General features: G+C 38.1%; 2 protein-coding genes across 9 annotated transcripts in view; both read right to left on the bottom strand.

Moving 5' to 3' along the window:
• Positions 1-5,521: 5,521 nt before the first annotated feature.
• STYK1 (serine/threonine/tyrosine kinase 1) lies at positions 5,522-45,731 on the bottom strand. Of its 7 annotated transcripts, XM_070619099.1 has the most exons (12): positions 45,397-45,513; positions 35,112-35,199; positions 24,509-24,557; positions 23,716-23,864; positions 23,154-23,288; positions 20,469-20,735; positions 19,581-19,762; positions 17,282-17,365; positions 14,897-15,105; positions 13,066-13,106; positions 12,291-12,387; positions 8,049-9,487 (listed from the first exon to the last, which is right to left on the bottom strand). In XM_070619099.1, the coding sequence occupies exons 4-12, from the start codon at positions 23,777-23,779 to the stop codon at positions 9,283-9,285; spliced, it is 1,284 nt and encodes a 427-aa protein (XP_070475200.1). In that variant the 5' UTR covers positions 23,780-23,864; positions 24,509-24,557; positions 35,112-35,199; positions 45,397-45,513; the 3' UTR covers positions 8,049-9,282. The 7 variants fall into 7 exon arrangements, with proteins under 7 accessions (XP_070475197.1, XP_070475202.1, XP_070475200.1 ...); XM_070619101.1 differs by lacking the exon at positions 35,112-35,199 and having other exon boundaries at positions 7,725-9,487; positions 45,397-45,528; XM_070619098.1 differs by lacking the exon at positions 24,509-24,557.
• A 13,935-nt stretch (positions 45,732-59,666) lies between these two features.
• Positions 59,667-72,089, bottom strand: part of YBX3 (Y-box binding protein 3) — a 24,339-nt gene continuing 11,916 nt past the window's right edge. The window contains exons 6-10 of one of the 2 annotated variants that reach the window (XM_008526044.2): positions 70,473-70,676; positions 64,716-64,813; positions 62,666-62,837; positions 61,882-61,981; positions 59,667-60,241 (exon numbers count right to left, since the gene is read on the bottom strand). In XM_008526044.2, the coding sequence (XP_008524266.2) occupies positions 61,916-61,981; positions 62,666-62,837; positions 64,716-64,813; positions 70,473-70,676 (540 nt within the window). In that variant the 3' untranslated portion in view covers positions 59,667-60,241; positions 61,882-61,915. The remainder of the gene's footprint in view (positions 60,242-61,881; positions 61,982-62,665; positions 62,838-64,715; positions 64,814-70,472; positions 70,677-72,089) is intronic. The other variant, XM_070619109.1, reaches the window with a different exon arrangement.

The raw sequence follows: 72,089 nt of genomic DNA on the forward strand, positions 1-72,089 counted from the left end.
GATCAGTGAGCTGGATGAAAGACTAGTGGAAATCACCCAAGCTGAACAAATAAAAGAAAAAAGAATTAAAAAGAATGAGGACAGTCTAAAGGACCTCTGGGACAACATCAAGCACACCAACATCTGTATTATAGGTGTCCCAAAGGAGAAGAGAGACACAAAGGGGCAGAGAATATATTCAAAGAAATAATGGCTGAAAACTTTCCTAACCTAAGGAAGGAAACAGACATCCAGGTACAGGAAGCACACAGACCACCAAACAAGATAAACCCAAAGAGGCACACACCAGGACTTATTATAGTACAAAGGCCAAAAATTAAAGATAAAGAGAGACTCATAAAATCTGCAAGAGAAAAGCAACAAGTAACATGCAAAGGAAAACCCATAAGGCTATCAGCTGACTTCTCAGCAGAAACTTTGCAGCCTAGAAGGTCGTGCCACGATATATTTATTTATTTATTTATTTATTTATTTATTTATTTATTTATTGAGGAAGATTAGCCCTGAGCTAACTACAGCTGATCCTCCTTTTTGCTGAGGAAGACTGGCCCTGAGCTAAGCCACGATATATTTAAAGTGCTAAAAGGAAAAAACCTACACTTAAGAATATTCTACCCAACAAAGTTATCATTCAGAATGACAGGGGAGATAGAGTTTCCCAAACAAGCAAAAACTAAAGCTGTTCTTACAAGGAAATGAGCCTTACAAGAAATGCTAAAGGGACTTATTTAAGTGCAAAAGAGATCAGAAAAAGGAATAAGAAAATTCCAAAAAACAAAAGCAGTAAAATCACTGGTCAAGGCAAACATACAGTAAAGATAGCAGATCAACCCCCTATGAAGATAATATGAAGGTGAAAAGACAAAAGTACTAAAATGATCTATTGGCATGATAAGAGGGTAATGGATACACATGCACAAAAAAGAAGTTAAACATAATATCAAAATCATAAAATGTGAGAGGTGGGGAGTAAAAGAGTAGAACTTTTAGCAAGAGATCAAACTAAAGACAATATCAATTTAATATAGATTGCTATATATGTAGGTTATTATATATAAACCCCATGGTAATCACAAACCAGAAACCTATAATAAATACAGAAAAAATTAAGAGATAGGAACTCAAACATAATACTAAAGAAAGCCATCAAACTACAAGGGAAGACAGCAAGAGAAGAAGAAAGGAACAGAGAACTATTAAAACACCCAGAAAAAAAGTAACAAAATGGCAATAAGTACATACTTATCAATAGCTACTTTAAATGTCAGTGGACTAAATGCTTCTATCAAAAGGCATACAGTGGCCAATTGGCGATAAAACAAAGCCCAGGGGCTGGCCCAGTGGTGTAACAGTTGTGTCTGCACACTCCGCTTTGGTAGCATGGTGTTCACCATTTTGGATCCCAGGCATGGACCTATGCACTGATTATCAAGCCATGCTGTGGCAGGTACCCCACATGTAAAATGGAGGAACATGCACACAGATGTTAGCTTGGGGACAATCTTCCTCAGCAAAAACAGGAGGATTGGTGGCAGATGTTAGCTCATGGATAATCTTCCTCAAAAAAAAAAAAATCCATATATATGCTACATACAAGAGACACACATCAGACACTCACAAACTGTAAGTGAAGGGGTGGAAAAAGATACTCCATGCAAATGGCAATGAAAAGAAAGCTGAGGTAGCAATACTTATATCAGACAAAGTAGACTTTAAAACAAAAACTGTAACGAGATAAAGAAGGACACTAGATAATGATGAAGGGAACAATCCAACAAGAGAATATAACACTTGTAAATATCTATGCAACCAACATATGAGCACCTAAAAATATAAAGCAATTATTAGCAGACATAAAGGTAAAATAGATGGTAACACAATAATTGTAGGGGACTTTAACATTCCACTTACACCAATGGATAGATCATCCAAACAGAAGATCAATAAGGAAACATTGGCCTTAAATGACACATTAGACCAGACAGGCTTAGTAATATATACAGAACATTCCATCCAAATACTACAGAATAGACATTCTTTTCAAATGCACATGGAACATTCTCCAGGATAGATCACATATTATGCCACAAAACAAGTTTCAATAAATTTAAGAAGATCAAAATAATACCAAGTATCTTTTCTGATCCCAACAGTATGAAACTAGTAATCAACTACATAAAATCAGAAAAGTCACAAATATGTGGAGATTAAACAAAATGCTACTGAACAATGACTGGATCAACAACAAAATCAAAGAAGAATTCAAAAAATACCTGGAGACTAAGGAAAATGAAAATATGACATGTCAAAATTTATGGGATACAGCAAAGCAGTTCTCAGAGGGAAGTTTATAGCAATAGAGGCCTACCTCAACAAAAAAGAATAATGTCAAATAAACAATCTAACAGTGCACCTAAAGGAACTGGAAAAAGAAGAACAAACAAAGCCCAAAATCAGTAAAAGGATGGAAATAATAAAAATCAGAGCAGAAATAAATGAAATAGAGATGAAAAAAAGCAATAGGAAAAATCAATGAAACTAAGAACATGTTCTTTGAAAAGATAAACAAAATTAACAAACCTTCAGCCAGACTCACTAAGAAAAACAGAGAAGCTTCAAATAAATAAAATCAGAAATGAAAGAGGAGAAATTACAATGGACACCTCAGAAATACAAAAGATTATAAAGGAATACTGTCAAAGCTATACACCAACAAATTGGATAATCTAGAAAAAATGGATAAATTCTTAGAATCATACAACCTTCCAAAACTGAATCAAGAAGAAATAGAGAATTTCAGTAGACCAATCACCAGTAAGGAGATCAAAACAGTAATCAAAAACCTCCCAAAACATAAAAGTCCAGTACTAGATGGCTTCTCTAGTGAATTCTACCAAACATTCAAAGAAAACTTAATACCTATCCTTCTAAACTCTTCCAAAGCATTGAAGAGGATGGGAAGCTTCTTAACTCATTCTACAAAGCCAACATTATCCTGATACCAAAACAAGACAAGGACAACACACAAAAAAATTACAGGCCAATATCATTGATGAACATTGATGCAAAAATCCTCCACAAAATACTAGCAAATTGAATACTTTAAAAAGATCATACACCATGATCAAGTGGGATTTATTCCAGGGATGCAAGGATGATTCAACATCTGCAAATCAATCAGTGTTATACACCAGTGACATTAACAAAATGAAGAATAAAAATCACATAATCATCTCAATAGATGTGGAGAAAGCATTTGACAAGATACAGCATCCATTTATGATAAAACACTGAAAAAAATGGGTATAGAAGAGAAGTACCTCAACATAATAAAGGCCATAAATGACAAACCCACAGCTAATATCATTCTCAATGGAGAACAACTGAAAGCTATGCCTCTAAGAACAGGAACCAGACAAGGATGCCCACTTTCACCACTCTTATTTAACATAATATTGGAAGTCCTAGCCAGAGCAATCAGGCAAGAAAAAGAAATAAAAGTGAACCAAATTAGAAGGAAGCAGTGAGACTGTTACTATTTGTAGATGACACGATTTTATATATAGAAAATACTAAAGAATCCACTAAAGAACTGTTAGAAATAATTAATGAATATGGTAAAGTTGCAGGATACAAACCAACATACAAAAATCAGTTGTGTTTCTATACAGTAACAAAAAAGTAGCAGAAACGGAAGTTAAGAATACAATCACATTTGTAATTGCAACAAAATGAATAAAATGACTAGGAATAAATTTAACCAAGGAGGTGAAAGACTTTAAACTGAAAACTATAAAACATTGTTGAAAGAAATTGAAAAAGACACAAAGAATTGGAAAGATATTCCATGCTCTTGGATTGAAAGAATTAACATAGTTAAAATGCCCCTCCTTCCTAAAGCAATCTACAGATTCAGTGCAATCCCTATCAAAGTTCTAATGACATTTTTCACAGAAATAGAACAAAGAATCTTAAAATTCATATAGAACAACCAAAGACACCAAATAGCCAATGCAATCCTGAGAGAAGATAACGAAGCTGGTGGTATCACACTCCTTGATTTCAAAATATACTATAAAGGTATAGTAATCAAAACAGCATGGTACTGGCACAAAAACAGACAGTGAGATCAATGGAACAGAATTGAGAGCCCAGAAATAAGCCCATACATCTATGGAGAGTTAATCTTCAACAAAGGAGCCAAGAACATACAATGGAGAAAGGAAACTCTCTTCAATAAACGTGTTTTTGGGAAAACTGGACAGCCACATGCAAAAGAATGAAAGTAGACCATTGTCTTACACCATACACAAAAATTAACTCAAAGTGGATTAAAAACGTGAATGTAAGACCTGAAACCATGAAACTTCTAGAAGAAAAGATAGGCAGTATGCTCTTTGACATTGGTCTTAGCAGCATATTTTCAAGTACCATGTCTGACCAGGCAAGGGAAATGACAATAAAATAAACAAATGGGACTAGATCATACTAAAAAGCTTCTGCACAGCAAAGGAAACCATCAACAAAATGAAAAGGCAACCTAACAACTGGAGGAAGATATTTGCAAACCATATCTCTGATAGGGAGTTAATATCCAAAATATATAAAGAACTCACACAACTCAACAACAAGAAAACTAACAACCCAATTAATACATGGGCAAAAGATCTGAACAGATATTTCTCCAAAGAAGACATACAGATGGCCAACAGGCACATGAAAATATATTCAACATCACTAATTATCAGGGAAATGCAAGTCAAAACTACAATGAGATATCACTTCACTCCTGTCAGAATGTCTATAATTAACAAGACAGGAAATAACAAGTTTTGGAGAAGATGTGGAGAAAAGGGAACACTCATACACTGCTGGTGGCAGTGTAAACTGGTACAGCCACTATAGAAAAGAGTATGGAGATTCCTCAAAATATTAACAATGGAACTACCATATGATCCAGCTATTTCACTGCTGGGTATTTATCCAAAGAACATGAAAACACAAATGTGTAAAGATACATGCAACCCTGTATGCATTGCAGCAATATTCACAATAGCCAAGACTTGGAAGCAACCTAAGTGCCCATGAAGGGCTGAATGGATAAAGGAGATGAGGTATATATACACAATGGAATACTACTTGGCCATAAAAAATTGAAATCTGGCCATTTGTGAAAACATGGATGGACCTTGAGGGTATTATGCTAAGCGAAATAAGTCAGAGGGAGAAAGTCAAATACTGTAGATCTTACTCATAAATAGAAGATAGAAACAACAATAAACAAACACATAGAGACAGAGATTGGATTGGTGGTTACCAGAGGGGAAGGAGGGAGGAAGGATGGTGAAAGGGCTGATTAGGCACATGTGTGTGGTGATAGATTGTAGTCTTTGGGTGATGAACATGATGTAATCTTCACAGAAGTCGAAATATAATGATGTATACCTGAAATTTATATAATGTTATAAAACAATGTTCCACAATAAAAAAAAGAAGTAAACATTTCCAACTTCAGCTGAAATTAGGGCTTAGTGATTTAATCAAGTACATAATATTCATTGACAAAATAATGGTTCCCCACTAGAGTTTTTAAAAGTTTATTGCTTTCAGCTTCATGGTGATAATCAAGTCAGAGGGCTAGGGTCAGAGATGATTCTTTCTTATAATTGTTAACTTCATCCTTTAAAATGTTCTGCTGATTTTTCCTGTGTCTAAAATTCTCTCTTCCTTTGATCTCTCATGGCTGTTCTATTTTTTTGCCTTTGTCTATTTAAAATTATCAAATAATTTTAATTATAATTTTCAGAAAAATGTTCTGACTTTCCTGTGATAAACACTAGAGAAGATATTTTTTTGTTTTCATTCTTTTATCAGTAGCTTTTGAATAGTTTTGATTTTGTATTTACAGAACAAAAGCTGTGAGGTCTATCTTGTTCCATTAAATGGATCAGAGTAGTAAATCAAGAGTATTTTATGGTCTAAAACAACATTCTAAGGTAATTTAAAATTTTTTTAAATGTCAGAATGAAATGGTCTATTTCAGTCTTTATTCCATCCACCCAGCTTTCTCTCCTCTCTTCTATAATAGATTTTTCTATGGAGTTTTTAACTGTACATGTCTTTTTAACCAGTCAGTGGCATTACTTTTTTAATAAGAGAACCACCATCATGCAGAAACACCAAAATTTCCACACCATTATCTCTCAGATATGTTCATATATGGTGAGCACTTGGAGCTATTGCTAGATTATTATGACATGATGACATATTTAATTCCATTATTCAAACTAATAATCTTTTCAAGCATATGACAATATTATATGCTTCTAACAAATAGCATAAACACTAATATTTATGTCCAAAACAAATAAAAACAGTCCACTAAATTAAGCATAATAAGCTATCCTCCCAGTCTTCCAATGTATTTGCTACCTATTTATTTGTTTTAATAACTTATAGTAAAGCAAAAATTTCATAAAAACTATTACAGCAAGGTTAAGATTAAGAAAATTCTACCCATTAACTTACTTTTTCTTTAAAAATGGTGAAAAAAATCTGTATTATTCAATTTTAACAACAAAATACCTAAATCTAGCATGAAAAACACTGTTCTGTATAAGTATGATTTGAAAACTACTAGTTCACACTATTCTAAGTTAAACTACATTGTCAAGTTTCAACTGGACACTGTATCCAGGTGGGTATTTGCTCAGTTCCCAGCTGTGCGGGAATTTTTTTTTAAGAAAACAAATACATTGGAAAAACAAGATTGGGGGAGGGGGAAATCAAAGCAATAAAGCAAATCCTAATCGGGATTCAACATGATTAAATGGTAAATATTTCAATTCTCTTTTCCATTCATTAGCTTGGAAATATCGAGTTTAGCTGATAAATCAAAGATACCAGAAATATAATCCACCTTTTGGAAAAACCCTGGCCACGTGAGGGAAAAGACTGAGTTTTCTTAGAATAAATGATTACTGTATTCAGTTTTCCAGAGCTATATCCAGAAAAACAAAATTATGGTAAAAATTTAAAATAGCAAATGTCTGCTTCTTCCCCACCTACCAAAACTAATGTTAACACATAGTATGGAAGAGCAATGCTCTGTTTCATTATGCGTCACTTTCCTCCTACTCTGCCCCCACCCCACCTACCTCCTTGCTGTTCTTCAAATAAACTATGCTTTTTTCTTGCCTCAGAGTTTTCACACACACAGTCCTTCTCCTGGAAGGCTCTTCTCCTCACTCTTTGTGAGGCCTTCTTACCCATCTCTAAGGTCTCAGCTTTAATGCCATTTCTTCAGGGTGGGCCTCACTTTATACTCCCTTCTACTGTCCTCTACTTTTCCTTCATAGCCCTTACCACAATTTGTGATTAACAAATACCCACACAAATATGTATATAATCTCTTACTTTCTAGACTGTAATCAAAAGCTGTTTCTGTTATCTAACACCTACACAGTGTCTGGCACAGATGGCCTTAACACACAACTTTTAAAAAATAGTTGAATAAATAAATATTTTATAAATTTGACTTCAATGAACAGCCAAGAAGCAACAATGAAATTCCACAGGACTTTATCATTTTGTGCCAAGCCACTCCACCTCCCTCCTCCCTACTGCCGCTTACCACCCATTTAAATCCTGATTGGTCCTTATGGTATTCCCTCAGTGCAAGGATCATTGTTCAGTTGGATGACTCATCACGACTCCATCAGGAATCTGACTTCTACAAAACTTTAATTGCCAGTCATCTTTCCTACAGCAGCCGTAAATGTCCCTCCCAGAGTATTCTTTAATATCACAGATCACACATTCTACTGAATTGTCATCATCATGATATTTCAGTATTTTGAAATAGTAGGAGACCACTGTCATCATCCAGAAGCTCACACAAAAATGATGACTTTATCATTTTAGTCATGTGGTACTTGCACCACACCATCATCTCTAGCCATGTCTGCTTTGCAGTGTGACTGACAGACTGAGCTTCTCTTCTTGGCCATAGTAGATTTTAAATTAAAAAGATATGAAAGCTTCTAGGATAGGAAGGGGAAAAGAAAGGAAACTGACATTTATTGAGCACATAATATGTGCCAAATACTGTACAAAGACATACTCTCATTCAATCCTCACAACAACCCTGTGAGGTAGATATTATCCCCATTTTACACATGAGGAATCCCTTTTGTGACAATGTAGATTGTCTCTTGAATTTTTCTATTAACATTAATTTCCATTTAATTATTTTTATCCTCTCTATTGTAGAGATTTTGGCAGCCGTATACCAAAAAAGCCTACTTTCACTCAATAAATATTAATTTAATGAAATGTTTCACAGTACATCAGTACATAATTGAAAATCAGAAGCTACCATCTTTCCATCTCAGTATGTATCCTTTTTTAGCCCTTGTTAAAGACATTCTGGCTTACTAAGCATTCTTGCTTGGTTTCCACAGTTCCTATTTATTAAATACACACATAGTATATTCATCGCTGACCAAACTGACTCTTAGGCTCAGTTTCCATAGTCTTATGGAGACCAGGAAGCTAGCCAATGAACAATACATATTGAATGTTCTTTATCATGAACTGACCCCTCCAGCTTCTAGTTAAAAGTAGTACCAACAGGGTACCACTCTCTCAGAATTAGATAAAAGGGACCATCTTTCTCTTATCTATAGCCAATAGAAAACTCAGAAGTATTCCTTCATTATTCTCCTCCAGCCCTGCATGAAGAGACCAGAACTGAAGAAGTTTATGTACTTCCTCCTCTTTCTTTTTGAAGGATGAACTTGGTCCACATCTATACTCCTTAGCAAATAAAACCTTTAATTTACTTTTTCATCAACTTCTTTACTGGCTTTCTATTCCCTCATTTGATTCCAATTTCTCTGGACCTTCTAATAGTTGAGATAAAAGCATGCTTCAGGAGGAAGCTAGCCTGTGGTTGGAGGGACCTGCTTATTTGTGCCATGCTTCAACAAATACTGCAGATTTCTAAAACCTCCTTTGCAATGACATTACCCACCATTTCTACCCTGGGTCTTTAGGATTGGTACAGCAGAAATGAAACTGTATTTCTCAGTCTCAAGGTCATATGGTATGTAGAGCCTCATCCAGCATCATTTCAGGTATCTAGGGAATATGTAGGGGAAGATCCAAGATCCATGTCCCATTTCTCTCTTTATGTCCCACTAGAAAGTCTATTCTCTGCTCTTGGAGGAATTGGTTCCAAGAGTTTACGATCACTCATAAATGTTTCTTGTCCTGGGATCTTCAAAGGATGCTGTAGCTGTAGGAGAGGCTCTCCACACTGATGCCTGCTACAGCTGCATACAGTTCAGGCACTACCAACTCTGGTACTTGCAACACAGCCTTGTCATCTGCAGTTCGAGCAGCAGTTTCGAGGCGTGAGTCTAGCTCTCTAAGTGAGGGACGGCTGTCCTCACTCCAGCGCCAGCAGGACTTCATAAGACTATACCTGAAAGGGAAACGAGAAACTGACTCCTTGACAAGGGAAATGTTGAGGAACATGTCTCCTTTCCCAGCAAACCTTAACAAAAACACCCTGTAGTTCTTTAATCTACTTCTCATTGTCCTGTCTCATATTCTTCCCAGAGAATAATATTCCTTGTCCTCCTCTTAATACTAAGTCTCTTAATATCATCTTCTCAACAGGACCCTTTTTATAATAGAAATGACTGAAGATTTCTCAAACTACAATCAGTATGACAAAACAGGGTTTTTTTCATTCTATGCCAAAAACTCTTTCAGAAGTTGTGTTCTTATCTTTAGATATTACTAACTTGCAGCATTCCAGACCATTGCTATAACTTATCTACCAGTACAAGCTACATTACAGCCAGGAAAATAAGAAGTTATGGAATAATATGATTCATAATAATTTTGGATAATGTAATTAGATGTTTCCTTCCATTAAGCCAGGTCATTTCCCTCCTTTATTATTTAGCTTCTCCAGGAAATTGCCTTAATCTAGATAAAAGTATTTACTACCTTTAATCTGTCTCTTTTCTTCAATCCAGTTTACCAAGAATTTATAATGTAGTCTGTTTTCAAACACTGTTCATCATGTCTCATCTCTGTTCAAAAACCTACAGTGGTTTCCCACTGGCTTCTCTACCACATAGGCCTTGCCTAATTGAAACCATCTCCTCCAGCCAGTGTCTTGCTATGCCCTAGATGTGGTCATGAACACCCAACCCTGTCTTTGCTCATGCTATTCCCAATTCCTTAAATATCATCTCCATGATCATCATTTCCTACAGGTTTAAGGCTCAATTCCTCTATGAAACCTTCCCTTATAAAGCTCAGCCCACACTGTGCTTCTTCCCTCAGACTTTAGTGCTGTACCCTGAGACTTTGAAAAAGATGCTACTTCAATAACACTGCTAACATTTACCAAGAACTTATTCCATCAGTCATGGCAGAGGAACTTAACCTGCATTATTTCATTTTAGCTTCACAATAACTTTGGGGTAGGATTATCATTATATCTATTTTAAGATAAGTAAATAGTGTACAGTAAAGCAGCAGGACTAGGACTAAACATGTGTGTTTTTGACTCTATGAGATGAATCTGAGCTTTTAATCATTCTACTTGTTGCCTCCTACTTTGTGTTGATTTTCATGTTTCAGATATCTCCTCATCCAAATGATAAGTTCTTCAAGATCAGGTACTTTATCAGTTGTGTTGCCCCATATCAAGGATAGTCTTTCACACATAGAAAGCCTACAAAAAATATTTGTCAGCAATTTCATTCTAGTATACCCAGCCAGTATCACTATACTCTGTGTGTGAGTGGATATATATGTGTATGTGTGTATATACATATACACATATAAATATACAGTTATGATATTTAACATTTATAATATGTTCAATACAGTAACTTTATTATTGGGAAACCCAGGTGCTAGAAATTTACCCTTTCAATGATGAAAAATTTACAAAATGGTAACAATTTTAATAGAAATCTATATTAATATTATTATATTCTCTCCTGCCTTCTTATAAATAATTTAACCTTTTTAAATGTTCTATAACAATTCCTTTTTGTACTTTATTGGTTTTAAAATTCTGTGTGTAATTGAAGTATAACAAGTATTGAAGTATACTTGACATAATATTACATTAGTTTTAGGTATACAAAATAATGATTTGATATTTGTATACATTATGAAATGATCACCACAATAAGTCAAGTTACCATCTGTCACCATACCAAGTTATATTTTTCTTTTTTCTTGTCAGGATAACTTTCAAGATCTACTCTCTTAGCAACTTTCAAATATGCAATACTATATTATTGACTATAGTCATCATGCTGTACATTATATCCCCATGACTTAATTTATTTTATAACTGGAAGTTTGCACTTTTTGATCCCCTTCACTCATTTTGCCCAGCCTCCAAGCCTCCTCCCCTTTGCCAACCACAAATCTGTTGTCTGTATCTATGAGTTTTGTTTTATTTGTTCATTTTGTTTCTTAGATTCCACATAGAAGAGAAATTATACAGTATTTCTCTTTCTCCATCTGACTTATTTCACTTAGCATGATAACCTCAAAGTCCATCCATGTTATTGCAAATGGCAAGATTTCATTCTTTCTTACAGCTGAGTACTATTCCATTGTGTATGCGTCTTCTTTATCCATTCCCTGTGTGCAATTTTTAATTTTTTCATTTTCTGCCTCTACATTGGTTCACCAACTGACATTACTGCTGACAATATTGAATAGTCCTTTTTCTGTCTTGCTAATTTTTTCCTTCCCCCTTCTTGTGGTTGGCTTCTAATGTGCTCAGAGCTGGGAAAACAGATAGTCAGTAATTTTTAAAAGTTAAATATTAAATAAGAGCCAGTGAGTAACTCTAATGCAATGTATTTTATGGCAGCTATATTAGAACTGCAACTGGCAGTATCTGACTGAGACTATTTAGGCAAATAAAACACTATTGTACTTGCATTGGATTTGGTTGGCTTCTTACTTATTGTGAAAGCTTCCAGAGGAACTGAACTTTATCAAACTTAGATTCCTAATTTAGTTCTCAGTAGCTTCCCCAACACTGTGTGTGTGTGTGTGTGTATGATGTATGTATATGATATATGAGCAGACATGTTTCACTGCATAGATTTGGTCTAAAGCTGTACATTACCACATAAAGGACAGCTGGGGATCATCTTGGCCACTTTGAAAAGGGCATGATTGATGGGGAGCAAAAAGCATTTGGAATGAGAAAGAGTAGGCCTTTAAAAGCCACTTACATAGTGTGTGTGCAACTACTGGGTCTCTTCATGATCTTCCTTCTTTGTAGATGCTGTAGAATGTTGGTAGGAGGGACTTCAGGATATGGTGGTGCCCCTGTTTGTATGGAAGGAATGACAGTAGCAAGAGAACTTTAGGGTCCTCTAGAATATGAACTGTAACTAACACTTCTCTCCATCCATCTGAGCTAATTGCCTGCAAAACGTATAGCCATAGGAAAAATACTAGATACAATACAGCTGCTCCCTGGTGATCAAGTAAAGATATAACTTAAAGAATTTTGGAAAAAAGGTGTTTTGGGGGAAAAAAACTGATACTTTAGGAGACTGTTGAGTCTTTAGGAAAGCAACAAAATAAAGCAAACTGAGAAATAAGACTTGCCCTCCACTCCCCAAATGTGGGAAGGTGCTGTAGTTTCTCACCAAATGATTAATAAGTCTAAAGACAACATTTTTATGTTCATGTAAGATCACTCTTGGAATCATTCTTTGGATTTCAAACATCCTTTGGACTTGGTAAAGTATTGGGGAAAAGAAAGAAGGAGAAAGAAAACAAAAGGAAGTTAAAAGGAGAGGGAGGGAGGAAATGGGATAGGGAGACAATCATGACTTTATAAGACTATTTCAGAAATCAGGCTTGGATTCCATGTCAGCCCAGTTCAAACTTCAGAGATTGTACTGAAACCCCTTCTCATAGCATTTGTCATCTACCACCCAATAAACATACGTGCATATTTGCACACAGGGTACATACTACTTTGGGGATCCTCCTCACCTAGAGTTACCATCTCATAGAGCAGGATTCCAAAGGACCAGCTGTAAAAGAAACAAAGCCATTTACTTAAATTCTATCTCTGTCTTTCCTAAAGAGGGCACATTTAAATATCAGAGGCCTTCAACCTGTGTATGGTGATGGATGATAATTAGTCTTTGGATGATGAACATGATGTAATCTACACAGAAATCAAAATATAATGATATACATCTGAAATTTATATAATGTTATAAACCAATGTTAACTCAATAAAAAATAAATTTAATTAATAAAGTGAATAAATAAATATCAGAGGCCTTCAGTAAGAACCCCATAAAGAATGCAATAAAGGGGAATCAAGGGTGTCTGATAAAACAAGCAAAATAATATTGCCATTAGAAAGCATTTCTGTCCAATCCCCCTAGAGTCTAATCTCTGTGAGTACTGGATTTATGTCTTCTATTCTTCTATATTTCAGATTAATAGATTTTTACTATTATTTGCTAAATTGTGTGTGTTTATGCAAATACTCAAACTCATTCACCCAAACATAAAGAAATTCCCCTCTACATCTTTTTTATCCTTTCCATTCCTTCCCGCTGAAATTCCAGGCTTTATTCTCAGCACAAGGCCCAGCGAGATTTATCATTTATTGATTATTTCCTCAGTAGATCTAATTGCCCAAGCCTGGGAAAAATATTAACAGAGTAAGCTTTATACATAATTGGAATATGTATTTGCTTAAGCAATATGATTTGAGAGATGTATATTTCAGTGTTCTATAATATCATCATTAAATGAGCAGTATTTCCCAGTTAAGCTTATTATACCCAGACCTTTATTGAAAAGCAGATGTCAGTGAAGCAGCAACGGAAGTCTCTTAACTGACTCACCACATTAACTGCTGTTCTAAATTTCCTCTGCTGCTCGTGACATTCATGGCTAGTAAGATATTCTATATTACATCTATGTCCTCTGAACAACTGAATTATATGGTTACCAAAAGTCAGTTGTGATTCATTACAGTGCTGTTTATGCCAATCATATGTGTAACTGCAATTAGGTAAGCAATTAAATATTATGTAAGCTGATTAAATATAAATGCAAAGAAGTATTTGTTCCTTGAAAACTAGGTTGAATGCTTTGAAAATATTCCATAAAAATAAGGTGCTAAAAAGAAAGTGTTGTCAAATTGTGTGGGTAAGACAACTGTAGAAAACTGGGAAAAATAACACAAAGTGTCCACAGTCAAATTGCTTCACGATTGTTTTCAAGTTTCTTTCTCTACTTACAATCATCCCAAACTGAAACTTAAAATAATTCATTATGGATGGTATTTATACAAGAAGTACAACATATAACTTCATTTAGCAGGTCTATACTTATAAAAAAGGCCTTGGCCTTCCTCCCAAAGATTGATAAATAAATATCCACATGTATTTTAAGTTAAAATAAATTATTTGCACGATGTATATTTCTTTTTATTTTAAAAATTCCTGGTTTTAGTGAATTTTTGATTAAGTGAACCCACCTCCTTCAGATAAAAGGGACTCTACTAGATTAACTCCTCAGATATTGGTGTGAATAATCTTCATTTTTCTTTTTACTATCCTAATTAAGGCCACTAATCTAATGCAGAAGGACTACTTCAAAAGGTACTAAAAGGGATTGCAGCCAGATGCCAGATATGAGCTCTGTCACATCACACACGTTTCCGCTTGAGAGGCTGTCTGACTTTTAAGTGGAGATTTCATTTGTAGGCATAACTGACAACAGATGTGGTCATGTCCAGGGACTAGAAGACACCTAGGTCAATAAGGGAAGAAATACAAAGGCCAGGAACAAACCATACATGTCTCCTCTGATGTCAGCTGGTCTCAGCAGAAGCCGTTCTGGGGCGAGCCACTTGAGAGGTACAGTGTGAGTAGAGGAGAGGGCCCCTTGAGTGTAGACTTCATAAGCCAGGCCCAGCCCACAGAGCTTAGCAGTAAGATCACATTGGATCAGGATATTCCTGGCTGCCACATCCCCATGGAACAGTTGCTTATCCTGGAGAAATGCCTGTCAACATAAGATCAAAGATGGATCAGCTGTCTGAGGTCACAACTTGGGTCACACACAAGGAGAAGCAGTCCTAGAAATCCTCAAAAAGACAAGGACATTTTCCACTCTCAACAAGTCTCATTAATAATGACATATTACTTCCAAGTCATGATAATGAATAGACATTTTTGCATTGTGTTTAGGACTATCAAACTGAACAAATAATCCAACTAACATTAGTACTGGGTTTGGAAAGTATAATCACCTACCCTGTGTCAAGCCCTGACCCCTGCCTGATTTCACATTCCTCTCAGGTAGGATGCAGCTAGACACTGGAAAAGAAAGTAGGTTTCAAGTTTCTAGCAGCAGGCCCCCAAACAAGGTGATACATAGTAGCAAAACTGGGTGTCATAATAATGAATTTATGTGGAGCTTTATGTCATCTCATTTTGTCCCTAAAATAACTAGATGAGGTGAGTTAGGGAAGTATCTTTTAGATAAATCTAAATGATTACACAAGGCCACACAGTTATTAAGTGGTAGTGACCAGAACTAGATATTCTAATTCACAGGAAGCACTGCAAATTCTGTTAATAATTCTCAAGCCAGGCTTCAAATCAGAATTACCTGAGAGTTTTTTAAAACATAAGATTTTCACCCAGATTTACTTAACCAAAATCCAAGAAGAGGAACCTGGTAGTCTATATTTTTAAGAAATATCAAAATGATTCTAGCACAGCCAACAAAACATTTGAAAACCATTGCACCTGATGACATAGATTTGCTGGAGCCATTTCCCCTGACATCAAGCTATTCAAGGCATAAGGAGAAGTTGAAAAGCTATACATGACTGAAGAGCTAGAGATTAAGGTCTATGATTACTAAACAAGAATAGTATGAAAAAATAAAAGGTCAGGGTAGTAATTTCCAATCATTGATGATGAAGGAAACAGTAACTAGCAGTTTTCTGTCTCTGCAAAGGTTTCAGAACAAAGAAGTTATACTATAATGAGAAGTTAAAAAAATGTATTGACTTTGAGTTTTTTAAAAGGAAGAAAAAATAGTATGATATTGCCTTGTAACTCGTAACTTAGGTCCCTAAAGAATGCATCAATGTGATCGATGCATCCCTATGGGGCACCTCTGCAATTATGGTTCAGAATACAATGTAGGCTGAATCCTGACACCTTAACTTTATCAAGGCACATACCAACTAGGCCCTCCATACACTGTCAGTAATATTAATTTATATTATGTGCTCTCTCCCTTGTTCCATGGGATCTTCAACTATGACTACTGCTCTTTTCTCACCTCAATGCTTCTTTTTCTAAGATTCCCCTGATTCCATTTAGATCCATGGTATATTTCACATCTCAAGGTGGCAAGATATATCAAATACTTAAAGTAGTAGCTTCATAGAGCCCAGATTTTCTATAGCAAATGCTATTTTAAACACAATCACCTAAATAATTTCATAGACATAGTCATTTAAATTTCCTGAGTCATTCTGGTAAAGGTAAATTTTTTATCAAACCCTGAGTTCTTTCTCTTACCTGTTCATTTAAATTGGTTTAAAATGAGGGAATGATCTCACTGTTACCCCTTCTTATTCTTCTTCTCCCACTTGTTCCCTGTTCTTTTTTAAAGTATATGTTTTTTCCCATCACATTCAGTATCAAAGCTAGTCTCCAACAAAACATGTTCTGAACTAGTATGTCTTATTTTTCAGGTATAAAATTGTATACTTCCTTCTGGTTCTGTAGCTTTTCACCCATTCAGTTTCTCTTCCCATATCTTCTCCAAACTTGCTTCCCTATTGGCCTCTTTCACATCTATTAGTATTAGTGTACATGGGGAAGTAAGAGTATCAAGTAAATGGACATACAGCTCTTGGCCCTTGTGTTTGAACTTTAAGACTGAGAAACCTTTTAAAACTCTTCCTGTTCCTTCTAAAAACCCTAAGTTGACTACTTTCTGCCTAAAATTACCAATCTTATAGTATATTATCTAAACAATTTCATAAAGAAAGAACTGAAAATAATTTATCAGTGTTTGAGCCTCTGTCCCCTAACTTCCATCTGATTTTCTTAAAATATATACCTCTCTTGGGAATATAAATATGAGAAATATGACATCAAATACCAGGCTAAAAAGAAAAATCCCCATCATCTGTTGTCATTTTTCCCAGCCTTACCAAAGCTGAAAGGACCTGTTTCCCAATGTAATATACTTGTTTTTCTGTGAGATCATAAAGAAGGCCCTCCATGGTCATCACATCCTAAAGAGACAGAAAAAAAAGCATTATGTCAAAAAGACATAAACAGATTTGAAAAAAAAAAAAAAAAGTGGCAGAGAGGCCAGCCCTGTGGCCAAGTGGTTAAGTTCAGGCACTCCGCTTTGGCGGCCCAGGGTTTCGCCGGTTTGGATCCTGGGTGCAGACATGGTGCCACTCATCAAGCCATGCTTAGGCGGCGTCCCACATAGCACAACCAGAGGCACTCCCAACTAGAATATACAACTGTGTACTGGGGGTTCTTTGGGGAGAAGAAGAAGGAAAAAAAAAAAGAAGATTGGCAACAGATGTTAGCTCAGGTGCCAATCTTTAAAAAAAAAATAGTGGCAGATATAGTCTTAAGTGCAGATATCAAAGCTAAGGAAAAGATACAAAACATAGAGACTATAAGATGCAAGGACAGAATGATATGAGATATTCTCAGATATGCAAAGAAGTACAATGATTTATTGGACTGAAAAAACAATAGTGTAGATGAATAGCAGAGTGAATAAAGAACAGAATAGCAGGTAAGAAAGACAAGTATATATAAGATTATTCACTGCATAAAGCAGTAATTTTCCTGAGGCAGTGCGTGTGTGTGTGTGTGTGAGAGAGAGAGAGATTAATTAAGCATATTAACTCAACACATCTTGACTAAATGCCTACTATGTGCCAGATTCCATCTTAGGAACTCAGAATACAAGACTGAGCAAAATATGGGACCGGCCCTGTGGCATAGTGGTTAAGTTTGGCATACTCCACTTCAGCGACCCAGGTTTGTGGGTTCAGATCCCAGGTGTGGACCTACACCACTCATCAGCCATGCTGTGGCAGTGACTCACATGTGAAGTGGAGGAAGATTGGCACACATGTTAGCTCAGGATTAATCTTCCTCAAGCAAAAAAAAAAAAAAAATAGAAAATAAATGGATGCTGCCTTCTGAAGCTTAACATGTGGCAAACACATGTGAATTAGAATCTAATATTCGTATATAAATATATGGTTATATATCTATATGCACCATGAAAGAAACGTTAAAGAGAGCATATAATGGGGGGAAAGAGGTGATTCAGTCGGAGGAGCAAGGAAAGCTTTTGGTGAGATCGGAAGGATGAGTGGACACTGACTATACAAAGAAAGAACAGAAGGGAGAAGTTTGGTGTAATGAGAAAAGCATGTGAAGATAATCTAAAATAGAGAAGCATTGTAGTTTTGAAAAATAGAAGCTAATGAGGTTAGAGCACAGAACAAGTTGCAGATAGATAACCTCTTTAAAAGATTTAAAATGCCTAAAGACTTGTACATTGTCCTATTTGTATCACCAAATGGAAGACATTAACAGGGTCCCATTTTCATACACATTCAGTAGTAAAGTAATCAGCATATTTAGGTTTGATTAATGTTGTTCATTAGCAAGTGAGGAACCAACTAGGGAGACATGTAGCACTTCAGAAAGAAGAGTATATAAAGAAGTATGGAAATTGCAAGAAAAAGGACTTGCACTTTGGCCCGGAAATTTCTGAACATCTTAATTTTTTAAAATATGAGTTTGAAGTACAAAAACTTACAAGCTGAATTTCTCCTCAAGTCAGCCCCGGCATACTAGGGTGATGTCACAGAATGGAAGACACACTTAACACTAACAACAAAATTATAATCAGTACTAACAATGGTTATGTTGTTATGTAATTATCATTATAACAGCTACCATTTTGAGTTTTTCCTGTGTACCAATCACTGCTATGTTTTTACATACATAATTTCTTTTAATTTTAATAATAATTTATTATTATTCTCATTTTACAGATTCAGAAAACTCATACTCAGAGAGGTGACTTGCCCAAAGTCACATAGCTAGTAGGAGGTGGAGACTAAAGTCCATAGTTTAAATCTGCACTGCCCAATATGGTAGCCATTAGCCACATGTGGCTATTTAAATGTATATTATTTAAAATTAAATAAAATTAAAAATTCTCTTTCTCAGTCACATCAACCACATTTCAAGAGCTCCATAGCCACATGTTATTAGTGGCTACCATATTGGACAGAGCAGATATAGAACATTTCTCTCATAAAACGTTCTGTTGGACGGTGATACTCAATCCTTCTCTTACGCTATTATGTCTCCACTTTGTCATTTGTCAGGCTAATAGACATGTGAACAGCTATTCAGTCAGGTCAAGGTTTTCCTTCCTAACACCTCTACCCTACTGCTCACCCGGCGACAGGTCCAGAGAAAGCTGAGCAGGTCCCCTTGGGCCACATCCTCCAATACCATATAGAGTGGCAGTTCTTCTGTGCAGCACCCTTCCAGCTGTACCAGGTTCTTGTGCTTCCCCAGGTACTGATAGAATTGGATTCGCCCTAAGAAATCCTGCACCTCTTGGAGGCCAGCTGGTTCTGTGGAGGACAGAAGAGCTATGAGCTGTGAGCAGTCAGAGCATCACCATTAAAATGGGAGGCATGAGGCAGAAAGCAACCTGAGATGACAAGCCTCAAGGCTCCAAAGTGGAGTGAGTGTAGATAGACAAAAAGTAAATAGAAAGGGAACAAATTAGAAGACGATCCTCAATGCCATTGATCTTTTGTCAAAGGTAATATAGAATCATAGGTCTTAGAAGTGGATAGGCTTTCCTCTACCTAAATAGACAAATGTTCTGTTCACACTAAAGTATTATCACTGTCTAAGCCTTTTGATTAATGTTCTTGCTTCTCCTATCCTCGTTCTGTTTTACGTATCCATCATTACTAGTCTATATCATAAGTATCAGCAAAAAAAGAAAAAAAAAAGAAATACAGTATCAAAGAAAGACATCAAATAATGAAGAAATGACCTCAAAATCCTGATCCAACTAGTAACCAGTATGAAAAAATCAGTTCTAACAGCCTCGATAGGCAAGGCTGAGCTAGGGAAAGACCCCATGAAGGACATTTCTGTTTTGAGTTTTCACTTTCTATTCCCTTCTTATTCTGCACACAATTATGACCATAACTATCAGTTGATTAACATCTTAATGTCTGCAACGCCTGTTAGCATTATTCACTTTTAGGGGCTCACAGTGGAAAAGTAAAACGGAGAAGGGACGTCTGACACTTCTTCTTTTACCTTTTAAAGCCTTGAGGACAACACTCTTGGGCTTAGCAGGGTCCCCAGTGTACATCTTGGTTCGATAGATGGTTGCATAACTACCATTGTAGATCTTCTCCAGAATATCAGAGAGTTGCTCCCGGGGCACTTGCAGCTTAGTTAGGGCATGTGTGGTAGTTTGTAGAAGGCTTTCCAACGATGTCTCCTTAAGTGGCACAAACACACTTTCTCCATGTCCTGCTGCTTCCCAGCTTAGGCTTCTTGATGGAGGCATGGGGGCAATGCCTAGAACAAAGAGATGATACCAACCATCTTTTCCCTACCCTAGGGACTCCAGGAAAGCAGAGCCTGGAATAAATTGGCAAGGAAACTTCTTTAGTAATTTTTTCTCTGGCCGATGTGGGGATACCTTCTGATGCTTCTCTATGAACCAGCGTCAATATCAACCTTTTACAACTTTTATAATAATCTCAAGACTTCTAATACAACTCAAGATGGACCTCTAGGGAGTGGCAATGATATTTCCTTTCTGTTTTCCTCAGGATTACAGTTCAGTATAAGTGTAGTAGGGAGCTAATTAAGGAAGTTCTATATAAGCACTCAAACCACAGATACCTGAAGGTGGTGGTAACTGCCAGTGGGGACTATCATTTAAGTCAATCAAATGGCTTCCAAAGTTGGAGGGGAGGTATGGATAACTACTCAACTCTAAGTAAGCTATGGTTATTCTTCCTCCCTCAAATTGCCCCCAAAGTCAAATTATTCCATGTTTCCTAGAGTCTCAGTCAAAAAAGTCTTTTGGTACTTTCTTAGCTAACTTTTCTCCACTGGAAAAGAAAGATTCATTTTTCTTATTAAATCTCTATTCATTCATTAATTCATCCATTCATTCAACAAATATGACCTCCTAGATGCCAGGCACCATTCTAGGCATATAGGAAAAATCTGGATTTTTATGAAGATTACTTTCTAGTGGTAGGAGAGAGGAACCTATAATAATATACCAGGTGATGTGCATTATGGAGGAAAATAGGGGAATAAGAAACATCAGTGATGCTATTTTATGTTTGAAGGTCAGGAAAGGCCTTTCTGATAAGATGACATTTGAGAAGTACCTGGAAGCAATTAGAGAGCAAACCATACTGCTATTATGAAGGATATTATAGACAAAGGGAACAAGAAGTGAAAAGGTATTGAGGAAGGAGTATACTTGGCATATTTGAGGAAGAATAATAAAGTCAGTGCAGCTGGAAAGAAGTGGGATAATTGGAGAGTTATGGGAGATGAGGCCAGTGAGGGCCCAGATCATGTAAGGCCATTGAAAGAATTTTGTCTTTTTTCATTCTAAGATGGGAAGCTACTGGGGCAGGTTCAAGCAGAGAACTGACAGGACTGACCAGTGCCTTAAAAGAACTATTCTGCTTCTTTGAGGAGAATAGGCCATAAAGGGATAGGGGCAGAAGCAGAGAAACCAGTTAGGAGTATACTACAATGATCTTTGAGAGGTGAGAGTGGCTTGGGTTTATTTTGAAGACAGTTAACAGGATTTGCTAAAGGATTGGATATGGAGTGTGAGAGAAAGAGGAGTCGAGGACATCTTCACAATTTTAGGTTGAATACATGGAAGTCTAGGCTTGCTATTTCCTAAAAGAGGGAAGACTATTGGGGGAGGACATTTGTGAGGGAATTTCAGCAACTTCATTTTGGACATATTACATACGAGATGTGTATTACATCCAAACCGCAAAGTAGATCATTTAATATAAGAATCTGGAGTTCAAAGGGGACTATAATCAGAATAGAGAAAGCATTTGAATCCATAAGACTGAAAATGAGATCATTTAGGAAGTGACTGTAGATTTAAAAGAAAAAAAAAAGTGTTTCAAGAAAGAGGAAGTCCAAAATTGCTTCAAATCCTTTTGACAGGTCAAATAAGATAAGGACTCAGCATAGCTGTCAATAGTGATCTTGGAAAGAATTGTCTTGATGGAGTGGTGAGGATAAATGCCTTATTTTAGTATGTTTAAAAGAGATTGTGAAAATTAGAAGAGTGAGAGTGAGTTTAGACAACATCTTTGAGAAATTTTTCTGTAAGAGTGAATTATAAGAGAATTGGGATAAAATTTAGGAAGGGATTAGGGATCGGTCACTATAGAGTTTCATATCACAGTCAGGATTTCTTTTCCTTCTTTTTACTCTTAGTTTCATGTATGAAATGATTCTCTTTCATTTTATGCTCAGTGATACTCCAGAGCAGCATGTTATTATCTCCTACCTAATGCTTCAAAGACTATTATGAAGGATAACCCTTTTCATCATATATTTCAGGGGCACAGAGTAGGGTTAAAATGTTTTATACAGTAAAATGTCATCCTTCAAGGCTGGTAACAAAGCCTTGGGCTTTACCCACTAGGTCTTCCTCCCCAATCCATAGATAGTCATATGGCCAAAGATTTGATATTGCAATAGGACAAAGAAGACAGAAACAGGCCACATGAGGCCTCTTGCCTAACCTTCTTTCAGGTAAAAAGCATATATTGAGATTCTACTCATGACTTCCTAGAGAGGAGGTCACCTCCCTTTCAACTCCATAGGAGGGGACCCATATCTCCTTTCCCATTGCAGAGACTTTTAGATGTGGATCTTATTTTCTGGAATCTGCATCTTCTCTGAGCCTCTGCCCAGCCCCAGTTTGAGCCTTACCTCGGAGTCCAGAAGACTGTTGTTGAGCTCTTTGTTCTCTGATAAAAAGCCACAGGATGACCCCAAGAAGGATGAGGAACACGCCAACCAGGAGGGTTGGGATGATGATGATTTCATACTGATGCTCCTGGACAACTGGGTAAGAAATCAAGCAGGAAAAGAAGAGAATGAAGAAGCAGCCTAACTTGTCCACACAACTTCCTCTACCCACTAGTCCTCAGCTCATCATACATGAAGTGATCATCTCTTCCTTCTTCCCTTCTACTTCCATTCAGTAGAACCACTATTGGAAGCAACTGTTTAATCAGAAACCCCAATGTCCCTGTTTCTTAGCTCATCAAGTGTGCTCATGGTCTCGTCTATCATTTTTCCTATTGAGATGGAGGAAGCAGTACATCTGGATCTCTGGCACTTGCTCCCCTTCATAGACAATAACCTCTAGTGGCCATTGTCCTCTTCATTTCTGCTAGAAATCAAATCACCTTTATCCTAGAATCTATTCAGATCTTAGCCTCCATCATCCTAAAATCAGAGGATAGACATCTGTGGTATCCATACTTACCACACAATTTGTCACTGAGACTGCATTCCAGTAGCTTTCGTGTCATGCCCTTCTCATCTCCCATTGCCAGACAGCTGTCCACTTCTATGCTTGACCCACAGAGAATGCACAGAGCATGGCTGAGAATAATTCCCAAGGATTTAGTCGCTCTGAAAAAATAAAACAGAGCACACTCAGAATTTTAAAATATTTTTACAGATCACTAGTTATTAAGTACATGCCTACCTGGAACTCTCTGAGCCATCAATGCATCTCTATCCATCTACCTGATTTTCAAGCTGGAAGAACATTTTTTTTTCCTGGCATTTTTTTCTTTTCTATTATACAGCAAGTACAGCCCTGATCTGATCTTATCTTTTCATGCTGTTATCTCTTGAGTTATTTTAAAGGCTCCTCTCCTACGCAAGACTCCTGCTACAATACCCAAGTTCATGTTCACAGCACCTGTCTGAGAATTTGTGGTCCATGGGTTATGTGGGAAAGATCTACCTCTCCTACAGTCCTTCAGCAGGGCTAATTTTCTTTTGCTGTGTTGTCACTTATTTTTTAAACAAAACATTTAATTTCATTTTTAAAAAAAGTTCATTCAGATAATGAATAAATAGTTGACAGATTTCAAGAGAGATGAGCTATACATTTGCTTTCTTTCTCTGAAACATCCCCCCACTTCATTCTCACAACCAATGAACAGACAGCATCTATCAATAAAAACTATTTAATTCTGCAGCTCTCAGAGCTCCTATGAGCTTCCTCTGCCCATCATATTTAGATAAACACAGGCACTCACTCTTACCAATATATAGATTGAAGGAAGTGTCAAAAGCAAGCCATCTTCTTTCTCTCTTAAACAGGAAGGAAATATATTCATATGGTTCAAAAAGAAAAATACAAAATGGTATACCATAAAAATCTTTCTCCCATCCCATCCTTCTTCATTTATTCAGTTCCCAATTCTCCAAATAGACTATAGTTACTAGATTCTTGTTTACCTGGACAGATATTCTTGACTGCCACCTTTAATTCTATATAATCAGCAAATATTTGAAATTACACCTCCAAAAACCTGGCTCGCTCTTTCTGAATAGAACTGATGTTACCACTCTTCCATATACCTACAAAGTTTATTTTTCCTTTGGTTAACAAGAGTCTTCCCTCCTTCTATGATCTGCAAAGCCTACTTCTTTAATTCTGATTGATATGAAACAAAATATGCTGATTTTCCACTGTCTAGGTATCCTAAATATGTGATCTAGTTTAGTGATTTGAAAACAAGGTAAAATTTTAAAAATCAGAATTGTAGCTTATATGATACGCTATATTGTACATGTGTTACATTAGCCATATTATGCTGTCTTCTATTACATGTTGTGTTTTATTATTGATAGCCACAACCACAATGTTACTCATTGAGGCAGAGTCTCTTAGTGCCTGAAACACATGTGTAAAGAAAGCTCCCAGCTCTAGCCAAGAACCCTTTTTACTACTCCTGGAGCTCCATGAGCTTGGGGGCAGGGGAGGGGGAGAGTTAAACAATTCCCCTACAACTCGTAAGAGAAACAGATGTGCGGCTGGTTGACAGAAGCCCAGGTAAACAGAGGAATAGCCAGAAGGAGGAAAATTGCAGCGAGGAGAGGAAGATTCTTATCTGCGGGTTTGTGCATAGCAAGGGATCTATGAGGTCAATGAATAATAAGATAGCAAAGTCCATCTCATCTAGTTTGCAAGCCAAAAAGGCACGGTGAACGGTAGTTGAGAAAGTTTCCACAATTCCACAGGACCACATGGAAGGAAAAGCAACAGTAGTTGGGCAAGAAACAGAGCCTTGAGAGGACAGAGCAAAGGAGAAGCTCTTAAAAACAAAGCTTTAGCTCAGGGAGGAGAATTCTAAAGCTATTTGAAAATTTCTCATTGCCATTCTTCTTATTTTCCTTTCCTCCTACTTCCTTTTCAGGGCATTATCAGACGTAATTATTTTCATTCAGGGAACAGCCAGTTAAACAAGTTTGGCCCTCTGGGAGTAGGTTCTGTGAGCATAATCTGTCTTACCATAGTATAAGTGGAAGAAAGTGTCAGCCAGCAGCCAGCTCAAACTTGTGAGCTCTGCCCAGAAACCACACTACACACCCACGAATACATACTGAAGGAAGTCATTTAAAGCCCTGTGGGCACATGTCACCACACAGAACTGCTCATGGTGGGCCACCCTCAACTGTAGGCACATGGCCAAACATAGCTACACCCAATGACTCAAATCCACGTTTATAGCCTTGCACCTGGATATCATACTTATTACAGAGCACTCACCTTTGGATACAATGTGACCTTCTATTGCATTTTCTGAACAAGGTTCTTACCATCAGTTTTATTTGTGCATAGATAGTTTGAAGATGCTAGGCTTATTAACACCTAAGAGTCCAATGAATTGGATGCTGGAACAAGGAAATAAATGTATAGTGTGGTGAGGCTCACTCAATAAATGGTTTTCCAGCTGTTTGTACAATAAGCTCTTTAAAACGATTACCGTTTGGCTAGAGGCATTTGGAATATACCAAATGAGTCTAGAATTTTTAAGGTATACACACGAGGCTTACCCACATACCCATGAAAGCCCACACAGGAAAGCTTACCACACAAGCCCACCAAAGCACTCATATTAGATGTTCATACTCACTTGTGAGAAAAATATTCCTGTCTGCATCATTTTTCTCCCTGCAGTTAATATTCACACCACACGATTTTGCCTACCCACTCTGTGGCAAGTGGAGAAAAGGCGTGCCTAGATGCCAAAACCTTCTCAGATGACTCTTCCAATGAGTTAGATTGTAACCCATCTGACTATTAGAAGAATGTTCCTGACCATTTCTATACAATGTGACCAGTACTCTGTCCCTTTCAACTACATCTAGACAGTTTTCTCACTGTGTTAAAATATATATGTTGGCTACTGATTCTTTTCTTAACTGTACTGTCAAATCCTTAAGTATAAAAAGCATTATCCCACGTGCCTATCCTTTCATGCCATTGTTTCTCCAACTATTTTTAAAGGCTCCGCTCCTACCCAAGACTCCTGCTCCAGTGCTCAAGTTCATATTCGCAGCACCTGCCTGAGCAATTGTGTTCCATGGGTCATGTAGGGAAGATGTACCTCCCCTACAGTCCTTCAGCAGGGCTAATTTTCTTTTGCTGTGTTGTCACTTATCTTTTAAACAAAACATTTAACTTCATTTTTATACAAAGCTAATTCAGACAATGAATAAATAGCTGGCAGATTTGAAGTTCTTTCTTTAGTGCCATGTATTACTAAATTCAGGGCATTAGAATCAAGGGTCCAGTGAAGTTGTGAAATTGTTATTCTGATAACTCTATTTGACGATTGGAAAATATGTACATAACTTGCCTGTAGTTTACACATAGCTACAATGCCAAATCTCTTTAGGCGGCGCTCTAATTAAAACAATTATTGCCTTACTTGTGGTTATCATTTCTTTTTTGTTTTTCTTCTCAGTTGCTTCTGACTTTCTGTTAGCATATTAAAAAGTTTAGCTTCCCTCTTGATTTGAGAATCTAGAGGGGGAAATAGCACAATGAAAAAGGACATACAAACAGGAAGAGAATGAGAGTGAAATGGAAGTGAAGTCCACCCCAGATCATTGCAAGACTGCAGTCTGGAAACCATAGAAATTAATGATTGTAATTAGACTTGAACTAAATATTAACTCTCCAAACTCTTACACATACTCACAATACAAGCATAATGCCATGCTGCATCTCTGCATGTGTTTTATTACATGCAAAGACAGTTCTATTTGCGACAATAATGCAACTTTCACGAGTGACAATTCTGTTCAATTAGCACAATATGGTATCCCAGATACAACCAGCAAGTTACCCCTGAGTGTCCAAAAGAAACTCTTCTTACCAAAATACATCTACAAATAGAACTTTAAAAATTAGATGCATTCTCTCGTACTTCGCCTATCTGTTGTGAGAAATTCTTTGATTGACCTACATATAACATCTGGTCCTGCTTCCATAAGATGTGATTAAATCTGTTATGCCAGCCTCACCCTCAGTCTTACTACCTGCACATCAACACAAGTGGATCTGACAGTCACGTTCTTTTTATATATACAGGTGGCCCACCTGCCACAATGCCACACTGGGTAAAGGGAGTTATTAATAGCTGTGGGCTATGGGGCAGAGGACACAAAGACTTAAAGTGAGGAGGGCAAAATACATGGAGGTAGCCCCCCGAGACTGAGTTAGTCTGCCTTCACACTAATCACTCAGCCTTCTCTTTTCCTCCCCCTTCATCTTTAGCCTTGGGCTCTCTAGCCAAAAACCTCATTTAATGGAATGAACACATTAAGTTGGAAATGAGATAGAAAAGAACTGCTCAGATCTAGAGGATTCCAGAATTACTTATCTGCAACATTCTGAAAAACAAGCTGTCCTTCCTGCTTTCACATCCAATAAACACATATTGAGCAACCACAATGTGCCAGGTATTATGCCAGGCACTTTCACATGAAGGAGGAAACTGAGGTTCAGACAGATTAAGTTCTGAATTAGCCAGGGTTTAAAAAAAATACCAATTAAATGATAGAGCAAGGTTTCCTACCCAGTCTTTTAATTACAAACCCAATATTCCTTAAATTACTTTACTATATGTATGTACTTGTCTCTCAAATGGACAAGACCAATAGTGTCAAGAAGAAATGATGTCAGAATCCAAACGAATCACGGAAACAGTAATGCTAAAACCAAATTTCACCAACTAATATACCATAATTTGGAAAAAATAGGTGAGTAGAATCTTCCTATTAGTGTGTTCTCCTAGGTTTAATGGGGCACAGACAAGGTCTGCATGTCTGTCTTCAAAATGTATTCTGAAAATAAGGGTAGAATTAGAATTTCTTTCCAGTACTCACCAGATTATGAATCTTGGATCATTTTCTTTGCTTGCTCATTTTCCTGGATTTAACCCCAATCCTATTTCTGTCTTCTGCTGTTTGAGGGAAAAGGGCCTAGTTTCCAAGACTAACAATCTTTCACTGGGAGCCTAAGGGTCAGGAAGGGGCCAGAATTCCCAGGAGACACAGCACTGGCCTAAGAATTAGGATCACCATGCTCCATCTTGCAGGGCCCAGGCTCCACCTTTCTATTGAAGCAAACTTGTGAGAGGACAAAGAGTGAATGGAAGGGCACACTCCAGAGGTGACCCTCTTTAAATCCAGAGAATCAGACTAGCATAAGATAACTTGCCTTATGCCCGGTGATAGCTCCTAGTGTGGATGAGGCGGAGAGAAGAGGAGGTTACCCAGAGAGAATCTCTTGTCCTCCCATTCTTCTCAGGAATGGAGGGATTGTGATTGTTCTGATCTCCACCCTCCCCCATCCTCCTAGAGACCCAGGGCCTGACATGCACTTTGAGACGGTTGGAAAAGAAGCTCTCCTGTGGTGCCTGGGAGTCCTGATCCTGTTTAAACAAAGATCTTTTGACAATAAGACAGCATTATCAGATTTTCTTGCTTCTTATTTTTACCTGTCTGCAGGAATTCCTGAAATACATATGACAGACAGTAGAGATAAGGAAGCCTAATTTATATCTTGGCTCCTCTTGAAAAGTCTGCTCTGTAGAGGAGCAAAGTGATGGCAAGACAGACAGGTCCCATACCATCTAACAAGGAACGCAGTGCTCACTAACACTACAAGCAGCATCAGATTTTAAAAATGATTACAAAGATGACATTTTAGTTCCCTCGAGGTGTTATACAAATTCAAGACATTTTATTTTTATTATAATTATCATTCTATTTTTCAGGTTTCTGATTCCATAATCCTCCATCTACCACATTCAAACTTCAAAATCCCAGAGATAATATATCTTAAATTAGATATTTTCCAGCTGATTATTTTCTCTTCCTGGGAGTATTAATCAACAACGATTTCCCCAGCCTGGAATAAAGGCTATCAATAAGAGGGAAAAGCCAAGAACACACAATTGCCACCCACCTCTAAACACAGAATTATCTCTGATCCATCTGTGTCTCCTCTCTCCTACCTGATTAACACAACAGAAGACGCCTGCACGTGGGGCTTCTTTCAAACACCTCGTTCCTAAGGTTGTCAGTGATATTGCATTTCCAAGAATCAGTCCCCTTCTTTGTTACTCATCCTGCTTGGCTGTTCCTTCTAAAGGGGGACTTCTGGTACTTTAAAAATCTTTTGGCAGCTTCCCCCTCTCTCCCCCTGCCCTGTAAGTGAGTAGATCTGTTCTGTTTTCTGGCCACTCCTCCAGCCTATTCTAGCACACTACCCTCTGGCAGAGAAGAGGGCCCTGCCAGGGAGGACAGAAGGAAGACAGTCTCTGCAAAAGATTTCAGGAACACACATGCACACATACACACAATTTCTCATTCTCTGATAAATGAGTCCCAGACCCAGGCAGGCAGAGAGATAAATGGACTGGAGTGTTCACAACCAGGAAATCAACTCAGCTGCCATTTACAGCAGTGCTGTGTCATACAGGGTGTGTCCCTGTAAAGATTCTATACATAGAATGTAATCCCAGGTAAACAAAAACAAATGCCTGACAAGATGAAAAAGACACCTCTGGGAACACAGAACTATCTCATTCTGCATAGCCAGGAGCAAACAGCAGATTCCCCTCCTTAGGAGTGGGTCAGTATGCTTCAGAGCTGAGTGGTCTGGGAGTTGGAGAAAGTGGAATCAGCCCTGACCTGGTGCTATGATAACAGAGTCAGAGGTTTGAAGTTCTAATTCTGGATGGGTAGGTGATTCATCGAGCATCTGGAGGCATATCCCTTGAGCTTGGCGGTCCTTCTCTTCCTAGGTTAGGGACCAGGACTCCTGTTTCTCTCCTGAGGGCAGTAAAAGAATATAGACAGCAGCAGGAAATGAATCACACCAGAAAAGGGGCAGGCCAACCAACAAGTGCCCTCAACCAACTTTTCCACTTTGCTACTCTCAAATTCTGAAGGCTCCCTTGGACCTGTATCATCCTGCCCATATCATGGCAGCCCCAGAATCTCACAAGTTTTCTTTCTTCTCCCTACCTGCCTGTAAATTCCTATGGGGTAGTGGAAAGAGAAGGAGCTTTGGAATTTGACTTCTATTTGAATCTCAGTTCTACCATTCATCATGACTGTGTATAAGTTATTCCAACTTTCTGAGTCTCTGTTTTTCCATCTGTAAAATGGAGACAATAATATCTACCTTTCAAGACTCTTGAAAGTTATATGGGATATTTTATGTAAAATGCCTATTACAGTGCCAGGCCCATTACAGACAATCAATATGTATGAATCTTCTCTTCTTGCCTCCCTTCTTCACCTGCCTCCCCGGTGGGGAGGTAGTCACATAGCTGTACCAATCAAGTAAGCACATACAACTGAAAATAACAAACCAAAACTAAAAACCTATTATCAAAATATTTATAATATTTGTGGATCTAAGTATATGTAGTCCTGTGTATGAAGAGGGAGTGGAAGTAATCATAAAGTTAATGTGGGTTTTAAAACTCTTCATACATCAACTAGGTGTGATTTGACAGCCTAAGTATTATACCTGCTAGGAGGTCTCTGAATTTTACAACCATGTTGAGGAAGGGATATTTAAACAAGATGGATCAAAGAGCATAATGCTGTGAACTAAGGTATAAAAACAGAATGCTAGATAGTGACATATTAATTAGTTAATTAACTTCTGTCCCTAAACTTTTCAACTTCTTCTAGCTGGTTCTATTAATGCCATCTATCTGCTGGCTAAATTATCACCCAGTTCCAGAACCAACCTTGACAGAGGCAGCAAGGAGATCAATAGTCTCAGCTCCCCTCTCCCCATTCTTCCTACCATATTCCCCAATTTGAGAAGACATAACCTTGCTCCATTTTCACAAGGTTTGTCCAGCTACTCATGCTTAACATCCAAGCACTGTCAAATCTGGAGTACTATCCTGAATGCTTCACAGATGGAGAGGGCCTTATTGTCCTCTCTGCCTAAGTCGACCCTTTTTCATGAGATTAGAACCTTTGCTCTAGACTCTGGTTACTGAGGTCCTGCTACAAATGGAAACACCACTCTAGCTAAATATCCTTGCTGCCTAGTGCCTGAATAACGGCCATCACCGAATCCTCACTCTACTTCATTTCCACCCACACACCCCTGGACCTCTCGCCCCTGTGTTCTGCCCACCACACTAAACACCCAAGCTGCAGTTTCTTGCCTACATTTGACTCTATAACTGAACTGTCCACCTTTACCTAGAGTCTACCACTACAACCTGGTTAGTTTATCTCCAATCACTCACTCAGACAACTGACCCTAAAGCTAATGAGAGATAAGAGAAAAAAGTCACCAATGGATACGGGCCAAAGGGAGATCTCTCATGGTCATAGACAGAGCAGCTGTAGGGCAGTAGCAGAGTCAGAGAGTGGGGTGGTTCAGGGAATAAACAGAAGGTGAGGATGGTGAGAAAAGGTGTTTAGGTGGCTTTCCAAGATGTTGAACTACGAATGAGAGGACTAAGAAGAGGAGTTCAGGGAGGGCTGATATAGCTGATTTGTTTGCAAAAGTTAGGGCTCCAGCAAGATGAGGAAGGGAACTAGGAACATCCCAACATGCAGTAAACTTCCATTCTCAAAACAAAACAAGGCACACTTTGGGGTGGAAAGGTATGTTCTAAGCCTGAATATATTATAAAGCCTAACATACACATAAATACACACACACTCACACACAATGACACTGAAAAACAGAAAGATTAATAGAACACATAAATATCCCAGAAATAAAATGCATATTTGGGAATTTAATATAAAGAAGTCAGCATGAAACAAAATAAGCAGGTTCTCAAACCTGGCTGTACATCAGAATCTCTTGGGGAGATTTTTTTAAAAATACCAATGCTGGGGCCACTCCCCACCCTGAAGGACATGATGATTATGAATCCCATAGGTTATGATTTCACCTATAAGCACTGAAAAAAGGAAATGCTTCCCAGAAGACACTAAACTCTAGCTGTGATTGAGGACTACTGAGACTGATGATGCATTATACGATTACGCATAACATGCACATTATGGGTTACTCATGTGGCAAAAATAATTTAGATCCTTGCTTCATCCCTAAGCAAAAATAAATTTTAGTTAGAAAAATGACTATATATTTTAAGAAACATAAAAAATAACTATAAATTATGTTGGTAGGGTGAGGACATGCTAAGTTTAAAAGAAAAGATTCCTTCTAGTAGAAAAGAAATCACCAAGAAAAAAAGCATCCAATCAATCATGAATAAAAACATAGACATTTTATAGTAATAAATAAGAAAATTACTAAGATGTCAATAAATAAATGGTACTAGAAAGTGAAAAACAAAAGAAAACCAATTCACCAAACCAAATGTTTAACAAATATGGAAGGAGGATGAAGTAAGATTACAGATGTTCAACTTAACTAGTAATTACATAATACGCATTAAAATAAAAACAAAGTGCAATTTTTTTGCCTAACCATTTAAGAAAAAAAAATGAAAGAAAGAATTTTGATGCTTTGAAGAGAGCTATTTTTAAAAAGCCCACTCTTACACATTTACAGTGAATCCAAATTTCTATATTTATGGAAAAAATTTGGCAATCTGTAAATAAAGAGCCTTAATAATATTCATAATTTTGACTTAGTAATTTCTCTCCCAGAGTCAATTATAAGAGGATTTTTTTAACATAGAAAATGTTTCTGAAAACACAAAAAAATCTTATTGTACTGTTATTAATTTCTCTTGAAAGCAGAAATAGGTATTTGCTTCAAAATAATCCCAGGACCTGGAGAAGGAGAAATGGGTGGAGATATAAATGAAACAAGATTGCCCATGTGTTGAAAATTGTTGAATTTGGGTGATTAATAAGTGGGTAGTCATCCTACCATGGTACTTAATTTTTCTGCTTTTGTAAATATTTGAAATTTTCTGCAATAACAAAATTAAAAATATGAGGCTGGCCCTGTGGCCAAGTGGTTAATGTTCCACACAGTCTACTTTGGCGGCCCATGTTCACGGGTTCAGATCCTGGGCGTGGACCTACTCTACTCATCAGCCATGCTGTGAAGACATCCCATGCACAAAACATAGAGGAGGATTGGCACAGATTTTAGCTCAGGGTGAATCTTCCTCACACACACACACACACACAAATTAAAAATAGAAATAAACTTAAATTTTCATCAAGAAGAGTGTGATGATTAATTTTATGTGTCAACTCAGCTAGGCCAAGGTACAAAGATATTTGGTCTAACATTATTCTACACGTTTCTGTGAAGGAATTTTTCAAAAGAGATTAACATTTAAGTCAGTGGACTTTGAATAAAGCTGATTACCCTCCATAATGTGGGTGTGCCTCAGCCAATCACTTGATCTTAATAGACAAAGACTGCCCTTCCAGACGGAAGAGGGAATTCTGCCAGCAGACTGCCTTTGGACTCAAAATACAACTCTTCCCTGGGTCTCCAGCCTGCTGGTCTCCCCTGAAGATTTTGGACTTGCCAAGTATCCACAGAGTCCTTAACATAAATCTCAATAGATATAGATACATAGATACACATACACACACACATACCTTGTTGGATCTATTTCTCTGGAGAACTCTGACGAATACAGAGGAATACTATAAATATATTAATTTTATGCTCACGAAAATTTTTAATAAATGGAGAATTTTTTTGTTAGTAGATTAAGTGATAAAAGCAGATATATCAAGATAGATAGAATGATAGATCGATAGATATGAAGAGCACAATTGTATTGGTTAGGGGAAAGCACTTGTGCAGGGAAACCCCAAAGAGAAGTACATCAGAATGTTACAGCAACGATGATAACAGTAAGAATAATTTTTTCCTTTACTTTTTGTTTTCCAGATTGTCTGAATTAAGCCTTAATTATTTTAAAACAAGAAAATGGAAAGGAAGAAAGACTTAAGGCAGAAAAATTTGAAAGCAGAGATATTAAAAAGAAAAAAATTGGCTGTGAGTGACAGAAAAGACACAAGGGGAAACAATCTTCTTAAAGAACTAGTGGTCAGAATTAAAAGGAGTAGAATCACTAGACCAAGATTTATGCCTTCAAAGAGGACTCTCTTGGCCTAAAGTGAAGGGGAAGTCCTGGAGTTTAACAAGCTCTTCCTCATTGCTTGCTAAAGGCCTTATCTTTCCTACCCGAGAGACAGTCAAGTGGGAACTGCCAAGAACAAACTCAATACATCATCTCCATCAGGCTGTGGAATAGTAGAAAGAAGACAGAGTCAGAGATGCGGGATGGATTTATCTCAGCCTTGTAAGGCCTTGGTTTCCTAGGCCATACAACTGAGATCATCATGATTACTTACCTCAGAGGACTCTAGTGAGAATTAATGAGAATGTAAAGGTGTTCTTCAAAGGCGATAGTTACAGCTTCCTCTTCCAGCAAGGATTCATCTGTGTAACACAATTACTTTCAGACCAAGGGTTCAACTTAGCATTCCTGAAAATTACATTCTACCTGAGGTTCTCAAACTTTGATCACAACTGCCCCACGACAATGGTCTCAGGAGTGTGGCTTTCCTTCAAAGCATTGGCATAAATGTAGATAAAATCCCTTTCCTCTTAACACACATGCAGTTCAATGAAAGTGCCAAAAGACTTGCTAAGTGTTAAGAGAGGATAGTTGGAAAACAAATTCAGTGAGCACAAAATGCAGAATGGTGTGTGTGTGCGAACGTGGATGTGGGTGTGTGAGGTGTATGAGTGTGTATTTTCCTAAGTAGAAGCTTACAGTTCTACTCTAGCTGGCTTCTTATCTTAATATAACCACACTGCAGCCCAACAGCTGGCCCTGCCTCAGCTGTCTGCCTTTGCCTTTACTGCCCTGCTCTGAACTTGTATGCATGAGAAAGGTGCTGTTTTCAGACACTCCTTTCCTTAAGGTCTTCTATACCTTCTACGATCAAAGCCAAAATGGCATATTCCTAGGTTTCAGCTCACTTTCAGTTTTTATTACAAGTCTTAGAAGCCTAGCCCAACCCGTTTCTGAAATCTAATATACCTGTCTCTGCTACTCATTAACTGTGCGCTCTTGAACAAATCATTTCATCTCTCCTAAACCTGTTTCCTCATCTGTTAAACTAGGCTTACAATATTATCTAACTGCAGGAGTCATTCTAAGAATTAAATTATACTTAGAACAATATCTAGCACATAGTAAACAGTAGCTGTTGCTATTTCTAATATAATTGTAGAAATAAACATATTCCTATAATAATTACTATTATTCTTCTTCTTCAAATTATGACATCTTCAAATGACCTCTCCTTTTGGGTAAGAACTTCATCCTATGCAGCATCAATATTATAACATAATACATAATTAGAGGGGCTGGCCTGGTGGCATAGTGGTTAAGTTCAAGCCCTCCACTTCAGTGGCCCGGGGTCCACAGTTTCGGATCCTGGGCACAGATCTATGCATGGCTCATCACACCATGCTATGGCGGCATCCCACATACAAAATAGAAGAAGATTGCCACAGATGTTAGCTCAGCAACAATCTTCCTCAAGCGAAAAAAAAAGAGGAAGATTGGCAACAGATCAGGGCAATCTTCCTCACATACACAAAAAACCACATAATTAGAATACTCATATTTCCATGTATCACAGAGGAATAAGAGAATTATTTCCTGAGACCTAAGTTTAATGTACCCTACAGTAAATCTTACCTAGGCTTCTACTACCACTGCCTCACCTTTCTTCTACAAAATAGCTGCTTTTTTTCAATCTTAAATTCTCAATTCCCCTGTGCTTTTTTTATAAATTGCTAAATAATTGTTTAATTTAAAATATCATATACTTACAATAAAAGTGAATGTAGCAGATTTTAGACTTCTTTTCCTAGAGTCTTATTCTCAAAACTTAAACCAGTGTGGTTCTCCTTGAGGAGCTTTTTGAAAGTCTCACTGCCCAGGATGCATCAGTTAAGTCAGAATCAGATTCTCTGGGAATGAGAACCACGAACTGGGGTTTGTTTAAAGCTCCCAAGGTTAATTGCAATATGCAGTCAAGTTTGGGAACTCTGCCTTAAATCCTCATTACCTTCCTTTCCTAATTAATACAGGGGAAGTTCACCAGGCTCTAACTTAATAAAGTTCTAAATTGGCAGCCACGTTTTGGTATTCTCTTTCTCTCTTTCCTTGTTTCTACGTCATTTTAGGCAAATTTTATCACTTCCTTGGATTTTAATTCCTAATTTATAACATAATAGATCATAATCCTTGCGCTACCTAACCAGAGACATTCTGACAGGACAAATGAGATAAAACAAATGAAAGGACTTTAATGTTTTAGAATAAAAGTATTCCAGAAATCCAAGGTAGAATTATGTTTTGCCCTCCCTGCCCCCCCCCGCCCCTCCACATGCCCACTGTCATCTCTTCTGAAGCATCCCTGCTTCCCACAGTTAAAGCTTTTCCACAGTAAATGATTTGGGAATCTGTAAAGCTGTTGTTCATGCTTTGGTTTTGCAGAGAATTTCAAGCCAGCTCTACTCATTGCTCTATCATTAGTTGATTATACTTTTTCTCCTCTCATATATCACTACTAATGATTTTTGGGGAGATAAATATTAATGCATCTAAAGAGAGGTGATATGAGATGTACATTGGAGAAAAATCTGAGACACAATGAACTTTATAAAGATTTTATTTTTTTTTCCTTTTTCTCCCCAAAGCCCCCCGGTACATAGTTGTATATTCTTCGTTGTGGGTCCTTCTAGTTGTGGCATGTGGGACGCTGCCTCAGCGTGGTTTGATGAGCAGTGCCATGTCCGCGCCCAGGATTCGAACCAACGAAACACTGGGCCGCCTGCAGCGGAGCACGCGAACTTGACCACTCGGCCACGGGGCCAGCCCCAATGAACTTTAATAATGCTATTTCTGTACCAGCCGGACTCCAGTATTATGAGGCCCTGGCATTAATATTCACTTTGGCTTCAGCTGCCTTCTGCCCTGAAATTCGCCATATTTTCCTCACCTAGATTATTTCTCAACAGAACATTCTAGGAGAAATAAACAGTAAAAGGAAATAATCCTCTCCTAATAAATGCAAAGGAATTACGAGATTTCAGTTACAGCCCTGGGTCAGCAACTCCTTGTGTGTGACCTTAAGCAAGCCAATTCACATCTCTCTTCAGAGGGTTGTGTGTAAAGCATCATGAAATACATAGAGTAAAAATACAAGGCATTATAGTTATTTATTGATATCCAATGGAGAGTATCCAAGAAAGCAAAACTGCGATGAAACCAAGGGATATAAATTATATTTACATAGAAGAGAATTCAGAAGTGTAAAACCAGAGGAAAGGTGGACAATAAAGTTTTTCTCTATCCTTCTAAGTAAGGAATTTAATACCTTATATCATTCCTTCAAAATGGGTATGGAACCCAGTCCTTTAGTAGAATCTCTATTTGCTGTCTGTCAACAGGGTGAGATCTACAGAAAAATCAAGAATTGTAAGTGAACCCCCTACAAAGATGCAGAGAGCAGTTTAAAGCCAAGGGATGTGAACGTTGCTAGAAACACCTGCCACCCTCCTGGCTTCTTGATTTGTCCTGGGAATGAAAATGAAGCAGCGACATGAACTTTAAAGATTTGTTTCATTTTACTTTTGAAATGAAAGAGCAACAAAGATCCCAACAAAGACAGGACAGGTAAACAAAGATCATGAGTTTAATGTCGAAATTCCAGAGGAAAACTCAAAAGTGTTTGCTTAATATTTATGTAAATTGAACAACAAAAATATAGTAAGCACTGTTCATCATCTCTTGCTCTGGTTTCCTCCGCTCTCTGTCTCCTCTCACATATTTTTGGACCTTTTTCCAGGACCCAGGTAAGAAGGTTAAATTTAGGTATTGTATCCATGCTCTCTATTATCGCTGCCTTCTTTTCTACTAAACCCAGTTTGTCTACACAAGCCAGCATGGAGCAGAGGTCAGACAAGAACCCAAGTGAAGCAATCTGCTTTGGACTTCACCCTGCTCTGCTCCTCCTTAACTGACATTTATGCCCAGAACAGTTTCCTTGATACTGGTTTTTGCTTCCCACAACTGCCTACATTGGATTGCATACAGTTAAAGTGACAGACATTTAAACAGCAGTGACCACGTGTTAGGCACTGTTCTAAGCACTGTATATATAGCAAGTTATTCAGTTCTCACAGGTGAAGAAGCTGGAGCACAGAGAGGTTAAGTACAGTAACTTGCTCCAGATCACACCGTTCCTAGGCAGGGATTCAGAACTCCAGTCCAGGTAGTGTGGCTTTAGAATCTGTAGTCTTACATGGTACTATGCTGCCTCCCTAGTAGATTCCTGAAAACAATTTTTTTTTGGAAAATTACAATTACCTTTAATATTGCTTTTGTTTTTTTAATTGAAACATAATTCACATACCATAAAATTCACATTTCCAAAGTGTACAATTTGGTAGGTTTTAGTATATTCACAAAGTTGTGCAGCCATCACCACTATCTAATGTTAGAATATTTTCACCACCCCCCAAAAAAGAAACCTGTACCAACAGCAGTCACTCCTCATTGCCTCTCCCCCCAGCCGCTGGCAATCACTAATCTATTTTCTGTCTTTACGGATTTGCCTATTCTGAACATTTCATAAAAACTGAATCATACAATATGTGGCCTTTTGTGTCTGGCCCCTTTCACTTAGCATAATGTTTTCAAGGTTCATCCATTTTATTAGTCAGAATTCTCCAGAGGAACAGAACCAATAGGATATATAGAGATACATATAAGAGGAGATTTATTACAGGAATTGATTCAAGAGGTTATGGAGGCCAAGAAGTCCCACAATCTGCTGTCAGAAGCTGGAAAACCAAGAAAACCAATGGTATAACTCAGTCTGAGGCTGAAGGCCTGGGAACCGGGGGTGACTGGTATAATTCCCAGAGTCTGAAGGCCAGAGAAGCCAGAGCTCCGATGTCAGAGGGCAGGAAAAGATGGATGCCCCAGCCTCAGAAAAGAGAATTCACCTTTCCTTTGCCTTTTTGTTCTATTCTGGCCCTCAGTGGATTGGATGATGCCCACCCATACTGGTAAAGAAGTCAGTCTACTGATTCAAATACTAGTCTTTCCAGAAACATTCTCAGTCTACTGATTTACTCAGTCTACTGATTCAAATACTAGTCTTTCCAGAAACATTCTCACAGACACACCCAGAAATAACCTTTTACCAGCTATCTGAGCATCTCTTAGCCCAGTCAAGTTGACACATAAAATTAACCACCATATCCATGTTGTAGCATAAATCAGTACTTCATTCCTTATTGTGGCTGAGTAATATTCCATTGTATGAATATATCTCTTTTTGTTCATCCATTTATCAGTTAATGGACATTTGTATAGTTCCCACTTTTTCACTATTGTTCTGCTACGAACATTTACATACAAGTTTTTGTGTGAATACATGTTTTCATTTCTCTTGGGTACATATCTGGGAATGGAATTGCTGGGTCCTATAGTAACTCCATTTAAATTTTGAAGAACTGCCAACTGTTTTCCAAAGTGACTGTACCATTTTATATTCTCATCAGCAATTTATAAGGGGTTCAGTTTCACCACATCCATTACTGATTCTCACCAACACTTGTTGTTTTCTGTCTTTTTTATTATAGCCTCCCTAATTGATACAAAATAGTATCTCACTGTGGTTTTGATTTGTATTTCCCTAATGATTAATAATACTGAGCATCTTTTCATGTGCTTATTTGCCATTTGTCTATCTTCTTTGGAGAAATGTCCATTCAAACCTTTGCTCATTTTTTAATTGGGCTATTTGCCTTTTTATTGTTTAGTTGTAAGTGTCCCTTATATATTCTGGACACTAAATCTTTATTTGATATGATTGCAATATTTTCTCTCATTTTTTGTGTTATATTTTCTCTTTTGATGGTGTCCTTTGAAGCACAAAAATTTCTAACTTTGATGAAGTTCAATTTATCTACTATTTTTTCTTTTGGTTGCTTGTGCTTTCAGTGTCATAGCTAAGAAACTATTGCCTAACTCAAGATCATGAAGGTTTACACTTGTGTTTTTTTCTAAGACTTTTATAGATTTAGTTCTTACACTTAGGCCTTTGACCCATTTTGAGTTAATTTCTGCCTATGGTAAGAGGTAGGGGTTTAACTTCATCCTTTTGCATGTGGAGATCCAGTTGTGCCAGCACAATTTGTTAAAAAGACTCTTTTTCCCCTAATGAATTGTTTTGCACCCTGTAGAAAATCAAATGGTTCTAAGTATATGAGTTTATTTCTCAATTCTATTCCATTGGTCTGTATGTCTATCCTTATGCCAGTAGCACACAGTCTTAATTACTGTAGCTTTGTAGTAAGTTTTAAAACGTTGTGTGAGTCCTCCAACTTTATTCTCTTTATGAAGATGGTTTTGGATATTCTAAGACCCTTGTGTTCCTATATGAATTTTAAAATCTGTTCTGAAAAAAAAAACACCTGGAATTTTAGTAGAGATTACATTAAATATATAGATCAATTCGGTGACCACTGCCATCTTAACGACAGTAAGTTTTCTCACCTAAGAACACAGGACTTCTTTCCATTTATTTAGGTCTTCTTTAGTTTCTTTCAATGATATTTTGTAGTTTTCAGTGTACAAATCTCATTGGTTCTTTCATTTATCTAATTTTTTGTTTTTAAAGCTTGGCACCCGAGCTAACAACTGTTGTCAATCTTTTTTTTTTTTTTTTTTTTTGCTTTTTCTCCCCAAATCCCCCCAGTACATAGTTGTATGTTTTAGTTGTGGGTCCTTCTAGTTGTGACATGTGGGATGCCGCCTCAACATGGCCTGATGAGCAGTGCCATGTCCACACCCAGGATCCGAAGTGGTGAAACCCTGAGCCACTGAAGCAGAGCGTGCAAGCTTACCCACTCAGCCACGGGGCCGGCCCCTCATTTGTTGTTGATGATAACATTTATAGTTCCATGGCTTCTAAAGGCTAAACCAGAATGTGTATATGATTTGGCAAGACCACAAAATGTTCTGTCTCTGAGACAATCAGTTGCAGAACAGGCTGGACAATATGTGCCTCCTGGAGGCTGATCAGACACTATCTACATCAAGAACCATGACACGATGTAAGGTCACTATTGATTCTTCTCATATCTGGATGATGCATAAGGATGCAGAGTATAGGGCAGTACATTTTGTGGTTCTCAGTGTCACAACCAAGTTTATTTTCTTTGAAAGCCCTGAGTTGGTCTAATTTCTCAGGTTGCCATGAATTGTTGGGACTAGAGAGGGCGTCCAAAGAATCACATCTCTCCATTCCTACCAGCATAAATGCTTCTACATATCTGACTTACTGCTTCCTGGGCACCTATGCAAAATATGCTTGATTAAGGTTTAAATAAAAGCCACAAACGTGTAGCCCCCAATATCTCTGTTAAACCCCATAACTCAGGTATAAAGTTACAGGGATTTCCATCTAGCACAGAGAGTTCTATCCTAGAATTCAATGAACTTCTCTTTGTGGGCATTTTACCTTACACACTGAGTATCTATAAATCCACAACCTGTCCCCAGTTATGGCCTTGCTGATACTATCAAATCTTTATTGCCCATCTGTTTATAGCTAATACTTTCATTTTTAAGTCAACCTGCCTCTATTTCCAAGTCAATGTTAACTCAGTGAATGAAAAATAATCAATTTTAATATCAGCCCAAGAAGAGCAGACTTAGAAAGATAAATATGGTTGTGGTGAAGGGGAGATCGTTTATAGATAATTATAAAATCACATTTGGCTTATCTACATTTCTTTTTTCCCAATCCTGTAAAACTGGAATATTCTTCAAAGTTATCTTCATTTTTATAATAGAAAGCCACTTCAAAATAATCCATGGCTGTTTTACCGACTTCTTATTGCATATGGAAACTCAGGTCTAAGTGAAAAAGTGACTTGCCTAGGGCCAGAACATATCTGATCTAATCAGATGCGGAAAGTCCTGATGATGAATCTATTATTTGACCATCCTAAGAGTGGAACGTGGGAGAGGACAAGAAAGACAGAGAGTGAAATCGAGGTCACTTGGTGTTAGAGGAGCTGCTTGGGCTTCAATAAGGGGTGCAAACACAGAGGCTCAACTGTATGTCGAGAAGCCACTCTATTCCCACACCGTCAATGAACCACCTCATAACCCACGTCTTCTGTGCCATTATAGTCACACCTCCCTGGTAAAGAAACCAAAACAAAAACAATAGAAATAGCAACCCTGCCTACCATTTCTTATTCTCCTTGACAAGCACACTATGAAATGCAATATGTGCTCCACAAATGCCCTGGAATTCTAAATATGTACGACCACAAGAGCCCTTTGAAAGCAACGAAAAACACTAACCTCATAATTTACTGATGTGGATACTGAGGCACAGAATTTAGGCATCTTCCAACAGCTAATTAGCATGTGAGTTAAGACCAGCATCATGCATCTTGAATCGCCATCTGACACTCTCCTCACTATGATTAACCACCATCCATAAGGCTGACTAGATATTTGATTCCTTTTTTCTTAAGTTTTGCAGGGATAAGAATGAGGAGGCAGATCCTGGTTCTTGGAATTCATAATGTGCATATACTTTCATAGTTTCCTCTGCCTGCTTGTCCGTTGGGCTGTACATGTGTCTGGACTAGCCTCTGGAAATCTCCACCTCACACATGCTGAAGGTTAGAGACTTTACACTCCAGTTCTATTTTCATTGCTGGCACTGCAGGGCTTTCAGAATATCATAGTGAATACTCTGCTTCTTCCTTCTTCCTCCACCAGAACTCATTTTGACTCACACTAAGATATCAGCTCCAAGGATGGCTAAAGGGGTCAGGCATTGAGACCTAGGGGGAATGACCACAGACATTTGTGGTTCAAGGAAGGAGGAAGATGGCTAAGGGAAGCTGAAAATCTCTCTTTACTACCTTGTTTTCCATCAGCTTCATAGGCAGATTCCACAAATCCAGCCAGTCTGGTCTGAAGCTGCCCTGCCTTGTTTTAAGCCATGAAGTTTGTGGTGATTTGTTAGAACAGCAATAGGAAACTAACATACTCAGGTTAAAACAGAGCTGCAGAATCCCTTAACTCCCAGCAGAAGTTTGGAGCACATGCTTGCAGGAGCTGGTTGTGAGGGGCTGGGAAAGGTGAGAAAACAATTTCTGCAGAAGACAACTGAACGAGATGTGAGGTTCAACCAACTCTGAGTGCGTGCATACTCAGAGAACTAGTAATTGTCATGGGTTGAAGTGTGCCACCCAAAATTCTTATGTCGAAGTCCTAGCTTCTCGTAACTCAGAAAGTGACCTTATTCAGAAACAGGGTCTTTACAGAGACAATCAAAATAAAACAAAGTCACCAGGGTGGGCCCTAATCTATAATGACTGGTGTTCTCAAAAATGGGGGAAATTTGAAGACAGACATATACGCAGGGAGGATACCATATAAATGTGAAGACCGCCATCTACAAGCCAAAGGAAGAGGCCTGGAACAGATGCTTCCCTCTTAGCCCTCAGAACCAACACTGCCAGCACCTTGATCTCAGACTTCTAGCCCGCAGAACTGTGAGATAATAAATCTCTGTTGTTTAAGCCACTCAGTTTGTGGTACTCTGTTACAGCAGCCCTGGCACACTAATACAGTGATGAAGGCCCTGAAGAAAGACTACATGATTTTCACTGGAGCAAATGAAATGTCTCGTTGAAAGACCTGGATGGCTCCTAGCTGGCCATGAGGAGTCCTGAAGAGGGTAAAGGAGGTGGACAGCACAAAGCCTGTCTCCAGGTGCATTTCAGTGTGGGTGTGCTGAACAGCACAGTAGCTTAACAACTACTGATGGCTCTCGCTAAGTTGTGGGAAGAAAGCTTGGTCTGAAACATATGAGCAACTCCGATAGGGAGAGGATTCGTGACAGAAGGCGGCCACAATCACAGAAATGAAAGAGAAAGAAAGAAGACAAAATGGGGAAGAGGTTGAGGGATTGATAGTGAGAAAGGAAAGAGACATAGAAAAAGAGAAGACAGATTAAGAAGAAAACAAATTCGATCAAGGAACAGCATATTACACGTCGGTTTTTAAGCACTGTTACAGATAATATCTCATTTAAATATCACAATGGCCCTGTGAGGTAATTACATTATAATTTATGCTTTACAGATGACAAAGCTGAAGTCGAGCGCAGTGAGTCCACACGGCTGAATGGCTATGTAGTCCTGTGACAAGTAATTCCTATGCCCTGCTTGTTTCTATGTCTGCTTTCCTGCCCCCTCCCCAGGAATACACAGAGGCCCCTCTTCACTACCTTTCTTGCTGCTCTTCTCTCGCCAAGACTGCTGAGGCAGGTCTAGTCTCTTGTCATAAAAACGTGGAAGCCAAAACCCACCAGATACTTGTTCCAAAGAAATACGGATTCATTCACCTGGTGATGATTGTTTGTTCACATAAACTACAACAGCCGCTCGCAACCCTCCCACTCCCAGCCTCCTCCCTCTTTTTCTTCCCAAACGTCAGAAGTCCACCCCTAGATGCATCACTGCTATCCCCCTCCCACCCTTCGTACCCCCGAAACCCGCGTTCACTACCGTGTCCCTCCTCGGGTCACTCGGGATTCAGATGGAACTGGTCCAGCCAGGAAAAAAGAAAGAAATGACCGGTTTGGTTAGGGCAAGGTGTGCCAGCCTCAAGGAAATGCTTTTCAGTCCCTCCTTCCCACTGTGGGGCGTGGCCACCAGCAAAGGATGGAGTTTGGGCGGGCTCCCCACAAAGGGAAGTCTGCGGGCACTGAGGTTTCCGGGACTCACCACACACCAGCCAGCAGGAAACCTCTGTTGAAACCGTAAAAGCTGGACTTGTTGCTGGTCTACATACTATTTTCCTTCTCTAGCGATTGCTAGATGGTCAGGTATAAGGAGACGCCAGTCCAGGTGAAAACGGAGTCAGGATAAAGGGCAACAGCGCCACCTCACGTCCGACTCCATGGCAACTGCCTTCATTGGTGCTCAAAATGGTCAGGATCTCTCATTTAGCATTAGTCCCCTCTAGGGACATTTGTAACCCCAGTCTTTGCTGCGTGTACAAGATAGCATTGACCACTGCTATGACATTAGGGAACCTATAAAGAATAAGTGGAAATAAAAATCCCAGGACTAGGTAATCAAGCATTAGCATATGTTTTTTAAATACCCATTATGTGATGGGCTCTCCTCTCGGGCTATAGCCGTGAACAAGATAGTCATGTTACAGAATTTACAGTCAGAGGAAACACTAAAGAAAGTACACAGCTGTAAGAATTCCAAATTATATATTAACACCTAATACAAGTTCTATTAAAGAAATATGTCACAGATAACTTGAATGGGTAACCAGTTTGTATTCAGCATTGACAGCATACCAAGCAGAAATGGGCATCCATTAGAACAAAAAGAATTTGGGTGCATGTACCTGGAGTCTTCAGGGATTGAGGTACCTCAGTCCTCTAGAGCCTTCTCTGTTGAAATTTTGATTTCCTTCGGCATTCTGTTAAAATAGGATGAATTGAACTAAATGCCACTGAATTGTACATTTTAAAATGGTTAATGGTTAATTTCATGTTACATGAGTTTTTCCTCAATTTTTGAAAAAGGATGAAATCTCATCAGTCAATTGTTCTTCCCATCCTTTATGTCATAATTGAATAATAAATGCCAAATAAACTGACCTGAACTTCATATTATATAATCTCCTACTCTGCTTCCCCCAGCACCCTAATCTCCTTGAGGGCAGAGACCGTGGCTTACTCATTTTTGTAATTCCTGCAGCACCCTAGCATATTGTTAGATACCCATTCTGATATGCAGAGTTTTGTTTAAAAATCTAGTTATCAAGGAGCCATTGTAGTGACAGAACCTATCATTTCTATGACCTAGGAGTTTTTAAAAAGCAAAATATGACAAAGAGGGAGAAGCAAAAATTTATTCTTCAATTTTATTGAGCAATTCAAATGAAGGATGAATTTTTCAAATTTCTGAGATAGAGAAAACCCTGGAAATAGCAATGCTCAGACACAGAAACACCTAAGCACATCCTATACAGAGTGCTAGTTAAACAGAAGGCATACACTCATGCCCACACATACACTCATGAATAAGGTAACTGGATATCTATTTCTCTTTTCTCTTCAAGTGTTTATTCCATTATCATTTCAAGTGTTACCTCTGTCTCAAATTTCTGAACCTCTGCCTCATTTTCAGCAATGCTTAGATCCCAAGATCCCTGCCAGATGGTCATTTCTGCCTCGCTATTAATTCAATAAGCATTTGCTGAATGCCCGTTATCTGCACTGCTCGTGTTCAGTGCTGAATCGTAGGATGTCACACTGAAGTATACACTGGGGGTCTCTTCCTTCTGCAGTTTACACCGCACGCTTCACCAGATCTTGCTCTCCTCCAAACGCCTGTGACAGCCATCCGTTCACATGTTATTGAGTGTATTCCCTCTTGCATGACTCTACAGTTGGAAGGAGGAATTCCATCTTGATCTCTGGTGGGGTGGACACTCTGGGAATCTATTTCTATGAAGCATGGAGAAATTCCTGGGAAATTATTCATTATAAGGAAAAAGAGAGTCGATCATGAAGGCTTTGTCCAATAACAAGAATAGCTTGGTGTTCAGCATTGCGCCTATCTCTTAGGGTCTTTTGGCAGAGGCATCATGACTTATAATTGAGTCCTAGGGAGAGGAGACTGTAAATACAACTGGTAGAGTTATTTCACACACAAAAAAACAAAACCAAAAGAAACAAAATATATCAGACCTTGTGTAGCATTGCTTTGAAACTTTCAAAGGAATTTAACACAAAAGGCAGACAGATGTATTCCAACTTTATCTGAAAATGTAGCCCAAGCTCCCCATAGGAGGGCAGCAGGGACCATCAGTGGAAGACAGCTCCACAGGGTCCTGAGGCCTACCCAGAAGCCTTGCCTGGCACAGGGAAACAGCAACTTTGATGGAAGCTGTAAAGATTGAGTCAGCAGTAGGGTCACTGTAGCAGTACTCAGCACCTAAACGAGGCTTCTCAGGAACCAAGAGAACAGGAGACATTAGCAGAGAGACTCTAAGCCAGAGCTGGAAAATAGTGGACTCTAGGTAGGAGCTGGAGTTTGGGTTGGTGAAAATTAAGAGATATTCCACTCCCTTGAGGACTCCCAGGGCAAGCTGAGGAAAGAGTTTTTAAGATTAACCAGAGATTCTGCAACCAACTAAAGGCAGAGACAAAAGGGCATGGGCTATCACCATCAGTGTGATCTCATGTTTGCCCCAGGTGGTTGAGTCCTAGGAACGTTGATTATGGGTATTTAACTTTCCATGTGTACATTGTTTCCTTTTACACTGTGTATTGGTTTTCTCTTGCTGATGTAACAAATTCCCACAAACTTGCTGGTTTAAACAATTCAAAATTATCCTACAGTCCTCTAGGCCAGAAGTCCAACACTGATCTCCCTGGGCTAGAATCAAGGTGTTGGCTGGGCCATGTTCCTTTCCAGAGGCTGTTGGGGAGAATCTGTTTCCTTGCTTTTTCCAGCTTCTAGAGATCTCCCACATTTTTTGGTTCATGAACACATTTGTCCATCTTCAAAGCCAGCAATGGCCAGTCTAGTCCTGCATATCGTGTGTGTGTTTCTCTGACCCCTATTCCATTGTCACATCTCTCTTTCTCCCTGACCACAGCTGGGAAAGTTGCTCTACTTTTAAGGACTCATGTGATTATTAGGTTGGGTGTACAGGATAATTTCCCATATAAAGCTCCATAACCTTGGTCACATCGGTAAAGTCCCTTCTGCCATGTCAAGTAACATAGTGACAGGTCTGAGGATTGGGGTGTGGACTCTTTGGGGGGGCCGTTATTCTGCCTACCACGTATTTCTTGGAAGAGCTTTTGGAATAAGTTTCATATCTCATACCTCTTGGTGTTACCTATTTCTTGCAAACAGTAAGAGGTCAATAAATGCTGTTGACCATAAAAGAAGTATCTCACTTGCCGACCACTTTTATTCTGGTAAAGAACATTCATACTCCCCATGGCAAAAAATGTGATTATTTGGGACTTTATACTAACAATATGCTCCACTCATTTCTTTCTTCCCCTTTTCCTACCTTCTGCAAGAGTCTCATAGAATCATTCAGTGTAGTTTAGAGATCACTGACCTGCGGCTAGGTTCCACAGCTTCCATCAGCTTGGGCAGGTTGACCTTTCTGGGTCTCAGTTTCTCACTCGTAAAATGAAGAGGATGGAGTAGGTCCTTGTCAAATTTCACACCCCATGATTCCCTGATCCTTGAACACAAAAAACACGTCTGCTCCAAATTCTTGCCTACTGGAGCCATTTCCCAGAGCAGAACATCTCCAGCTCTGTCTATACTTTCTCAGTACGAAAGACATGCTACCAGGCAGCTCATTCCATTCATAACAGCACTGACTATCAGAAAGTTTTCCTTATACTAAATAAAGAGCGTAACTTAACCTCTCTAATCCCCAATTTACTTATTTGTAAAATGGAGATGAAAAATATCTACCTTGTAGAGTTAAGTAGTTCAAATAAGAAAATATACTTGAAAGTACTTCTTAAAGATTAAAAGCACTGGGCCCAGCCCAGTGGCACAGCGGTTAAGTGCGCACGTTCACCTTTGGTGGCCCGGGGTTTGCCAGTTTGGATCCCAGGTGCAGACAAGGCACAGCTTGGCAAGCCATCCTGTGGCAGGCATCCCACATATAAAGTGGAGGAAGATGGGCACGGATGTTAGCTCAGGGCCACTCTTCCTCAGCAAAAAGAGGAGGATTGGCAGTAGATGTTAGCTCAGGGCTAATCCTAAAAAAAAAAAATTAAAATTGCTACATAAATGTTAATTGTCATATTACTATTATCTGATATCATTAATAATAATTTTGATTCCTATTAACCTACACCTGTGCAATCTATGATGAGTTGTATAACTACCTTTTAAATTTTTTACCTTATTTCAGTCCCCTTCAGGCAAAACCTTAAAAATAATCCTGAATCAAAACTCTGACATATACTTTTCTGGCTACATTATTTAGACATGGTCAACTACAAGTTGATTTAAAAAACAAAAAACAAGAAAACTCCTTTTAAAAATATTTCTACCTACCACATTGTTAACAGTAAAAAGAACAGGGTTTTAATACATGCTATTAAATAATTCTCTAAAGACTGACACTTATTAGTTGATTTTTTTAAAATATGATTTTCTAAAAAGCTGTCTGTCTCCCTAAGAGGCTATAAGCTTCATGTTAAGTGTACCACATCCAATTAACTGTGAAAATCAGAAAGCAGGGAACTGCTGCCTTAATGCTCACCACTCTTTTTGCCCCATTCTGCCCCATTGAATGGCCTCAAGTAGAGTCCTTCTACCGTCTATATCTCTCTTGATCATCCCTCTTTCCTCTTTTCCATTGTCTGGGTTCACCTCCTCTTTTATTGCCTGAATTTCTCTTAGAGTCTTCTAACTGGCCTCCATTCCTCAGTCTCACTCTCCCTCTAATCTTTCATATTGCTGCCAGAAAGGTTTCTCTAACAAGCAAGTCTCACCAGGTAATACCTCCCTTCACTTAAAATCTAAGTTATTGCAGAATGAAATCTCTTAATGATCGTATATCTCTATAAACACCTTCTTTCTTTCTACTTCTCATTCTCTTCCAGTCATACTATTCATGTTCCCTACAACAATAGCAACAAAAAATAAACAAGAAGTACTAAAGTTCTCTCACTCACAAGCATTTGCATGCTCTGTTCCCTATGTCTGTAATGCCCTTCCCCTCCTAACTTACCTAATAATTCCTCTTAGTTCTTTAGGATTCAATTCACCTCTGAAAAGTGTTCCCTGATCTTCACTCCTAATCCTCTCCCACACAGACTATCCTTCTCTGTTTTCTCAGCACCCAGAGTGGTTCTCATTCATAACAGTTTGTCTGTTTCTTGTATTAGGCTATGCTCTCCCTGAGGGCAGAGACCACACTTTATCACTGTATCTAGACCGTAGGAAAGTGCCTGGCACAGGTTTGTCAAGTGTGGGAAGAAAATCAGAAAAAGTAATGGTCTTAAACTGAAGCCTTAAAATTCTTTCAGACTCATCATCTTGTTTGAGTCTTATAACAGCTTTATGAGGCAAAAAGGACAGATATTGTGAAGCACATGAACTTTTGATTGTGCTATTGGAAAACTGAGGCTCAGTGGTTGTGGCTTGTCCAGGGTCACACAGGAAGTAAGCTGCAGGGTCAAGACTTAAATCAAGATCTCCTTTTTCCAAGTTAAATGCTTATTAAATACATATTTCTACCCAAATTTCTAAAAATTGCTGGTAAAAATCAACGTAAAAAATACATATATATGTAAACTCTCTCCATATGTAGTCTGTATATTCTATAAACATATATATATGTATATGTGTGTGCGTGTATAAGTAAAGTCTCTGAGAAGTGGTTAAGAAATGCATTGAGAGGCTGGCCTGGTGGCGCAGTGGTTAAGTTCACACGTTCTGCTTCTCCGCGGCCCAGGGTTCGCCGGCTTGGATCCCGGGTGCGGACATGGCACCACTTGGCAAAAGCCATGCTGTGGTAGGCGTCCCATATGTAAAGTAGAGGAAGATGGGCACGGATGTTAGCTCAGGGCCAGTCTTCCTCAGCAAAAAAAAAAAAGAGGAGGACTGGCAGTAGTAAGCTCAGGGCTAATCTTCCTCAAAAAAAAAAAGCATTGAGATTAGGAACTCAAATCCCATTAAGTAATAATTTATGTTATAACAATGCAGTGGTTTAAATAGAGCCTAAGAAAAGAAAAACCAAAGAGTGAAATTTGCCAACTGTATTCAGCATCACCAGGGGAAAATATGCCTTTATCAGATGAGGTGAACACATTGTGTTACTATTACATCATGCAAGATCCCCAGTACCTCTCTGACTGCATCTCTCTGGCTTCTTAATGTCTTTCAAAAACTCAAAACATGTTCCCAGAGCAGTGCCCCTGTCATTTACTGCTCCTGGAATACTCCAGATTTCTGCACAGCTAACCCCTTACTTCCTTCAGTTCTCTGCTCAAATGTCATCTTAGCAGTGAAGCCTCTCCTGATCGTCCCCCCCACTCCATCTTGGCGCATCTATAACCCTGACTGTTTTTTTCCCCTTAGGACTTAACAGCCCCAGACATACTGGAAAATTACTAGTTTATTATAATCCCTCTGCCTTAGCTACACAAGGAAAGGATTTTGTTTTGTTCACAGATGTATCCCTGGAACCAAGAATAGTATCTGACACATGATAGTCACTCAATTAATATTTGTGAAATGGATGAGTGGATGAATCAATGACCCATGGGTTATATTTCCTTCTGGTCTAAGTATGAGGTGCAGTTGTATATGTTTTTTGAAGCAAATGGTTTGATTCTTTATTTTCTATTTAGGAAGATTAGCCCTGAGCTAACATCTGCCACCAATCCTCCTCTTTTTTGCGGAGGAAGACTGGCCCTGAGCCAGTGCCCATCTTCCTCTCCTTTATATGTGGGACACCTGCCACAGCATGGCTTGCCAAGCGGTATGTAGAACTGCACCTGGGAGCCGAACTGGCAAACCCTGGGCCATTGAAGCACAATGTGCCAACTTAACCGCTGCACCACTGGGCCAGCCCCTGATTCTTATAGATGCAACGTACCTTACAACTATGTTTCCATCTTAGAACAAAATTTGCAACAAATCTCAGAACCTCAGCTTTTACTCCAACCTTATTTGCCTTTTACCACATTCCCTCATCAATTTTTCACTATTTTATCTTTTTGTGTCACATGTATCATTGTAAGTCATCTTAAATCATTCTAGAATAGGGAGAAGAAAAATATGGATAAACTCAGGGAAGTTTTAAGTTTAGATTTTTAAAATGTCATTTGTAGCAAATCATATTTGTAAACCTAGCGTTACATAATCCTTGGTGAACTAACAGATAGCAAACTTTATGAATGAGCAAAGCTGAAGGACCAGATCCTGTTTTTCTCATGACTGCACCCTACAAAGTGCAGCATGAAGAGCCAGAGAGTCTTTTTGTAGGTCCTTCCTTTTGCCTTGCACTACAATGTAGCATAAAGAGAAAAGCACAAATATAGGCAGACAGACCGTGATTGAAACCCAGACTCACCTCTTAACAGTTCATGCTTTGGAATTATGGCAAAGACTGTAGTAGGTTCTGCTCATCTAACCCATTTCTTCTCTCCATGTGCAATTAAACTACTCTCTCAGCCCTCTCAAATCTAGGTACAGTCATGTAACTAGCACGGACTATGAGCATTAGTGATATGTCACTTCTGGTCTGAAGCAGACTTGCTCTCTCCCCCATCCACTGGCTGGGTGACAACAGGAGAAGCTGAAACCACATGTTAAAGATGACAGAGCCACATCATGGAAGGAGACTTTATCCCTAAGTAGCCGTTGGAAGGAAAACTACCCAGGGGAGCCACCGAACCAAACACATCTGCGAGAAAAAAAAGTGTTATATTAAGCCACTGAAATTTACGATTGTTTGTTACAGTTGCTAGAATTAATTACCCTGAGGGATGCAGGCATATTAATTTTTCAGAGCCACTGTTTTCCACATCAGTAAAAGAGAAGTGGATGACACCAGTTTACTGACCAAAAGCAGCAATAACTTGAAAGAACTTCTGATGAAAGTGAAAGAAGAAAGTGCCAAAGCAGAACTGCATTTGAACATCAAGAAGACAAAGATCATGACTGCAGAAGAACTACACAACTTCCACGTAGACAAGGAAGACGTGGAAATTGTTAAAGATATTGTTTACCTTGGTTCAGTCATCAATTTAAATGGAGACTGAAGCCAAGAAACCAAGAGAAGACTGAGACTAAGAAGGGCAGCAGTGTTAGGAAAGATCATCAAGTGTAAGGAAGTGTCATTAGAGACCACGGCCAAGATTATCCACACCCTTGTTTTCCCGATTACTATGCATTCCCAATTACTATGTATAGGTGTGAAAGCTGGATGGTGAAAAAGTCTGACAGGACAAAATGAATTCATCTGAAATATAGTGTTGGAGGAGAGCTCTACCAATACCCCACCGCCAGAAAGATGAACAAGTGGGTCCTAGAATAAATTAAGCCGGAACTATCACTATAGGCAAAAATGATAAAACTGAGGCTGTCTTACTTTGGGCACATCATGAAAAGGCAGGATTCTTTGGAAAAAATAATGCTGGGAAAAGTAGAAGGCAGCAGGAAAAGAGGAAAATGAAATCTGAAATGGATTGGCTCAATAAAGGAAGCCATAGACATGAGTCTACAGGAGCTAAGTAGGGCTGTTGAGGACAGGACACTGTGGACATCACTCATGCACAGGGTCACCAGGAGTCAGATCCAACTTGGCAGCATGTGACAACAACAAAGAGAAGTAGTATGTCTGGTAGTAAAAGTAAAAGATAATATATTTACAATTCTTGGTACTTAGGTTACATTAGTGAGATATATGTAAATTGGGAGGAAAATGCAAAGATTTGCTCATATTTTTATCTAGAAATATATGAAATTGTTTTCATTAAAATTCACTAAATTTTCATGTAAAAGAGTGACAGCACATTCTGAGTCTGTATGTGAGAGGGTCATGTATCTTGTTTGGAAGATGAGGTATCCTGTGGAAAGAATGGAGTTTACACGAAATAAAGGGGTTGATAATTTGCAAGCTACATTTGTTCATGCATGTTTAACATAATGCAATCTATGATGATATCAATATGGTTTATTTTATAAAATCAAACAACTAAATAGCATAATCTTAGCAATACCTTAGAATGAGAAGGGGAGTAATAACTAAAATTGCTTGTCCCATATAGAGGCTTACAGTTTATTCTCTGTCAAAATACTTAAGTCATCATATTTAAAATATTATTCATTTTCTTTTTATACAAAGGCAGGTCTCTTAAGTTTGTTGTCTTTTCTCTGGTAAGTGACTGGCCGGAGTATCTTCTAATAGATGGTTTTGGAAAAACTGAACACCTTCAAGGTAAAAACGATGTTTTCACAATGAATAAAAATGGAACATTTTTGAAAAGACCTCTTGCTATGGGGTTTGAAAACGGGTTTTTGGAAATGTTATCATTCAATATCTTGGGTTTTCATGGTGAAATGATAAATTTCTCACCTATGAATTCTCTCATATTTAAATGTCTATAAAACTTAAAAGAATTTTCTAACTTCTTTAAAAATTATATAAATAATTAGTTTCTACTTATTTTGAAAGCAATTGTTATGTAACAATTTCTAACTAGTTTACATAAACCATTTTGATACCACATAGATGGAAATTTTCTATGCAAATTTCAACAAACTATTTAAATAATTGGTAGATGAGATTGAAATATATATATCATGATAGAGGCAAAATTCTTTTCTTCCATTTGGACTTGTATATTTTTTTCACTTACTACAGCCATTGAAATTAACTATCAAATTAAACTGAACAGAGAAACATATTTTCAAATCACACATCACAGAATATTAAACCAATGCTTTCATAAATAATGAAACATTTTAAATCACGTTACTGATTATTAAAATATCTTAGTAAGAAGTCAGATACATTTAATAAATTTTCTGCAAAGTATTTCATCTTTCATCTTTTTTTGTGTGTGAGGAAGATTGGCCCTGAGCTAAAATCTGTTAGCAATCTTTGTCTTTTTGCATGAGGAAAATTGTTGCTGACCTAACGTCTATGCCAATCTTCCTCTATTTTACATGGGACGCTGCCACAGCGTGGCTTGATGAGTGGTGCTAGGTCCGCACCCAGGATCCAAACCTGCGAACCCCGTGCCACTGAAGAGAAGCATACAAATTTAACTACTACACCACCAGGCCAGACCCTTTCTTTTTTTTTATGATTTATAACATATGCTAGGAGTGCACACTCATACATACATACACGGAGTTTAGTTATTACAAGTATACATGTATCAGGGGTGCATACTCACTTTTTAAAATTGATTTAAATTGATTTTTTAATTAGAATGAATGATTAAAAGAATAGAGAGACAACTGCTCTCAACGGTAACTATATTACCTGAAATTTAAATAACTTCATTTGGAACCACTGGCAAGGTTTCATGATAAAAACTGTACAACTGAGTCTTCTCCTGGTTATTAACTTTGGGGAATTTATCCCTGAGAGTTGTGGTAGGGAAAAAAAAAAAAAAAAGCACAAACCCTTGGATCACTCTAAATTACAAGTACACAAGCTGGGCCATTGCGATGAATGAGACTGGGAAAAGTAGTGCAAATTACAAGAATCGGGAAACTCGTCCTGGGGTTTAAATAAAACCTTCCAACTGCAGTCATATCTGTACAAGAAGGTGGTGCTGATATAATTAACTACCACTATCTCGATATCCATCAGTCACTGCTTGTTGGAGACGATGGAAGTGATTAACAATTTCACGTGGCACCAGCAATAATTTAACCTTAAAGTCAATGTCTCAGAAACAGAAGGACTAAGCAGAGGAAAAGTGGGAGAAAAAGGCCTGACAAGTTCAAAGTCTCTCAAGGAAATGACTTCAGTAGTTCTTAACCGTTACTAGGACATTTCACTTTCAACAACTGCAGGGTTATCTCAAACCAGACTTGTTTAAAAGGGTCTAGTATCACAGTTTAAACAGACTTTTCCAAACAGACACTAAGTGAGCAGAGAGCAAGGTATTTGATTCTTGTTCAGCTTCTCCCTTTTCAGTTAGTTGTACTTACCGCACAATGTTGTTACCCACACACTTGGAATACTCCACGTTCTCTGTTGCCTCCAAAAACCCTTGCCCTACAATTACATGCAGGTATCGATTACAAATCTCAGCCAGTAAAGTATAATTCTCTGGTGCCATCCCTAGGTGTGACCTTGACAGAGTTGCACACAAAAAGATAATGGCACATGAGAGTTGAGGGAGGGCTGGGGATAATTCTGAAATGACTTCCCCCTGACCCTGAGTTGAAGCCACTGATCCATACAACTCCTTTCCTTTCAGACAAAAACATTGAAACCAGGGTGTTGAGTGAGCAGCTTGAAATTAAAGATTGTCAGAGCTTTGGGCTTCAACCTAGATCTTCTGATTCCCATTCTGATTTCTTTTCTGTTGCCTTCATTTCTGTGGGTTTGAGCCTCATAATGAATCTGTGTGACCTGGATCCACAACTTTCTCAATTTGTAAATAGCAACAAAAGCTACCAGCCAGGATTGTTGTGAAGGTTTAAAACAATGCGGAGAACACTGCTACTTAGTGGACTTTTTAAAACCTATGCAAAAAGCTTTAAAGATAAAAAGGTCCTAAGTTAATGATATATTTCTTTACTTTTTTTCACAAATTTTTTGCCATTTTTCCCCATCTAGTTTCTTAAACTTTTGAAGGAGTTAAGATAGGTTCAGGTTAGGTCTGCGTGAGTCCACAAGGCAAGTTTTAGAGCCCAGAAATAGACCCACGTGAGTACGGCCAACTGGATTTTAGCAAGGGTATAAAAGCAATGCAGGTTAAGTAAGGAGTATATTCAAGAAATGGTGCTGGGATAATTGGACATCCACAGGCAAAAAGATGAATCTCAATCTAAACCTCACGTCTTATACAAAAATTATCTCAGAGGAAAACACAGAAGACAATCTTCAAGACTTAGGGAAAGTGAAGAGTTCTTAGACATGACAACAAAAGCACAATCCCTAAAGGAAAAAAAAAATCAATTGGACTTCATCAAAACTATAAAATTTTTCTCTAAAAAAGACTTTAAGAGGACAAAAAGACAAGCTACAAACTGAGAGAAAAATATTTGCAAATCACATACTGACAAAGGACTCATATCTAGATTACATCAAGAACACTCAAAAATTCAAAAAGTAAAAAACAGAATCAGTCCCATCAAAAAATGAACAGATATTTCACCAGAGAGGACATACACATGGCAAATAAGCACATGAAAATATATTCAGTCATTAACCATTAGGGAAATACAAATTAAAACCACAATTAAATACACCATACACACATTATAGAAGAGCTAAAATGTGATAATAAACGGCTGACAAGCATGTGGAGAAATTGAAACTATCACACATTGCTGTTGTGAATGTAAAATGGTACAGACACTGTATTTTGAAGTAATAAAGTTCTTTAAATCTTAGAGCTAGAACTTGGTTTCAGTTGAAAAGAGGAAAAAGTAAACAATCTCTTGACTTCAGAGAAATACGAAAACACTAATTTGAAAAGATGTGTGCACTCCTATGTTCATTGCAGCGTTATTCACAATAGCCAAGAATTGGAAACAACCTAAGTGCCCCTCAACGAATGAATGGATAAAGAAGATGTGGTATATATATATACAATAGAATACTACTCAGCCATGAACTGAGTAGTATAAAAATGATGAACTCTTGCCATTTGCAACAACATGAATGGACCTTGAGGGTATTATGCCAAGTGAAATAAGTCAGACGGAGAAAGACAAATACCATATGATTTCACTCATATGTGGAAAATAACCACATAAATACAGAGAACAGATTGGTGGTTACCAGAGGGGAAGGGGAGGTGGGGGGCAGCGAAAGGGGTAAAGGGGAACATGTGTATGGTGACAGACAACAACTAGACTTTTGGTGGGGGACACAATGTAGTCTATACAGAAGTTGAAATATAATGAAATACACCTAAAATTTATATAATGTTATAAACCAAAGTTACCTCAAAAAAAAAAATTAAAAAAGCGCTGGGATGGTAGACTTTTTCACAAAATACTTTTATATATTTGAATGTTTCTGCCTTGTGTATATTACCAATTTTTTTTTTTTTAACTCACAAGACAAGGCAAGGTTCTTGAACAATCCACTTTCTCCTGCTTGTCATTTCTTAAATAGGTCAACTATGCTCCCTCCTTAGAGTCTTTGCATCTGCTCTCTCTACCTAGAATGTTCTTCCCTCTAAATATTCAAATACTTATTGATCTCCCAGCCCAGGACTCCATTTATATACTATCTTATCTTATAGAAGGAGAGACAACACCCTTTTATTTAAAATAAACATACATCCTGCAATTATGCCACTCTATCCCTTTATCATGTTTTATTTTTCTTTATGGCATTTATTGCCATCTGACATCAAATTCACAATTATTTACATTATTTGTTTATTCCCTATATTCACTCACTAAAATACAAGCTCATTGCGACTAGGGTCTTTTGTTCCATCCTAGCCACTAGAATAGTGCTTGGCACAAACACACGTTCAGTACGTACTTGATTGAGGAACAAATAATTTGAAAGGTGCGGTGGATCTCAGAAGTAACTACACAGCATTGACATATATTATAGTGTTTCTCAACTGGGGAGCACCATCTACTCACTGGGGGGAGAAATTTGTAGTGTGCTTGGAAAGAGCTCGCTTATTCTTTTCTGAAAGACACACATATACACATCCAACACAGCAGCTGGTGTTGAAAACCTCGGGATGGAAGTCCAAGAACTGAAGTTAGAACTACTAACTTCTTCACTGATCTAAAGGATGCTGTTAACCGAAAGCCACCCATCACCTGAATGAAGATTACTCAAGAGATTCAGAGTACCAAACAAAGCACGCCCACTGCTAAACTCCGACATGAATTTGTTCATCCCCAGTTTCACATTCCAAACGGAATCCCACTTCCTGTGCTCTCAAACTCATATGCCTACATTCATTAAACAGCACAAACCTCCCTTTACCTGAAGCTCTGAGTCTGCTATTAAGTCAACTGGATCAAGTGAGGGAAAAAAGACAAAATATATGCTAAGATAGGAAAACATACTCCAGTTATACACCTTTTCCTTTCAAAGATAAAAATTTTATTTTTGAGGAACTTTATACTGCACATTTCCAAAGAGAGTCACATAAGAAAGCAAAAATGTTATCCTCCCCTCATCCTAGAAATAAATAAGAAGGGCACAAAATTTCTTTTTAAATCATGACACTTGGAAGTTTAGCACCAGCATCCAAAATGAACAAAAAAGGAGGAAAAAAAGCATTTACTATATATTTCAGATTTCTTTGGTTGGGGTTCTCCCCCTGTGGTATGAATATTTCTTCTTTCAATTCATATTACCAAAACAGTAAAAACCAGGAAAAAAATATAAACCTAGTGGTTGCTGAAACTGGGGAGGTCGCTCTCTTGTCTTGTGTGCAGGCATTCCCGGGATCTCAGCTTGCTGGAAAAATGTGCTGACATTTTCCTTTTGTAAAGTTGTTTGTTTCATAAAGAATAATAGTAAACATTCTAATGTCCACATCTTGGTTAGTGTTCCACTTTATTGCTTGGATGTTTCTTTGGTGTTGGTAAGGTCGTGGTCTGCTTTTTGCTGTGTTTTATTTTTTGAATGGTCATTAATTCTTTAGGTCACCTGGAAAAAATTAAAATCAAACTTAGAAAGAATGGCATAATGACCAAGAGTTGAAGAATAAAAAGGCAAAAAGTTATGTTTCATGTAATTTAAAAAACAATATTTATTTCAGAAGCTCTCAACAAAATCTACACGTTATTCTTCTATAGATTTGTCAACTATAGATTAATCGAAACTTACGTTTTAATAAAGTATTTTTACAACCCAGAAAATCAGTGCATAATGGTAAAAATTTTGTAAAATTATATAAAAGAAAATTACTATCATGAAGCCTTTCAAATGAACAACCATGGTCTAACTTTGCATAGTCATTTTAGTGGCTGCACAACATCTCCTCATATGAATACACCACGCACAGCACGTACCTACTTCCCCAATGGTAGACACATTGTAAATAGGAGAAATGTTTTTTCCCCCCATCTTTTGGGTAATTTTCTTAGGAACAATACCCAGAAATAATGTTACTTAGGAAAAGGTTATGGCTAAAATGACTGATACATAATTCTAAGTCAGTTAATACAAACAAGTTTGAACAGGGAATTTATCTCTATGATAAACTGTCCACACCACTCGAGATAAAATAGAATATTCCCAGCCTAAAACTATCTCCGTAATGGAAGGTTAATTTAAATCCCAACCACTGCATAGAAAAGCAGATGGCATTTAAAAAGTAGGAACTTATAATAATCTCAAAATTTCATGAAATCTTAACATTTTTTTATGAGTTTTACAACCTCTCTTTTAAATAAAAGCTAATTCTTATTTATTTAATGAAAAGAGCAACAACCAAGAAATATTAAAAAACTAAAGCCTCAGAAGTTATTAGATGAAAAACCCAGAATGAAATCAACTAAGGCTTATAAATTCTTTTAAGACTGGCTCTATAACTGGGTCAGTCTATCCTGTTACATTTCTACCTACGTAAATAAAATTTCCAAGATCTTTAACAAGAAGATAGAAAAAAGTAGGAAACCACAACGAAGATAATGAGCTAACCTTAGTGGAGGTTCTTCCCCGTGCCCTGTGTAAGCATCTCACACGTGTTACCTCACGAAAGCTGTGCAACAGCCCTCGAGGGTGCGTCTAGCTAGTCTCCCCACCGCAGCAGCAGCAGACATTACTGAGACCGAGGGTAAATAAACTCTCAAGACCACCCAGCAAATGAGTGGTAGAGCCTGGACTGGATACATAAATCTGCAGGCTCTCACACAGTATACTGAACTGCCTCAAAATCAATAATCTTGGTTATCAAAGGGGAAAAGGAAGAAAAAAATGACTAGTTTATACTACAGATCAGTCTGCTGTTTGTAAAATGAGGCCTCTGTCAGGCACTCTAAAATTATCAAATTGGCCACCAGGTGTCAGACAAGTAAAACTTTCAAAAGTTTTCTTAAGTGGTTTTAATAAAAGTTGTCTGTCTAGAAAAAAGAATATGATCATCAACTCTGTCTGAAGGTTTATGCCCCCAACGCATAGCAAAAATAAGGTCAATCCCAGGGATATTTAACCACCGAAGCCACTCCTTCTCCAGAATCCCAATGGAGATAAGAGATTGGCCCAGATGACTCACAAACTAGGTTAGACTGCTCTGGGCTACTGTTGAGAACTATCACCCCAAGCCCGGGCTCCCAAGCTCTTACCTGTTGATGGTGAAGGTGCCTGGGGAGCCCGGTGTTACTCAGCACTGCTCTGCCCGGTGGCTGGAGCAGGGTTCTCAGATGGTGCTTCACCTGCCTTGGTCTAAAACACAAAACAAAACCACATACCAGAAATGAATCCATGCAGACGCCAGCGGAAAGTTCAAGACAAAAAGGTCTCAAAAGTTGGAATCTTCCTATGAAGATAAATCACTGTGCAAAATTTTAACTACTTTTAAGTACAAGTCAAAAATTAGTTCCACAGAAGAATGGCCTACAAACAGCAACGACACATCACCACTCTCCGTAATGGAAGGTCTATGATATACGTACGATTGCTTTCAACACATGCTTACAGGCAGGTTCCTCTCTAGAGATGCTGTCCTTTGTTTGGAGAGCCCTAAATGCTTTAGCTCTGAATCTCCACTAGTGTGGATAATTCTCTCAGAGAATGCTGAATTAGTTGAATTCAAATATTTGGTTTGTGTTATGTGAAGGGCATACTCTCTCTCTCTCTCTCTCTCTCTCTCTCTCTATATATATATGGCTCTTTGGCTAAATGTTATTACATATTATACATATTATATATGTTATATATAATATAAAGCATTATATGTAAACTGTATCTGTAAATGTTATAAATTACACTTCATATAAAATGTTATATATAAATAATATATATTTATTTAAGTGCCATTATTAGACTATAAAACCACTCTTAGAATGCAATACTAGTTTGACATGATTAAGGATGATCTCGCGACATGCTCTGGCTGGCTTCATTTACCTCTTTGCCATCTTGTGAAGGAGCATTAGGAGGACGGGGGCGACGCCGATAGTTGTATGGGCGCCGGTACCCACGGCGAGCAGATGGCTGGTTTGGACCATTGGCCGCTTGTTGATTCTCTTTATCTTCAGCCTCTCCGACAGCCGGGGCAGGTCGTGGGCGAGGAGGGCCCCTGGAACAGAGACCACAAGAGAAAAGAGAACAAGTGCCATGGGACCAGGGTCCTCAAGAACATAAAGTTTTATTTATTTTTAAAGATTAAAAAGTCAACTGATCCGTACTTATTGCTAGAATTATGCACAGGCTAATGCAGCAAATGGAACAAAGGTTTGGTGAAAAAATCCTATTTTTCCCCCTTCAGCTGGACACCTATTTGTAGTGGACAAACACATACTGAACACATACTATGGTCCTACCAGGCACTTGGATAGGCACTGAGGACAGGAAAATAAAAAAGAAAAGTGGCCTGGTATCTGCCCTCCATGAACAGAGTTAGTGGAGACTAAGGGGATTAAACATGAGAAGAAAACTAATACTACTTACTATGTGCCAGGGCCTGTGCAGGTATGTTTTTATGTTAAATACTTAATCTCGATGCTAATTCTGTGAGTTGGATTTATAGAGAAAACCAAGAGGTTTAGAGAGAAGTATTTGGTTAAATCATATGAGATTGCTGTTTTTATAGGTCAAAAAGGTCAAATACAGCTTTCCCAAGATAATACAGCTAGGCACTGACAGAGCTGGCATTCACATATACTACAGTCTACTGTTTTCATTAAGACTTTTCTATGAAGTCTCTTATTTCAAGTCCTTACTAATTAATCATTAGAATGATTATGTCTAACGTGCCTAAAACTAGAATGAATCTTGTGAGGAAAAGGATGTAGAGTGGTACATATCCTTTCCCAAAATAATATATCTGATCTCCTTTCTATAAACCATGCTGCCAAACTTCAAGGTGGTATGAATGTTACTCAGGAATGAAGTTCTACTTTCTTCACTTACCTCAAGGATACAGTAAAGGAACAGGAAGGCTTACAATATAAAAAGCTTAAAAGGGATCTTAGGGAGTCTAGCCCCCAATTCATAGTCTTCACAAGGGATAAAGCACAAATAAAATAACCCTCGCCTTCACTCATATTAATATCATTGGTGGTAATAATATCTAATATTTATTGAGGGTTTACTATACCAGGCACCATACTAATTATCTTAGATGCATTAGTACATTTAACCCTATCGACAACTGTAGAACATTCCTTCATGTCCATTTTACAGACCTGGTGACTAAGTCTTAGAGACTCCAGAAACTTGCCAAAGGAGATACAGCTACTAACTGCAGGGTGGGAATTTAAAAACAGACAATGTGCCCTGACTTAACCCCTAGGCTAGACTGCATGAACTTTCAGAATCTGCAGGATCCCAAATACTCCCTGGCACTCAATTCTTCCTCTATTTGTAGCACTACCACTGAATTACCCATCGATTAATTTATTTCATTAAATATAATAAAAATTAAGTACTAATTTATATCATGTAAAAGTTATGGAACACAAATAATGTTTTGGTACAGGGATAACTGAAAATTCTTTTTTGAAGAAGAAGAAGATTAGCCCTGAGCTAACATCTGCTGCCAATCCTCCTCTTTTTGCTGAGGAAGACTGGCCCAGAGCTAACATATGTGCCCATCTTCCTCTACTTTATATGTGGGATGCCTGCCACAGCATGGCTTGATAAGCGGTGCACAGGTCAGCACCCAGGATCCAAACCAGTGAACCCTGGGCCACCAAAGCAGAACTTACAAACATAACCACCTTGCCACCAGGCCGGTCACTGAAAACTCTAATTCTTAAGTAGGTGGGCAACGTCACGCCACCATGTGAAAATGTGTACTGCAGAGTCCTCCAAAAATCACAGGCACCCAGTCAAAGTAGCTACACCTTCTAGTTATATAATAAACCCACAAAACAAACCCACCATATCCTCATAAATTCTACTGTCACTCACAAGTCCTTCAGCTGGTCATTAGTTAGTGGGTAGTGTCACATACCTACGGTACCTTGGGCGGTAAGTTGGATTTCGATGAACCGGTCCCTGAAGTTGTGCTCCCTCGGGGACTCCATCCTTCATTTCTCCTATCTCACCAGCCTATAAGAGGGCAACGAGAGCTGAAAATGAGCATCATGCTACAGGATATGAGACTCAGAGCACACAGCGCCACTCAATTTTTTTAAAAGTAAAAAAATGCTTCATTACAAAGCTGGGAACTCTCAACTATAACAGTGAACTATTTATTGATTAGATCTTTGTGAATGATAGGATGGAAAGAAAAACTCACTCTCACTAGAACAGTCTTTTGCCTTCGCCCAAGGCACTTAATTTTATTTTACAATATTAATATAGCATTTTGAAATGTTCCATTCATCTCATGAAAGAAAACCTATATTATAAAAGGAAATGGAGTGATACACTACATGTGAGCAACGAGAATCTTTTCCATCTTTTCAAACCCAGACCCACTAATTCTACAATCAGATGTCCCCTCCATACCATGATGGTTTCTACCTTCAAAAGTTCTCACACCTCACAATGACTCCTGGCATCACAATCTCAACCACGCTCTCACTCGTGATTTCTTCCTTTTATAATTTTTTCCTTTAATCTGTCTGCATTATTATTATAAAATGTTACACAATTTAATGTATAAAATGTTATTAAATTAATTAAACTAAATGTTGCTTAAAAAAATAAAATATACTTCCTTGATGATAAAATTATTTTAAGCTAGGGGAATAAAACTAACTTATTGTAGAACTTCCAGGGGAACAGAGAACAACTAAAAACTAACAAATAAACCCCACCAGCAGTCTCTGAAATTCTTTACAACACAGCCACATCTCAACCTTCTTTTGTCAAAATTAATATTCCTTTCTCCTCCATATTTCACTAAGAAAAGAGAAGCAATCAGAAAAGAATTTCTACATTTTTTCCACTATCAAATACCAACCTGCCTGCATTTGTATTAATTTTCTTCTCTCTTATGACACAGGGTAAGTGGTCCATGCTCACATCCAAAGCCAACCCCTCTCTCACCTACGAGAGCACTTTAACACTCTATCCCTCCTTCTCTCCTTCACTATTTTTTCCCTGCTCTGCACCATCATTTCCATCTAAACATAGAAACATGCTGAAATAGTACCCATCTTTTTCAACTTTTTTAAAATTTTGAAATAATCAAATTTACAGAAAAGCTGGAAGTATAGAATGTAATGCTTAGCTCTCATTCAAGTTTTGCCAGTTGTCCCAAAAATGTCCTTGACAGCAAAAACACCCATACAATCACGCACTGAATTTAGTTGTGTCTCTGTCTGGAACAGTTCTTTAATGTTTACTTGGCTTTCATGACCTTGACACTTTTACAGATTATAGGCTGGCTGTTTCGTAAAATATCCCTTAATTTGGGTTGTTTGGTGTCTCCTGATGATTAGTTTACACATCTTGGGCAGGGAAGCCACAAAAGCGACACTGCATTCTTCTCATCGCATCCTGTCAGCTGACATACGGTTTCAATTAGTACCGTTACTTACAATGTTCACTTTGAAAAGTAGTTAAGGTGGTACTTGCCAGGCTCCTTCACTATCAATTTACTTTTTCTCCTGTTGTAATTAAGGAGGATTTTGTGAAGAAGTACTTTCAAAGTCTGTAAATATTCTATTCCTCATCAAATTCTCAATATATTAATTTATTTATTTATATCTGCATAGACTCACAGTTTTCTATTTTATTCAATGAGTTATAATCTGTTACTATCATTACAGGCCAATGAGAACTCCTTCAAGCTGGCTCATGTCCTGTTGACATGGCTCCAACATTCTTTGAGTACTTCCTTGCTTTCTGGAACAACAAGATGTTCCAGGCTCATATTGTACTTTCTCTGGCCCAGCTCTGAAATCAGTCATTTCTCCAAAGGAGCTTCTTTTTATTGGAGAATGATATTTAGAAATGAAAAGCTGGGGGCCAAGTATGCTCAATGCTATTAAGGTGTCACTGATGTCAGGCTATTTCAGTAGACAGAACCAAGGAACACATACACACAAATATATGTGCACATATACACACTGTGGGTTACATATATATAAATGTGTGTGTATGTATGGCATATTTGATCCGTTCATCCAATAGCTTTAGGAGTAAATTGTTGGTAAGGGACAGGGTACGGGAGACCAGGAGAGAACTCACTACATGTAAAAACAAAATCAAATCAGATAAAAACCTTGCCCTAACGCCAGATCCTCCTCCAGCTACTGCCCCATTTCTTTAAGTTCCTTTACAGACATCACACTAAAGGAAAACACCACTGCCACCACCACAGAAACCTCCTCCAAGGGGAATATGATATCTCTTGGTCCTCACCCTCTCCTTTCACATTCATGCGAATCAGAACTTTGTCTCACCACACCACTAACCTCCAAGTTTCAATAATCAATTTTCAACCTAATTTCCTCTACTTATCAACAGCATTTAACACAGCATTTCCTTCATGAAATACATTCTCCCTATCTGATCCTTCTCATTGTTCTTTGCTAGACTCTCCTCACTTTCCTAATCTTTAACTGTTGGTATGCCCCAGAACTCAGTCCTAGAATCAATTTTCTACCCACATTCATTTTCTAGTGAATCTCATCCTGCCCCCATGCCTTTCCATGTTTTTATGACTCTGAAATATATCCTCAGTCCCATTTCTCCCTTCAGGCTCCTTTGGCCTTTGTACTTGCCATTCCCTCTGCCATTCCTGCCCTTTCCCAGTACCTCAATGACTTGCTCCCATGTTTCATTTAGGTCTTTTCTCAAATAAAGCTCCAAAGACTCTGTCAACTATCTATCTAAAACTACACCTTCCTCCCTCAAGCCACTTTCTACCTCTTGACTCTGTTTTATTTTTCTGCCGACCTGCCATCTCCACTTGAAGGTAAAATTTAAGGTGGGAAAAAGATCTCCAAATGATTTCCACTTCTCCCCCTAAATCTGACATTTCTTCAGTCTCCCTACAGTTGTTTAAATAAAAGTCAGAGGTTATTCTTTACTCCTCACATCAAATGCTGACATTTCTATGTTTAACACTGTTCCTAAATTTGACCACTTATCACACTTTCACTACTAGCACTCTAATCCAAGCCATGATCATCTCTCCACAGGGAGAGTATAGTAGCTGGTCTCCCTACTTCTTGCTGTTGCCTCCTATGATCTAGCTTCCATAAGCAGTCTGATGATCTCTTCAGTATGCTTCTTCCCTATTTAGATGCCTTACTGGCTCCTTACTACATTTAGAGTAGGCCAACATTCCTTATCACGGTCTCCCAGGCACACTTGATCTGCCCTAAGATATCACCCTGATCTCACCTCCTACCCCTCTCCTCTTCACTCACACCATCCCAACCACATGAGCTTTCCTTTAGTTCTCTGAACAAGCAAAGCTGCTTCTTCCTCAGGAACTCTGATTCACAAAAAAAGTCAGAAACAGCAATTAACATGCTTAAAGGCTGAGAGTCTACTAGGAATGATTGAATGGGAAGTGCAGGGGCAGACAGACTGAGTTTAAATCAAGCTCCACCACTTCTTACCCATTTAACATTAGGTAAAAGTTGTCCATTTGTTTAAATATTCAAATCTCTTCATTTGTAACAACAAAAATAGAGAAACCATTGCCAACTTCATACATAAAGCTGTAAGGAAGTCTGAATAAGAATTGATTTCAAACATCTGCCACTTGGTAGATGCCAAACAATGCTGCTCCCTTTCCTCTACCATATAATTCTTTTCTCAAAGACTACAAATAGTTGACATTTGCTCAGTAACCAATTCTATTTAATTTTCAAATACGTAGAATTATCTTTAAAAAATGGAAGTCATTTGGTTACTGACGTATCATGCTACATTATGTAGCACTATTATGAAACACTATTGACCTGATTATTATCATTTATTTTGTTTTATTCAATGAATTTCATAGTTTTGTATATAATAGAAAGTGTTGGAAAAGACATTTCTCTTTGACCTCAATAATTTTACCATCTTAGAGATCTCTCTATACTTTTAAGTCATTATATTGACAATCTGGCAGTAGCGTAACTATATGGAAGAAAGTTTTAGGAATTTTCATTTGAAGCTATCAGTTGGCTGAAGCAGACTTCGTAGTCACTGAACATCCAAACATGGTATGTATTAGAAAAATTCTAAGGGAAAACTGTTGAAGGAATCTATGACAGCTTTTATTTCAGATATGGAATGGGTAAGAAATTCAGGCCAAGTTAAAACAACTAAATGCAGTTATCAGAATAGCACACTTTTCCAAAATTAACTTTCAACCAACTTCCACAAATAATGTTCTACATGGCACTAGAGAATCACTTTGCTCTGAACCTTCAATTCCTAAAGTAAAATATACTTTATTTCAAACAATATGGGAAAAAATCACGTTCTCAAAAAATATGATACAAATGTATATGCTAAATATTAAGAATGATTATGTCAGGAAGGTACTACTAATGCACTAAAAATAAATGTGTATTATAATCTCACTGACTCTTCCTGTCTTCATTTCCTAGAAGCCCAGAGTGCTGCCCTACAGAAACCTATGCCTCATGTACCCAATCTCCCCATATATGTAAGTCTACTTGCTATTTTTAGCACATTTGTCAGGGACAGCTGTTACAGAGTGGAAGGGAAAAAACAAGAAGCAATGTAGAAAGAACACATCATGCACGATGGGATAGGAGCAGGGTAGCAAAGAACACACTGAACATAATGTTCAGTCAAAACACTTAGGAGAAAAACAAACAACAAAAACCAAGGACATGAAGAGGAAAAAGTTGTAGCAGTGACAGCAAAAATGATGTCCTATCCCAAGTTTTCCAAGTTTCCTGGGAACAGCAAAGTTGGTATAAGGCTTACTTATTTTTGTTATTTTTTTAAAGCTTCAGTGCACAGTTGTGTATCCTAGTTGTTAGTTTGAGTTCTCTATGTCAGCCACCGCCACTGTATGACAACTGACAGACCGGTAGTGTGGTTTCACAACCAGGAAACGACCTGGGCCACAGTGGTCAGAGCGCCGAGTCTTAACCACTAGACCACCAGGGCTGGCTAGGTAGAAGGCTTATTAATTACATGTCAAGTTCACAGTAGCTATATCAATATTTTGTAGTAAAAAAGGGGAATCAATCAATAATCAACAATCTCCACTCTAGTTAGGTTTTCTTAATAATCAACAGTCTCTCATCTGAATTAAGGACCTTACAGATGTTATCTATCCTGAGGCATAGTGCTGAAGTCTTTACCTTTGATTTAATCATCATAACCCCGGAGTGAAGGCACATTACAATCCCCATTTAATGGATGGACAAGTTAATCTCTCTAAAGTTTGGTTTTCTCAAAAGCTTACAGATAGTATGTAGCAGAGACAAGATTCAAACCCAGGCCTCCCTGACATGAGAGTTCAAGCTCGTACATATACCATCTGTCTCTCTACTTTATTTCTTTTATTCTTCCATAAACTATAACTATCCATAAACTATCCACCAGGGTCCCCGATTACAGGCATGGCTCCTGTGGTTGCTTTTCGAAAAGTTACTAGAATGACTGCTCTGAAAAAGCAGACTACAGGCCTTGCCTCCACTTTTGGAGCATCGGGAAGCCACAAGCAGGGTTTTATTTCCGGCAGCTGGTGTTGGAGGAGGAGGAGGAGGAAGAGGAGGCAGAGGAAGGACGGAGGGGTGAGGACTGCTGTAGAGGAGTCCCAGGTCAATTTTACCTGCATTCTGTTGGGATGGGGAAAGACCCGTGAGCGACGGTCAAAGGTCTGTCCCACGTGGTAAGGCGGGAACCGCCGCCGGTACTGAGGGCGATACTGGGGGCGGCGCAGCTGACTCCGGGCCCCAGAGAACTGCCCGTCAGTGGCAGGGGGCTCAAATCCTTCACTGCTGCCGCTCCCTTCCTCCTCCTCCTCCCCAGCGTACTAGCGAAGCAAAGAAACAGAGATTCAGAAGAAGTTTCAGCAAGGAAAGAACCAAAGACTACCATTTAGAATGAATATCACCAAAAGAAAAACCTCCCCCCACAAGGAATAGCCCCTTCTATGATACAGACAAAATGCATTTAACCCAGATTATCATGTGATTCCCTGGGATAAACTACATTAAGATTAAGGTAGATCTGTGCAGATAAAATACCAAGAAGCAGAAAAGCAAGAGTAATCAATATATAACGAATTTAATAGTCACCTAATCAGAACTGATGAATAGCAATTGACCAACCACCCAAAGAACATCTACAAGGTTTATAATACTTAGCTCTGCCAAATGTGTCTCCTGATATTTACCAACCACTGGGGCAAAGTCCAGAAAAAAAACACATTTTGTAGTGTTATCAACAGGTTTATTCTAAGTGGTATACTTCATGTGGCAGCTCTCAAAGTGTGGATGGGGTCTCTGAAACCCTTCCCGAGGGTTAGCGAAGTCAAGCTATTCTCATAATGCTACTAAGATACTATTTGCCTTTTCGAATCTCATCCTCTCCCAAGTGTGTGGTGGGGTCTCCCAGCAGACTGAATGCTGAAGGAGCTAGGAGAATCCAGCTGCCTATTAAATCAGACATCAGAGATTTGCAAAACTCTAAAGAAAACAATGCTTCTCAATTTAAAAAAATCTAGTTTTCATAAGAAATGTTATTTGTATTTACATGTAATGAGTTTAAGTAAATTAAGTAACAAATTTCTATCACAATAAATATTAGTAGATATAAACACACAAAGTAGATATCCTTTGTGGAGGATAAAAGTGGACTCTTCTTTGGTATCCTCAACAATATTTAAGCATATAAATGGGTCCAAAAATCATAAAGTTTGAGAACCACTGACTTAGGGTATGATTCTCTTCATATGTTTAGGAATAAAGTTTTAATTGCCCTTTAACAGATAGTGGTAAGTAATAGATACAGGCAGTTTCTAAATATAGGCCTTATTAACAAAGGGAATTACAGACTCATTTTATATTTTTTCCCATTTTTAAACTACCATATCACAAACTAATATTTTATATTAAGAAATATAAACAAAAAACCAAGCATCGTTTAAAGAATTTTTTTATTTCAAATTTTACTTAAAGGGAAAACTTCAACTACTGCCTCAACTAAGCCTAATTTCAGAAAAATTAAGCCATTCTAAACTTCATAAACCTGTATCAGCTATGATCCCCAATTATGTAAAGACTACTAGCATAAAAAATGTTCACCAAAATATTATGTGAAACTGCACAAATTATTTTTTCTTTTTAGGCTTTTCACATCTTTTTGAGTTTTATACAGCCAAATCTTTCACTAAGAGTTTTCCAAATTAAGAATAATGGCACCATTGCCAAACATACTCTTGAGA

The sequence above is a fragment of the Equus przewalskii genome, chromosome 5 (genome assembly GCF_037783145.1).
Source record: "Equus przewalskii isolate Varuska chromosome 5, EquPr2, whole genome shotgun sequence".
Classification (NCBI taxonomy): Eukaryota; Metazoa; Chordata; class Mammalia; order Perissodactyla; family Equidae; genus Equus; species Equus przewalskii.

Coding starts and splice junctions, on each gene's coding strand:
- STYK1 (XM_070619096.1), bottom strand. CDS start 23,779: ATGGGAGATGAGAAGGGCATGACACGAAAGCTACTGGAATGCAGTCTC. Junction 19,763..20,468: donor TGTCCTCAAGGCTTTAAAAG/GTAAAAGAAGAA, acceptor TGTCCTCCACAG/AACCAGCTGGCCTCCAAGAG. Junction 15,106..17,281: donor AACAGGTCCTTTCAGCTTTG/GTAAGGCTGGGA, acceptor TTATGTTGACAG/GCATTTCTCCAGGATAAGCA.